Genomic DNA, 72089 nt, shown 5'->3' with positions numbered 1-72089 from the left:
ATGAAGTACTTGGATGCAATCTCAAAAACTACAGAATTATCTCTGTTTGTTTCCAAGGCAAACCATTCAATATGACAGTAATCCAAGTTGATGTCCCAACCAGTAATGCTGAAGAAGCTGAAGTTGAATAGTTCTATGAAGACCTACAAGACCTTCTAGAACTAACACACAAAACAGATGTCCTTTTCATTATAGGGGACTGGGATGCAAAAGTAGGAAGTCAAGAAATACCTAGAGTAACAGGCAAATTTGGCCTTGCAGTAAGAATGAAGCAGGGCGAAGGTTAATAGAGATTTGCCAAGTGAATGCACTGGTCATAGCAAACACCCTCTTCCAACAACATAAGAGAAGACTTGATACATGGAAATCACCAAATGGTCAAAATTGAAATCAGATTGATTATGTGCTTTGTAGCCAAAGATGGAGAAGCTCTATACAGTCAGCAAAAACAAGACTGGGAGCTGACTGTGGCACAGACCATGATCTCTGTGCCAAATTCAGACTGAAACTGAAGAAAGTGGAGAAAACCACTAGACCATTCAGGTACGACCTAATTAAAATCCCTTACAATTATACAGTGGAAGTGACAAATAGATTCAAGGGATTAGATATGTCAGAGTGCCTGAAGAACTATGGATGGATTCTGACAGTGTACAGGAGGCAGGGATCAAGACCATCCCCATGAAAAAGAAATTCAAAAAGGCAAAATGATTGAGGAGGCCTTACAAATAGCTGTGAATAGAAGAGAAGTGAAAGGCAAAGGAGAAAAGGAAAGATATACCCATTTGAATGAAGAGTTCCAAAGAATAGCAAGGAGAGATAAGAAAGCCTTCATCAGTGATCAATGCAAAGAAATAAAGGCAAACAACAGAATGGGAAAGACTAGAGATCTCGTCAGGAAAATTAGAGATACCAAGGGAACATTTCATACAAAGATGGGCACAATAAAGGACAGAAATGGTAGGGACCTAATGGAAGCAGAAGATATTAAGAGGAGATGGCAAGAATACACAGAAGAACTATACAGAAAAGATCTTCATGACCCAGATAATCATGATGGTGTAATCACTCACCTAGAGCCAGACATCCTGGAATGTGAAGTCAAGTGGGCCTTAGGAAGCATCACTAGAAATAAAGCTAGTGGAGGTGATGGAATTCCAACTGAGCTTTCAAATCTTAAAATATGATGCTATGAAAGTGCTGCATTCAATATGCCAGCAAATTTGGAAAACTCAGCAGTGGTCACAGGACTGGAAAAGGTCAGTTTTCATTTAAATCCCAAAGAAAGGCAATGCCAAAGAATGCTCAAACTACCACACAATTGTACTCATCTCACACACTAGCAAAGTAATGCTCAAAATTCTCCAAGCCAGGCTTCAACAGTACTTGAACTGTGAACTTCCAGATGTTCGAGCTGGATTTAGAAAAGGCAGAGGAACCGGAGATCAAATTGCCAACATCTGTTGGATCATCAAAAAAGCAAGAGAGTTCCAGAAAAACACCCACTTCTGCTTTATTGACTATGCCAAGGACTTTGTGGACCAAAACAAACTCTGGAAAATTCTTAAAGAGATGGAAATACCAGACCACCTGACCTGGCTCCTAAGAAATCTGTATGTAGGTTAGGAAACAGCAGTTAGAACTGGACATGGAACAACAGACTGGTTCCAATTAGGGAAAGGAGTATGTCAAGGCTGTATATTGTTACCCTGCTTATTTAACTTATACGCAGGGTACATCATGAGAAATGTGGACTGGATGAAGCACAAGCTAGAATAAAGATTGCCAGGAGAAATATCAATAACCTCAGATATGCAGATGACACCACCCTTATGACAGAAACTGAAGAATTAAAGAGTCTCTTGATAAAAGTGAAAGAGGAGAGTGAAAAAGTTTGCATAAAACTCAACATTCAGCAAACTAAGATCAAGACATCGGGTCCCCTCACTTCATGGCAAATAGATAGGGAAACAGTGGAAACAGTGGCTGACTTTATTTTGGGGTGTCCCAAAATCACTGCAGATGGTGACTTCAACCATGGAATTAAAAGACACTTACTCCTTGGAAGGAAAGTTATGACCAACCTAGACAGCATATTAAAAAGCAGAGATGTTACTTTGCCAACAAAGGTCCATCTAGTCAAGGCTAGGGTTTTTCCAGTAGTCATTTACAGATGTGAGAGTTGGGCTATAAAGAAAGCAGAGGGCTGAAAAAGTGATGCTTTTGAACTGTGGTGCTAGAGAAGACTTTTGAGAATTCCTTGGACTGCAGGCAGATCCAACCAGTCCATCCTAGAGGAGATCAGTCCTCAGTGTTCATTGGAAGGACTGATGTTGAAGCTGAAACTCCAATACTCTGACTGCCTGATGCGAAGAGCTGACTCATTGGAAAAGACCCTGATGCTGGGAAAGATTGGAGGCGGGAAAAAACGGGGATGACAAAGGATGAGGTGGTTGAATGGCATCACTGACTCAATGGACATGGGTTTGAGTAAACTCCAGGAGCTGGTGATGGACAGGGAGGCCTGGTGTGCTGCAGTCCATTGGGTTGCAGAGTTGGACACAACTGAGCAACTGAGCTGAACTGAACTGAATGGTTGCAGAGTGCTGTGAATATACTAACACATATTGAATGATATACTTTAAATGGGTGAATTGTATAACATGTAAACTGTCTTGACCGAGCGACTAAACTGAAGTGAATTGAACTTAGGCTTCCTCAGCCTTCTTCAAAGTCCAACTCTCACATCCATACATGACTACTGGAAAAACCTTGACTAGATGTTGGCAAAGTAATATCTCTGCTTTTCAATATGCTATCTAGGTTGGTCATAACTTTTCTTCCAAGGAGTAAGCGTCTTTTAATTTCATGGCTGCAGTCACCATCCTCAGTGATTTTGGAGCCCCCAAAAATACAGTCTGACACTGTTTCCACTGTTTCCCCATCTATTTCCCATGAAGTGATGGGACCAGATGCCATGATCTTCGTTTTCTGAATGTTGAGTTTTAAGCCAACTTTTTCACTCTCCTCTTTCACCTTCATCAAGAGGCTTTTTAGTTCTTCTTCACTTTCTGCCATAAGGGTGGTGTTATCTGCATATCTGAGGTTATTGATATTTCTCCCAGCAATCTTGATTCCAGATTGTACTTCTTCCAGCCCAGCGTTTCTCATGATGTACACTGCGTATAAGTTAAATAAGCAGAGTGACAATATACAGCCTTGACGTACTCCTTTTCCTATTTGGAACCAATGCGTTGTTTCATGTCCAGTTCTAACTGTTGCTTCCTGACCTGCATACAGATTTCTCAAGAGGCAGGTCAGGTGGTCTGGTATTCCCATCTCTTTCAGAATTTTCCACAGTTTCTTGTGATCCACACAGTCAAAGTCTTTGGCATAGTCAATAAAGCAGAAATATATGTTTTTCTGGAACTCTCTGGCTTTTTACATGATCCAGCAGATATTGGCAATTTGATCTCTGGTTCCTCTGCCTTTTCTAAAACCAACTTGAACGTCTGGAAGTTCACGATTCACGTATTGCTGAAGCCTGGCTTGGAGAATTTTGAGCATTACTTTACTAGCGTGTGAGATGAGTGCAATTGTGTGGTAGTTTGAGCATTCTTTGGCATTGCCTTTCTTTGGGATTGGAATGAAAACTGACCTTTTCCAGTCCTGTGGCCACTGCTGAGTTTTCCAAATTTGCTGGCATATTGAATGCAGCACTTTCACGGCATCATCTTTCAGGATTTGAAATAGCTCAACTGGATTTCCATCACCTCCACTAACATTGTTTATCATTTTGCTTCCTAAGGCCTGCTTGACTTCATATTCCAGGATGTCTGGCTCTAGGTGTGTGATCATACCATCGTGGTTATCTGGGTCATTATGATATGTTTCATATAGTTCTTCTGTGTATTCTTTCCACCTCTTCCTAATATCTTCTGCTTCAATATTTTTCATATAGTTCTTCTGTGTATTATTGTCACCTCTTCTTAATATCTTCTACTTCTGTTAGGTTCAGTCAGTCAGTCAGTTCAGTTGCTCAGTTATGTCTGACTCTTTGTGACCCCATGAATCATAGCATGCTAGGCCTCCCTGTCCATCACCAGCTCCCGGAGTCCACCTAAACCCATGTCCATTGCGTCGGTGATGCCATTCAACCATCTCATCCTCTGTCGTCCACTTCTCCTCCTGCCTTCAATCTTTCCCAGCATCAGAATCTTTTCAAATAAGTCAGCTCTTCACATCAAATGGTCAAAGTATTGGAGTTTCAGCTTCAACATCAGTCCTTCCAATGAACACTGAGGACTGACCTCCTTTAGGATGAACTGGTTGGATCTCCTTGCAGTCCAAGATTAAGTTCATACCATTTCTATTCTTCATTGTGCCCATCTTTGCATTAAATGTTCCCTTGGTATCTTTGATTTTCTTGAAGAGATCTCTAGTTTTTCCCATTCTACTGTTTTCCTCTATTTCTTTTCATTGTTCATTTGGGAAGACTTTCTAAACTCTCCTTGCTCTTCTTTGGAACTCTGTGTGCAGATGGGTATATTCTTTCTCCTTTGCTATATGGTAGGTCCTTGTTGTCTATCTGTTACATATATAGCAGTTTGCATTAATAGATGCTAAATCCCAAACTCCTAATTTATCCACCCCCTGCACCACCTTTCCCATTTGATAAGTATATTTGTTTTCTATGTATGTTGGTCTATTTAATTTGTAAATAAGTTCCTTTGTATCTTTTTTTTTTTTTTAAGATTCCACATTTAAGTGATAGCATATTTGGCTTCATCTGGTTGTGTTTAAAATGTGCTGTTGACTCTTTTCCTCCTGAGAGTCAGTCTGAGTCCTCTTTCCTTTGTTTGAATGGGCCTGTGATTATGAAGGCACTGATATTAATACAGTGTATTTTCCAGAGTCAGGTCACAAAAACAAAATGTAGCTTCCTGCTGGCCTGTTTGTGGTGCTCACTCTTGGACCATGAGTTCCCTGCCCTGGGAAGCAGAGACCATACCAAGTGGTCATGTGTAGGGGTTCTGTCTGAAATCCATGGGTGAGACGACAGCTGACAGTGAGCATTCACTTCAGTGTCTCAATAATGCCCTTTCTAGGTGAGTAACTCTTCAGCTTCCCGGGTGGCGCTAGTGGTAAAGTACCTGTCTGTCAGTGCAGGAGACATAAAAGACAGGGTTTGTTCCCTGGGTTGGGTAGGTCTCCTGGAGGAGGAAATGGCAACCCAGTCCAGTATTCTTGCCTTTAGCATCCCATGGACAGAGGAGCCTGGCAGGCTACAGTCCATGGTGTTGCCAAGAGTCAGACACGACTGAACAGACTCAGCACACATTATTCTTCAGCTGATTTCAGCCTTCAGCTAGTGAATCATCTCCATCTTCTTTGCTGAGACTTCAGGTCTCGTGGAACAGAGACAAGTTATGGCTCCAAAGCACTGTTCTGGGCCATCATGGCTCTCCCCAACTGGGTCTAGATGCCAGGGCTGGTCTGCCCCATCTCATAACTTAAGGACCAAATTATTTTGAAAGGGAAGGGAAGAAAAAGAAGAGTAAGATTTGGGAGTTGATGAATCATGTTCATATTCTGGTGTTGCCATCTTTGAGTTCCTGCTAAACCAGTTTCCTCCTCTGTAAAGAGTGGATGACAGGGAAGGTAACTCCCACCTGAGGCTGTTGTGAATGCTGCACAACACGTCTGTCCTTTCCTTGTCCTATGCTCCCCCTACCCTGACACTGGACAGATCGGCCTGCTGCTAGAAGCAGGAGGTTTTTATGTATCTTTATATATCTAGTGCTTAGCTCATAGTAAGCGTTCCAGAATTTCATATAATCTTCATTTAAAGATCTTCATAAATTTTAAAATGCCATTTGAGTGATGGCTATGACTAATGAATAAAGATTTCTAGCTCTCTGAAATATTCACCTATTTATTAATATATCTCAGTTCAGTTGCTCAGTTGTGTTCAACTCTTTGCAACCCCATGGACTGCAGCACACCTGGCTTCCCTGTCCATCACCAACTCCCAGAGCTTGCTCAAACACCATTGAGTCAATGATGCCATCCAACCATCTCAACCTCTGTTGTCCCCTTCTCCTCCACTATATATTATATTAATATATATATAATTATATATAAACTTATTTTTGAAACTCAACATGACTTCTAACATAATTCCTGGCTTATAATAGGTGCTGAATAAATATGAATTATCCAATAAAAGGATATAGGGATGGACTAATCAATGAATGAGTAAATGATAAGTAGAGGTTTTATGTAAGAGTATTCTGGATCGATTTAATCTTTTAGACTTGGTACAGATGGAAACCCCTGAGAATTTCATGGGAATTAAATGAGGGAACTACTTGGCTAGCCACACCGCAGAAAACCGATGAGCAATTTGCCAGTTCTTCGGTTGGGCGGATGGTTTAGATGTCATATATGGAGGGTTTAGACTCACAACTGTTACATAGTATATGAAACTGGATGTGATTATTATACTGTGATTTGCACAACTGTTTTGCAATATATTACAGGATATAGTCCAAATTTCCAGTCATGGTGTTCCAAGCACTTGCCCATCTGGTTTCAACCTGTATCTCCAGTTTCATCTGGCATCTCCAATTCTCTCTCTTTCTCTCTACTTTATATATGGTTGTGAGTTGAACATTTCTCTTTTCTTACTATTTGTCTTCTGTTTGCAAAGTGGAAATAATAACATCCCTGAACTTCTCATTGCTGAGACTCAAATGATACAAGATATAACAATCAGTAAATGTAATTTCATCTATTAAAATTTTACTGTTATCTAATGCATGCCATAAACTGCCAAAGGCACTGGGGATAAATAACTTATAACCCCCATGCTCACAGTAAAATGAGAGAAAAAAAAACCCAAAACTTTAGAATGGTCATGCCTGATAAAGTGTCATTAGCGTTGTCAATTTGCATTGTAGATATTATTGACGCACAGGTTGTTATTGTTGTTTTTATTCAACAAATATTTATTGAGCACACACTATGAGCTAATCTGGTTGCTAATGTTCAGTTCAGTCGCTCAGCCGCATCCCACTCTTTGTGACCCCATGGACTGCAGCATGCCAGACTTCCCTGTCCATCACCAACTTCTGAAGCTTGCTCAGCCTCATGTCCATCGAATCGGCGATGCCATCCAACCATCTCATCCTCTGTCGTCCCCTTCTCCTCCCACCTTCAATCTTGCCCAGCATCAGGGTCTTTTCCAATGAGCCAGTTCTTTGCATCAGGTGGCCAAAGATTTGGAGTTTCAGCTTTAGCATCAGTCCTTCCAATGAATATTCAGGACTGATATTGATCAATTTAGGATTAACTTGCTTGATCTTCTTGCAGTCCAGAGGACTCACAAGAGTCTTCTCCAACACCACAGTTCAAAAATATCATTCTTCAGCACTCACCTTTCCTTATGGTCCAACTCTCACATCCATACTGGAAAAACTGACTTTGACTAGATGGACCTTTGTCAGTAAATTGATGTCTCTGATTTTTAATATTCTGCCTAGGTTTGTCATAGCTTTTCCTCTAAGGAGCAAGCATTTTTTAATTTCATGGCTGCAGTCACCATATGCAGTGATTTTGGAGCCCAAGAAAATAAAGGCTGTCACTGTTTCCATCATGTCCCCATCTATTTGCCATGAAGTGCTGGGACCGCATGACATGATCTTAGTTTTTGAATACTGAGTTTTAAACCAGCTTTTTCATTCTCCTCTTTCACCTTCCTCAAGAGTCTCTTTAGTTCCTCTTTGCTTTCTGCTGTAAGAGTAGTGTCAACTGCATATCTGAGGTTATTGATATTTCTCCCTGCTATCTTGATTCCAGCTTGTGCTTCATCCAGTCCAGCATTTTGCATGATGTATTCTGTATATAAGTTGAATAAGCAGGGTAACAAGATATAGCCTTAAGGTACTCCTTTCTCAATTCAGAACCAGACCATTGTTCCATGTCCGATTCTAACTATTGCTTCTTGACTTACATACAGATTTCTCAGGAGGCAGGTAAGGTGGTCTTGTATTACCATCTCTTTAAGAAGTTTCCAGTTTGTTGTGATCCACACAGTCAAGGGCTTTAGTGTAGTCAGTGAAGCAGAAGTAGATGTTTTTGTGGCATTCCCCTGCTTTTCTAATGCTGTTGTTAATGCTAACATATTTCAAATGCTACAGTCTCTGTTTTTCATAGAACTTATTTATTGTAGTACAGTGAATAGGCAATAAAAATGAAATGAATAAATAATGTAATTATACTTGGAGATAAATGCTATGAAGAAAATTAAAGAATAGAAATGATATAGAGACTTAGGGGATGTGAGGACCAGTGTCTTGTCTTAGGGAAGGAAGGCTTTTTCGAGGAGGAAATTTTGAGAATCAGGGACTTGTAAATAATGAGGAGAGCCAGAGAGAATGAAGAGTGATAAGGTCCTGCAGCAGAAATGTTTTAGTGAATTTTACAAGAACAGCAATAATTCCAGTACTCATAATAGACTGAGTCAGGTATGTGGTTTGAAATGAAGTTGAAGATACTGGTAGGATCCAAACCATATAAGACCTTGTGCATATTAATAGAGCTTAAATATTATTTATAGTATGCTTGAATGTTGTTTATTAGAGTTTTTAATAGGGAAGTGACATGATCTAATTTGTGTATTAAGATGAAAATGCAAAGTATATTCAATCTACAATGTGTTAGTATTTCAGATTCCTTTCCATTATAAGTTATTACAAGATATTGAATAGAGTTCCTTGTGCTCTGTAGTAGGTCCTTGTTGTTTATCTGTTTTACACATAGTAGTGTGTATCCACTAATTCCAGACTCCTAACTTATCCTTCCATTCTTTTATGATGACCATTATTATTTTTTCCTATGTCTGAGTATGATTCTGTTTTGTAAATAAGCTTATTTGTATATTTTTAGATTCCACATATAAGTAATATCATACAATATTTGTCTTTTTCTGTCTGACTTACTTCACTTAGTATAACCTCTAGATTCATTCATCTTGTTGCAAATGGAATTATTCTGTTCTTTTTAATGACAGAATAATATTCCATTGTGCTTACGTACCACATCTCTTTATTCATTCATCTGTTGATGGACATTTAATTTCTTTTTACACAACATTGTAAACCAACTATACTTCATTTTTTCTGAAAAAGTAAAAATAAATAAAAATGATAAAAAGGAAAGTATAAACAGGAGGGTAGTAAGAACAGAGGACATTGCTGTGTTCAGTGAGAGCTTCGGCTGATGGCGTAATGGTTGAGCTGTTGAAAAGTGGTCAAGTTCACAATGTAGTAACTGGAGAGACTTGTGAATTGATTGAAAATAAGAGTTAAGAAAAAGTAATCAAGATTTTTGGCCTGATCAATGAGTTTTTAGGTAAGTAGTTGGGTATACCAGTCTGGAACTTGGGTGAGAAGTCAAGACAGAAGATATAAATATGAAAGTTATAGGCACATGCATGGTATTTAAAATTATGGGACTGTGTGGTTAGAGAAGGACCAAGGGGAAAGGGTTGAGCTCAGAAAACAAGAGGAGGAGCAGACAGCATGGGAGTCTGAAGAGAGCAGACTGCTTTCTCAGAAGATGGGAGAAAATCAAGAGACTCTGGTCTCTTGGCACGGTCTCCATGTACACCTGTCATGCAGGCAGTGCCACTAGGAGTCCTAGCACAGAAGGAGCTGCCTGGCCCCCGAAAACCACTTCCATCTCTGAGCCTTCCAGAGCTTCAGCTTCTCTTTATTGCCTTACTCCACCAAGACCACAGTCAAGGGTCAGGCCAGGTTCCCAGATTCCTGGGCACAGGGTCTTCCTTCACTTACTGGTGGAGAACAATCATGGAGTGAAGGGGGCAGCCTGCTTGCTTGAGACCAGATGGGATCAATGGATGGTGGGCAGGTCCTCCCTCAGGAGTAGGGAGTGTAGCCTGGCCAGACCCTAGGGCTTGTCCACCAAGTGTCTTCCTCACCAACCCCCAAGGCCCTCAGAGCACCACCCATCCATATCAGTTTTAGCTGAGCCTAGACCAAAGCCAGCCCAAGCCTGGGGGAGGGGATGAGAATCCAGGTTAGAATGTGAGGCCTTGGTCTGTGGTTTAAGGTGTTGCACTTGAAATCTTGAACTTTAAGTGTAGTTTCTAGTGGAGAAATCAGAGCTCTGATTAATATTTTTAGCATGAAAATGTGATTTCTTTTTTTGTTTGTAATTCATCATAGAAATATTGTGGTGGGAGGAGAGGGAATAGTCTGAATACTACTTGGGGAAAAACCAGAGATCTACATTATTAAAATGTTAATGTCTGTACTAAGTTGCTTTAGTCATGTCTGACTCTTGGTGACACTATGGACTGTAGCCCCCAAGCCTCCTCTGCCATGTGATTCTCCAGGCAAGAATACTGGAGTGCATTGCCATGCCCTCCTCCAGGGCATCTTCCTGACCGAAAAATTGAACCCATATCTCTTATGTCTCCTGCATTAGAAGGTTGGCTCTTTACCATTAGGGTCACCTGGGAAGCCCAAATGATAACATGCCCCTCAAAAAAAAAAAAAAGAAAAAAAAAAAAAAAAAACAAGTAAGAATATGTTTCAAGAAGGATGAGTGATCAATCATGTCTTGAAATTCTAAGATGAGGGCTGAGTATGGAACCATTAGCTCAGCTAGCTTGGGGGTAGCTGGTCACTCTAACAACTACAGTATCATTGTAGTGGTGGGAACAAAAATCCTCACTGAAGGGACTCAAAATAAAGTAGAAGGTGAGTAAGAGGTAAAAGTGAGGCTAGCCATGTAATTCCAAGGTTCAGGTCATTGGGCCCCTCTTCAGCTGGATTGAAGTCAACAGCAACAACAAAAAATGATGATCAGGAGGAATGATGGAGAGAAAGATGGTGAGCAAATGTCAAATTCTTTAGTGAGTGAAGAAGAATAACTGGACTGTGGTTGATCAGTTCCACAAAGAGAGGTAGGGGGTGATTAATCTGATAATACATATTTTAGTGGAGCTCTACTGTATTTTTTTTTTTTTTTTGACAGAGAGGAGGAATGGTATCTCAAAGCAGCATGAGAAGCAGGAAGACTATCTCCTCTACATTTGTGCCCTGCAGTACATGGACTGTGGGAGGGGGCAAATAAAGCAGCAACTTTTGTGACCTGCAAGGGAAGCTCAGGACAATGGGCAAGAAAGCCCATGAATCAGGGGCAGCCAGGGAGAGCTTCATGGAGGAGGTGATGCCTGAAATCATCACTGAAGTGTGAATAGGGGATTGTCAGGGAGGTGAGAGGGGAAGGACACTTTATGCAAAGGAAGGTGTATGTCCCTCAACCTCAGGGCTGAGAGACAGCAGATAGTATTTCTAACCATCAGCAGTTAAATCTGTAAAGAATTAACTAAGACAAAAACATACATAAGGAATGGAACAGAGGATATACAGCCTCTCAGGTAGGGAAGAGGCCTTTAAACACACTTTGAGGGATGTTCAAATTATAAAGTGTTATTTTTGTATGTCAGTTCAGTTCAGTCACTCAGTCATGTCCCACTCTTTGCAACTCCATGGACTGCAACACGCCATGCTTCCCTGTCCATCACCAACTCCTGGAGCTTGCTCCAACTCATATCCATCGAGTCAGTGATGCCATTCAAACATCTCATCCTCTGTCATCCCCTACTCCTCCTGCCTTCAGTCTTTCCCAGCATCAGGGTCTTTTCCAAGGAGTCAGTTCTTCACATCAGGTCGCCAAAGTATTGGAGTTTCAGCTTCAGCATCAGTCCTTCCAATGAATATTCAGGACTGATTTCCTTTAGGATGGACTGGTTTGATGTCCTTGCAGTCCCAGGGACTCTCAAGAGCCTTCTCCGACACCACTGTTCAAAAGCATCAATTCTTTGGCACTCAGCTTTCTTTATAGTCCAACTCTCATATCCATACATGACTACTGGAAAAGCCATAGTTTTGACTAGTGGACTTTTGTCAGCAAATTAATGTCTCTGCTTTTTAATATGCTGTCTAGGTTGGCCATAGCTTTTCTTCCAAGGAGTAAGCGTCTTTTAATTTCATGGCTGCAGTCACCATCTGCAGTGATTTTGGAGCCCAAGAAATCCAAGGGGGAGAGATATTAACAATCGCTTACAAGTAATTATTATGTATCAGACACCTTGACTTCCCTGATAGCTTAACAGGTACAGAATCAGCCTGCAATGCAAGAGACTCATGTTTGATCTCTGGGTTGGGAAGATCCCCTGAAGGAGGAAATGGTAACTGGCTCCAGTATTCTTGTCTAGAGAACCCCACGGACAGTGGAGCCTGGCAGGCTACAATCCATGGGGCCATAAAGAGTCAGACATGACTGACCAAATAAGCAGACACTCAGACACACATCAGACAGCTTAAAAATGTAGTCTTACTTCATCCACATGTTAAATCAGTTGATGTGTGTGCTTCTCCGTTTTTAGAAACAAGTTCAGAGAGGTCAAAGAATGTATCTGAAGTCATCTGTCTCCCACAGTGGTAGAGAGGGCATTGTGACCTAAGCCTATTGGCTCCAAAACCCATACTTGGACCCCTTATATCATGGTGTCTCTCCAGGCATGGTCATGAGAACAATATTTATCATTACAATAATACCTCACCTTTATATAAAGCAGGGATCAATGATCTTTTTCTACAAAGTGCCAGATGGCAAGTATTTTAGACACAAGGTCTCTGTTACAGCTACTTAATTCTGCCCTGGTGGTACTAAAGCAGCCATAGGTAAAATGTAAATGAATGAGTTTGGCTGTGTTCCAAACTTTTCTTTATGAAAACAGGTGGCTGCCCAATTTGCCCTGTGGGTTGTATTTTGCTGACCTATGATATAATGTTTGCAGTTACTAATGTTCCTGGGCCATTCATTTATGTAAGCTTCCCAGCTGCTGTGTAAAAAAGGATTTGTTATTCCATTTTACAGATCAAGTCACCAAGGGGGCAAAGTATCTATCCAGGTCACAGCATCTCAGTCTGATTGATGGAATTTTAATTGGTAAATGAGTATAAAGAAAGTCACTCAAGGTTAAGGCACAAGAGTGTTGTACAACTCATAACTACTGTATTCCTTGGAATTTTCTTGGCTGTGACAGCTTTAGTAATGTGCACAAATGATATGCTGAAACCCTCAGAGGAGGACTAAATACCTCCATAGGTATTTTATTTCTAAAATATACTTCCTAAATATCAGGACTTTTTGTATTCAAAAGTTGATACTTTGAGAAATAATTAAATCAGTATTAGTCAAATGACTTTTTAGTAGCATAGGTGTTTGGCGTAGATTTTTAGACCACCGTCAGCATTTTTAAATATGATGCATTATTATATGCAAAAGATGTAATCCATTAATACAGTAATTCTTGAAAAAAGATCTTATGTTTTCAATTTGTTAATGTGGTGTATTACATCGATTGATTTGCAGATATTGAAGAATCCTTGCATCCCTGGGATAAAGCCCATTTGGTCATGGTGTATGATCTTTTTAATGTGTTGTTGGATTCTGATTGCTAGAATTTTGTTAAGGATTTTTGCATCTATATTCATCAGTGATACTGGCCTGTAGTTTTCTTTTTTTGTGGGATCTTTGTCAGGTTTTGGTATTAGGGTGATGGTGGCCTCATAGAATGAGTTAACAAATTGAAAAATAAAAAAACATATGATTATCTCAATAGATGCAGAGAAAGCCTTTGACAAAATTCAACATCCGTTTATGATAAAAACTCTCCAGAAAGCAGGAATAGAAGGAACATACCTCAACATAATAAAAGCTATATATGACAAACCCACAGCAAACATTATCCTCAATGGTGAAAAATTGAAAGCATTTCCTCTAAAGTCAGGAACAAGACAAGGGTGCCCACTTTCACCATTACTATTCAACATAGTTTTGGAAGTTTTGGCCACAGCAATCAGAGCAGAAAAAGAAATAAAAGGAATCCAAATTGGAAAAGAAGAAGTAAAACTCTCACTATTTGCAGATGACATGATCTTCTACATAGAAAACCCTAAAGACTCCACCAGAAAATTACTAGAACTAATCAATGACTATAGTAAAGTTGCAGGATATAAAATCAACACACAGAAATCCCTTGCATTCCTATACACTAATAATGAGAAAACAGAAAGAGAAATTAAGGAAACAATTCCATTCACCATTGCAATGAAAAGAATAAAATACTTAGGAATATATCTACCTAAAGAAACTAAAGACCAATATATAGAAAACTATAAAACACTGGTGAAAGAAATCAAAAAGGACACTAATAGATGGAGAAATATACCATGTTCACAGATTGGAAGAATCAATATAGTGAAAATGAGTATACTACCCAGAGCAACTTATAGATTCAATGCAATCCCTATCAAGCTACCAACGGTATTCTTCACAGAGCTAGAACAAATAATTTCACAATTTGTATGGAAATACAAAAAACCTCGAATAGCCAAAGCGATCTTGAGAAAGAAGAATGGAACTGGAGGAATCAACCTACCTGACTTCAGGCTCTACTACAAAGCTACTGTCATCAAGACAGTATGGTATTGGCACAAAGACAGAAATATAGATCAATGGAACAAAATAGAAAGCCCAGAGATAAATCCACGCACATATGGACACCTTATCTTTGACAAAGGGGGCAAGAATATACAATGGATTAAAGACAATCTCTTTAACAAGTGGTGCTGGGAAAACTGATCAACCACTTGTAAAAGAATGAAACTAGAACACTTTCTAACACCATACACAAAAATAAACTCAAAATGGATTAAAGATCTAAACGTTAAGACCAGAAACTATAAAACTCCTAGGGGAGAACATAGGCAAAACACTTTCCGACATATATCACAGCAGGATCCTCTATGACCCACCTCCCAGAATACTGGAAATAAAAGCAAAAATAAACAAATGGGACCTAATTAAACTTAAAAGCTTCTGCACATCAAAGGAAACTATTAGCAAGGTGAAAAGACAGCTTTCAGAATGGGATAAAACAATAGCAAATGAAGCAACTGACAAACAACTAATCTCAAAAATATACCAACAACTCCTACAGCTCAATTCCAGAAAAATAAATGACCCAATCAAAAAATGGGCCAAAGAACTAAATAGCCAAAGAAGACATACAGATGGCTAACAAACACATGAAAAGATGTTCAACATCACTCATTATCAGAGAAATGCAAATCAAAACCACCATGTCAGTCAGATTGGCTGCGATCCAAAAGTCTACAAGTAATAAATGCTGGAGAGGGTGTGGAGAAAAGGGAACCCTCTTACACTGTTGGTGGGAATGCAAACTAGTACAGCCACTATGGAGAACAGTGTGGAGATTCCTTAAAATACTGCAAATAGAACTGCCTTATGATCCAGCAATCCCACTGCTGGGCATACACACTGAGGAAACCAGAAGGGAAAGAGACACGTGTACCCCAATGTTCATCGCAGCACTGTTTATAATAGCCAGGACATGGAAGCAACCTAGATGTCCATCAGCAGATGAATGGATAAGAAAGCAGTGGTACATATACACAATGGAGTATTACTCAGCCATTAAAAAGAATACATTTGAATCAGTTCTAATGAGGTGGATGAAAGTGGAGCCTATTATACAGAGTGAAGTAAGTCAGAAAGAAAAACACCAATACAGTATACTAACGCATATATATGGAATTTAGAAAGATGGTAACAATAACCCTGTATATGAGACAGCAAAAGAGACACTGATGTATAGAACAGTCTTTTGGACTCTGTAGGAGAGGGAGAGGGTGGGATGATTTGGGAGAATGGCATTGAAACATGTATAATATCATATATGAAACGAGTCGCCAGTCCAGGTTCGATGCACGATACTGGATGCTTGGGGCTGGTGCACTGGGATGACCCAGAGGGAGGGTATGGGGAGGGAGGAGGGAGTGGGGTTCAGGATGGGGAACACATGTATGCCTGTGGCGGATTCATTTTGATATATGGCAGAACTAATACAATATTGTAAAGTTTAAAAATAAAATAAAATCAAAGTACCTTAAAAAAAAAAAAAAAAAGATCTTATGTGTCTTCCAGCTGCAAGGATTTTGGAGTCAGTTGATGGACAGAGGTTAGCAAAAGCATTTTTATTCATGAGAGAATATTCCAGTCACTTCCTCCAAGAATATATCACTATTACTTTGATTTGCACATTTAACACATATAGTAATGCTTTCTCTAGGGGTGTAAGTTTATGTGTGTGGGGGTGGGGTTTCTGTGTTAGAGTAAGGAGTGTGGCTATATGATGGTAAGTTAAGGATGCATAAGAGCTTGATATTTATGGAGAAAGTAGAAAATAAAAATTTTAAGCCCCAAAGACAGGAACCAAAAATCCTAGCAATACAGAACTGTGCAGGGCAAGTATAAATGATCTGTCTATTCAAGTCTAAATTGACTTATTTAGGTCTTTAGACCTATTTAGGCAGGACTATTCGGAGAAGACGATGGCACCCCACTCCAGTACTCTTGCCTGGAAAATCCCATTGATGGAGGAGCCTGGTAGACTGCAGTCCATGGAGCCGCTGAGAGTCGAGCGACTTCACTTTCACTTTTCACTTTCATGCATTGGAGAAGGAAATGGCAACCCACTCCAGTGTTCTTGCCTGAAGAATCCCAGGGACAGAGGAGCCTAGTGGGCTGCCGTCTATGGGGTCGCACAGAGTCGGACACACGACTGAAGCTACTTAGCAGCAGCAGCAGGCAGGACTGAAGAGACCTACCCTTTTTAATGTTCATAACCACTGCTTTCCTTTAAGAATCTTATTGCTGTTCAGTCTCTAGGTCATGTCCAACTTTTTGCAACCCCATGGACTGCAGCACACCAGTCTTGCCTGTCCTTCACTATCTCCCAAAGTTTGCTCAAATTCAGGTACATTGAGTGGGTGATGCTATCTAACCATCTCATCCTCTGCCAATGTCTTCTCCTTTTGCCTTCGATCTTTCCCAGCATCTACCCTTTTTAATGTTCATATCCACTGGTTTCCTCCAAGATTTACATTATGCTTAATTTATGCTGTTTAGGAAGTGACTAAGAAATGTATAAAAAATTCCATTGAGTGTGTTTGTTAATATCAATGCCCGTGATGAAAATAAACTCACTCACATGTTTGTTAACGAGTTCCTCCTGGGAGGTATTCTTGGACTTTCAGCTAAAGCTCCAGAGTCTATACCTGTGCTTTCCAAGATGGTGGCCACTATTCACAGTGGCTATTGAACACTTGAAATGTAGTACTGAGTGAGATGGGCTGTGGGGCTTCCCTGATGGTCCACTGGTTAAGAGTCCATCTTGCAATACAGGGGACACCAGTTCAATCCCTGGTCTGGGAAGATCCCACAAGCCAAGGAGCAACAAAGCCCATGAGCTACAACTGCTGGGCCTGTGCTCTGAAGTCTGTGCTCTCCAAGAAGAGAAGCAACTGCAATGAGAAGCTTGTGCACAACATAGAGAAGCCCCTGCTCACTACAACATAGAGAGAGCCTGCATGGAACAACAAAGACCCAGCACAGCCAAAAATAGCTAACAAAATACAATTATTAAAAAAAAAGAATGAGATGAGCTGCAAGTATAAAAACCACATTGGATTTTGAAAACTTATCACAAAGAATATAAAATATTTTATTTCAAATTTTTATATTGATTAGGGAATGTTGATATTTTGAGCCAGATTTTTAAAATTCATCTGTTTATTTTCATTTTTAAATATGATGACTAATAATTTTAAAACCACATAAGTGGCTTGCATTATAATCCTACTGGATGGTGCTGGTCTAGACCAATTGCTGCTTTAGTGGGGGGTTATAGTCTTTTTGGGGTAAGGATATTTAATACGTGAGAAAGACAGTGAATATGGCCATGCGTTGCCATAACCAAGCTGTGTCTTTTGAGACAGGACAATGCTTTTTTGGTCTTGTTTTATTTTTAACTAAAAGACGTCTTCAACCTAATGAAGATCAAGAAAACTGAGTGCCAGGGCATATATATATATATATATATATATATATATATATTTTTTTTTTTTTTTGGTTTGTTTTTTTGGCCAAAGCTTTCAGGTTCCCTCTTCCTTTCCAAGCAGAAAGCCATTATCATTCACTTTTCTTTCCAATATACTCATAGGATAATAATACATGCAATTGTAATGATATAAAATGCTTTCTAAAAATACTTACTGTACCATGTTAAGTAATTCAGTCTTGTCTTACTCTGAGACACTATGGACAGTAGTCTGCCAGGCTCCTCTGTCCATGGGATTCTCAGGCAAGAATACTGGAGTGGGTAACCATGCCTTCTTCCAGGGGATCTTCCTGACCCAGGGATTGAACCCAAGTCTCTTAAGTCTCCTTCACTGGCAGGTGGGTTCTTTACCACTAGTGCCACATGGGAAGAAAATACCTACTAAAAATACTTATAACTGGAAAAGGCATTTGACATTCAGGGTCTCAATTATAAGTGAAAATTGTAGACTCCTCTATTAGAAGTCATAACTCCTTAAGAGTTCGATGAGGTTTTATGACTTAGAAAGCCTTGCAAACAGTTATGGTGCTTAGTTAATATTTGTTGGATGGATAGATGAATGAATATTTCATATAAACTGTGCTTGCTAAACCTGGGGATGTGTACAATGGAATGGCCTTGGGGAAAAGGGTGGCAGTTACTCAGCAACCTGCCTGGGAAATGTAGGTTCAAGGGCAAAGCATACCACATCTTCCCAGAAAGCATAAATTTTACTTAATGGTAGGTAATTTAAACTCCATTTTATATCAAAGTAAAAATGAAAATATCATAGGGGAGACTTAAAATTTCATGAATTTTAAAGACAGAACAAATAAGGGACTTCAAAGGAATGCCATCCTCATTGCAGACTTTTTCAAGACAAAATTCTCAGCCTCTGACACCTTCACTCTTCACCCACCAGCTGGTTACCATTTATGCTTTGGTGGAAAATTTTGCTCAGAACTGCTCAAAGGGAGATATCATCATCCTTAACAAGGAACCCCCTGGCGACAGGCACTGCACGGGGGCCCTGGGCTCCTGCTATGCCACTCCACCCTCCAGGGGGACTTGTCAAAACTGCAGTGACAATCAGTAAGGACCTACTGTACAGCACAGGGAACTCTTCTTAATACTCGGTAATAACCTATATGGGAAAAGAAATTGAAAAAGTGTGGAAATATGCATATGTATAACAGAATCACTTTGCTGAACACCTGAAGCTAACACAACACGGTAAACCAACCATAATTCAAAAAAAAAAAAAAAAGAAAAACCAGGATTTGGGGGGAGAATGGATACATGTGTATTATGGCTGGCTCCTTTGCTGTTCTCATGGAACTGTCACAACATTGTTTGTTATTTGGTTATACCCCGATACAGCTTTCCAGGTAGCACAAGTGGTAAAGAACCCGCCTGCCAATGCAGGAGACTTAAGAGACGCGGGTTCCATTCCTGGTTTGGGAAGATCCCCTGGAGGAGGAAATGGCAACCCACTCCAGTATTCGTGCCTGGAGAATCTCATAGACAGAGGAACCTGGTGGGCTATAGTCCACAGGGTCACAAAGAGTTGGACATGGCTTAAGCTACCTAGCATGCATGCTTGCACGCACACCCCAATATAAAATTAAACAAACAAACAAACAAACTTAAATCCACCCCCCAAACAAAAAAATAACCCCAGGAGAAACCAAAATCTCTTCCTTAAGGGTGTGGTGGGGTAGAGAGTTGATTTCTACCTTTACTGATTGTAGTGAAGACACTAATAATCACCATGATGTCACAATGTAAAAACCTGAATCTCAAGATGGACAATTATATTCTCAATATTCTCACATTCTCTTTGAGGGCCTTACTGTTTCCCTTGGTACTTCAAAGCTGCCCTCTGGAGGTCATATTTTCCTTTTATTTCAAGGGTCCTCCTGTGTGTGTCTTGCCTTACAAACCTAGACTCAGCTGGTTGGTTCAGCAAGAGGAAATATACATTAATTTCCTTCACAGAGTGGTAGCCATGGGTGATTTCAGCTTCAAGGGCTTATCTACTTCTTTTCTTTCCCTCACTCCTTCTCTCTCCTTGGGAGGAGAAATTGCCCATCTGACTGGTGAGTTTGGTAGGAGGTAAGCATCCTTGTCCAGCCCACACTCTACATGCATTCTCGTCCGCTCTCCATCATACCCTACAGGTGAGGCCTGGACTGGTATCTGGGTGAGTGTATCTAATTCAGAAAAAAAAAAAAAAATTAACAAACTCACCTGGCTGCAGGTGAGTCTACGTCTTCCAACCCTGGCTTAAAAAACTGTACAGCAGAAGTTGACACAACATTGCAAATAAACTAAATTTCAATCTTTATTAAAAAATAACATTATGATATAAGTAAACTTTTAAAAAAAGAAGCAATAAAGTTGATTATTTGGATATTGATCTGATTCTTGTGTCTTTATTATGTTTGTTCCCAAATTTAGGAGGGAGAGAGGCATTGTTATTGGCAGGCTCTTAAGTCTAGAGTGGACCTTGATTATGACATCAGAGCACATCAGAGGAATGAACCAAGTATCATGAAGCCAGAAAGTTGAGTTTATAACAAACACCTACTTTGCACCTTCTTGGGATCTTACTGCTTTGCTGGCCTCTTTTGTGACAGAGATATCCTTTTTTTTTTCTGTTTTCTTTTAATTTGACTTTATTTATTTTTTAAATTTATTTTAATTGGAGGCTAATTACTTTACAATATTGTATTGGTTTTGCCATACATTGACATGAACACACCATGGGTTCCCCATCCTGAACGCCTCTCCCTCCTCCCTCCCCATCCTGAGGTACCATTTCATGCCAGTCAGAATGGCTCCTATCCAAAAGTCTACAAGCAATAAATGCTGGAGAGGGTGTGGAGAAAAGGGAACCCTCTTACACTGTTGGTGGGAATGCAAACTAGTACAGCCACTATGGAGAACAGTGTGGAGATTCCTTAAAAAACTGGAAATAGAACTGCCTTATGACCCAGCAATCCCGCTGCTGGGCATACACACTGAGGAAACCAGAATTGAAAGAGACATGTGTACCCGGATGTTCATCGCAGCACTGTTTATGATATCCTTAAGATTAATAGTTAGAACACAATGTTCCAAGCAGTCCCCACCTCTAGGTCAGACCTAGTAGAGACTGGTCTTCATGAGTCAGTATTCTGTTTTGGACTTGTCTTTGTCCACATGATTCCCGTCAGGGATGAACACTCCTCTTGGAGAAATATCAATGTGGCAGAAGGAGGTGGGGGAGATCCTTAGGACGATTGCTGCAGGATGGTAGGGGCTTGGACCAAGGCAGAGATAGGGACAGAGACAAATGGCATACGGGTCTTTCTACCGCTTAAAAGATCACCTTGACTCTAACTTGAAATTGTAGTCTTGCTACTGTCCTCATCTTTCTTCTTCACCCACCCACCAAAACAAATCACTGATCAGACAGTGTTTCTGAAGTGTGTAAAGTAAAAAAAATAAGAAAAGTTAGCACCAGAAGGAGAGGGGAGCAGAATCCAGGGACATACATCTTAAATGGAGTGGCTTGAAGGGAGCCCTTCCATCTACCTATTGTAAATCTTAAGAGCCATGAGCATCAGTTTTATTATCTTACAGATCCCCAAATGCTCAGAAGTTAGAAACAATCTCAAAGATTCTTTGCCCATAGAGGGAGAAATAAGTGCACCCATGAACAGGAACACAGACCTATTGGCTAGCAGCTCTCATCTGATAACAGATGAGGACCATTTTTATGTGAAAGCAGCATTCAGAAGGTTACTAGAGACCATCATCATTGGCTCAGTCATTGTGCAGTAGCCTCACCTGGGGTCTCCCCAAGAGGATGGCTGGGATCACTGAAGGAACCATATATCTCCTTGCTCCAAACCAAGGTCCCTTTGACTTTCCATCTCTGCTGATCATACTTATAAAAGGAAATAAGGAGAGATCATATTATGCATTAGATAACTCAAATTTCAACTGAGTTTCCATGTTTTTTAACGTGGCACTGAAATTCCTTATGCAGTTTTTGATGACTGTATCTTTGGATGATTTTACACTTAGCTAAAAGATTTCATCTAAGCAGGAATGTAGAAAAGTTAAGCAAATGAACGTGGCCAATTTAAATAAATCACTTGAAAATAATCAAAGTTAGAAGATCCATCTCTTTACTGGTACAGATCTGTTTACTGGTAGCAGAAGTTTTTATAAAGTTCAATCATAATTTCTATTTGGCAGTATTCTACTTATTGTATAAATGACTATAGAAATCACCATTGCCTTTAAATCTAAGGGTTCAGATAGAAAATTCAAAATGTGTAGTGCTCCAAATTATGGCATTAAACTAACAGAAGAACACGTGCCTTTATCTTTCTCCCCTTCATGATCCCTTTTTGTTCTTATCTATCACTCCACATTTCCTTATTTTAAAAAATTGTCATGCAGTAAAATGGACTTATTTTGGTGCATATGTGCTCAGTTGCTCAGTCGTGTCTGACTCTTTGAAACCCCAGCAACTATAGTGTGCCAGGCTCCTCTGTCCTTGGAATGGTTCAGGCAAGAATACTGGAGTGGGTTGCCATTTTCTACTCCAGGGAAGCTTCCTGATTCAAGGATGGGACCTGTTTCTTGTGACTCCTGGGTTGGTAGGCGGATTCTTTACCACTAGAACTACCTGGGAAGTCCTGTACTTCCCTAGATTTGGTTAATCACCAGAAAATCAGAGTTCAAAATAGTTCTATCACCTGGAAAACTCCTCTGCTACGCTTTTATAGTGACACCCTTGAAAAGTGAAAGTGAAGTCACTCAGTCGTGTCTGACTCATTGTGACCCCATGGACTGTAGACTATCAGGCTCCTCCGTCCATGGGATTTTCCAGGCAAGAGTACTGGAGTGGATTGCCATTTCCTTCTCCAGGGGATCTTCCCAACCCAGGAATCGAACCTGGGTCTCCCACATTGCAGACAGACTCTTTACTGTCTGAGCCACCAGGGAAGACTGACCTTAATATCCAGCAACCACTGATCTGTCCCTTTGTCTAATTATCTAGATTTTTAATAACGTAAATTATGCCCAAAAAGTCTGTTAATGAAATTCTGGACAAAAAGGATATAAGCTAGAAACTTGCACCAACAAGCTTTTAAAAGAAACAGGCTATTTTTCAAATATTCTATCAATTTATCTCAACTGGACATTTCCTACCCTGATCTCTCCCAAAGTTACTCCTAGTTCCATTCTAGCTGTATTGGAAAGAGGTTCATTTACTATGTATGATGAATGCTTTAGAGGCCCAGGGCTTTCTTGTTTTGTAGAACCAATTGCAAGAACCTGCCAGATTCATTATTAAACAGTTAGGAACTTATCCTAAAATAATTACCATGTAGCCTTTTATGCAGTCAAAGATTTATACACAAGGATATTCATGAAAAAATATTTTAAAAATGGAAAGAACCCACATGACCAAAAAAAGAGCATAAATATGATATTTCTATATAATAATAGTACTTTGCAGCTATTAAAGTCTTAAACTGTTACATGAGATTAAATGTGCTCATTGGGGGGTTTCCCAGGTGGTGCTAGTGGTAAAGAATCCACCTGCCAATGCAGGAGACATAAGAGACTTGGCTTTGATCCCTGGGTTAAGAAGAGCCCCTGAAGGAGGGCATGGCAACCCACTCCAGTATTCTTACCTGGAGAACTCCATGGACAGAAGAGCGTAGTGGCTACAGTCCAAAGGGCTGTAAAGAGTCAGGCATGACTGAAGCAACTTAGCACAACTGTGCTCATTATATGCTGTGAAGTGAAGGATGCATGCAGTTTAATGGAGTAAAAGCAGAGGCGCTGCTTTTCTCTTTCTGACTTACTTCACTCTGTGTGACAGACTCAAGGTCCATCTACATCTCTGCAAGTGATCCAATTCTGTTTCTTTTATGGCTGAGTAATATTCCCTTGTACGTACACACCGCATCTTCTTTAACCACGCGTCTATCGATGTATGCTTAGGTTGTTTTCATGTCCCCGATGTTGTAAGTAATGCGGCAGTCAACATTGGGGTTCACGTGACTTTTTGAATGATGGTTTTCTCAGGGTATATGCCCAGCAGTGGGATTGCTGGGTCATATGGTAGTTCTATTTTTAACTTTTTAAGGAACCTCCACGCTGTTCTCCATAGTGGCTATATCAATTTACATTCCCACCAACAGTGTAGGGGGGTGTCCTTTTCTCTACACTTTCTCCAGCATTTATTGTTTGTAGATTTTTTGATTATGGCAATTCTGACTGGTGTTAGGTGATACCTCATTGTAATTTCGATCTGTATTTCTCTATTCCCTATTAAGGCATGTATGTGGAGTCTAGTAAAATAGTACAGATGAGCCTAGTTCTAGGGCAGAAATAGAGACACCGAGAACAGACATGTGGACACATTGGGTGAAGGACCATGTGGGATGAATTGGGAGATTAGTTTTTACATAAATACTCTATCATGTGTAAAACAGACAGCTGGTGGGAACCTGCAGTATAACACAGGAAGCTCAGCTTGGTGCTCTGTGATGACCTGGATGGTGGGAGGGAGGTCCAACAGGGAGGAATATATGTATACATATAGCGGATTCACCTCATTGTACAGCAGAAATTAACACAACATTGTAAAGCAATTATACTCCAATTAAAAAAAAAGCAGAGACATTGTATGTGTGAAAAGTATGGTGATCTTTTCAGAGAGGACTTATAAATGAGTATTATTTTATTCTTTATAACACTGTTTTGTTTACAAATATTACATAATGAGCCACTGTTTTCTATTATCAGGTATAAATTAATAGCTACTATTCTGTCATTTTTGAGCTGTTACCATGGGTGTGAGATGGTCTTTTTAATGTGCCAACTTGTCTAGTCATCAGCCACCACTTACTCATTTGAACGCTAATTTAGATGTTGCTGTGAAGGTATTTCATAGATGTGACTCAAGTCCATAATCAGTTGACTTTAAGTAAGAGAGATTTCTCCTAGGTTATCTGGGTGGGTCTCACTAACTCAGTTAACAAGTGTTAACGGCAGAGCTGAGGCTTCCCTTAAGAAAAAATTCAACTTGCAGGGTATTTCTAGCTCCTGTCTGAGAGTTCCAGCCTGCCCTGGTCACTTGTCCTGCAGATTTGAGGCTTGCTTACCCAGCCGCCACAATCCTATAAGCCAATTCCTTGCCATAAATCATCTCCTAGTGTATATGTCTCCTATTGCTTTTAATTGTCTGGCTGAACTCTGACTGATATAATGGGCTAGGAAGTGTGCCAAGACCTCAATATGTAATCACTCGGGTGTTACACACTATTATTCTCTGGTGTTTGGAGTCCCCCATAAGCTGACTCTGAGAAGACAAATCATTTATTCAAAAGGTGGTCCCAAGAAGTACAAGTAGGGGGGCGAGGGAAAAAGACAAGGAAAGGAGGTCAGTATATAAATGATATGCTATCAAGCAAGTTAACCCTGTGGGCAGCTGCAGGATGCAGTTGAGGAATTGTGGAATATAGGCTAAATTGATTCAGGGTTATCTCAACCAAAGGGTGAGTATGAATGATGCTTACCCATCAACTCTCCAGCTGTTGTTGGGTAAGGAGGCTCCTGGGGGCATTCACTGTGCTGCACTCAGGACTTGCTCTGCCCTTGAGTTCATGGACTGCTATCTCAGAAAAAAGATCTAGAAGGCAGTTGCAATGATGGTCTCTACCTATCTTCTTTAAAGGCAGAGGCTGAACAGCAGTGTCAGGAGGAGAATTAATGGCATATCTTGAATTTTCCTCATTTTTGCAGATGAGGAAGCTGATGCTGGGAGGTTAATTAATTTGTAGAAGGTAAAATAGCTAATCCCCGTCATGGATCACAATCTTGTCACAAACTTAGTGTATTAAAAAGCAGAGCTGCTGACAAAGGTTCATGTAGTCTAAGCTATGGTTTTTCCAGTAGTCTAGTATGGCAGTGAGACTTGGACTGTAAAGAAAGCTGAGCACTGAAGGACTGATGCTTTTGAAGTGTGGTTCTGGAGAAGACTCTTGAGAAACGTTTGGAGTACAGGGAGATCAAACCAGTCAATCAATCCTAAAGGAAGTCAATCCTGAGTATTCATTGGAAGGGCTGATGCTGAAGCTGAAGCTCCAGTACTTTGCCCACCTGATGTGAAAAGCTGACTCACTGGAAAAAATCCTGATACTGGGAAAGACTGAGGGCAGGAGCAGGGGACAGCAGAGGATGTGATGGTTGAATAGCATCACCAACTCAATGAACATGAGTTTGAGCTGACTCCAGGAGACAGTAAAGGACAGAGGAGTCTTGTGTGCTACAGTCCACGGAGACACAAAGAGTCAGACATGACTCAACCACTACACAACAAAAATAACAAAAATAGTTAATAAGACTCAACATAGATCTGTCATCAAAACCCTCTTAAATATTTAGAATATATGACTAATAATAAGAAAAGAAGCCAATGCCAATGGTAACATCCATGGCAACAGATTGAGCATTAAGGCTCCATTTTTGGGTCACACTGAGTTTTAGGAATGCAGGAAATGCCTGTTTTCCTCCTTCAAATTAACTAAGCTTCTTACCCTTTTGAGCCTTCAGCTTTTCTCTTCCCTTTAGGTATACACCTTGGGGTGTGCCTTGAGCATCTTAGCAGAGGTGGGAGAAGTTTGCAGTTGGCAGCGTGGGTGTCTGGGTGATGTCTCCCAGTGAGGACCTGAAAAGATGGTTGTACATATTCTGTTTCTCCCTGTGTCTTTTCGCTTACCAGAAGTTTATTTTGAGGCTCAAGGGGGAGGGGATGGATGTATGCTTGTGGCTGACTCACACTGCTATATGGCAGACACCAACACAACCTTGTAAAGCAATTATCCTCTAGTTAAAAATAAACTTAAAAAATTTGGTAACACGCATTTACAGCAAAAAAAAAAAAAAAAGCTTATTTTTCCATTATTTTCTCTAACAGTGAACTCTTCTTCATCATTATGGTAGCATCTAAGCAAATTCTTCATCACTTCCTGAAACATTTTCAGGACCTTTCTGAGTAATGTGCAAGTGGCTAACTGGAAGGAAAATGTTGAGGAGAAAGGAATTGACATTTATTAAAGACCTACTGTGTGCATTACAGTGAATAATGCACCTCAAATATTTAGTCTTTTTTAATAACTTGAGTTCTTTATATGTAAGAAACAAGAGATCAAGGAGCCTGGGTATCTTCTTTAGAACTTGCAGATAACAACTGGCTGAGTTGAGATTCAAACCCATGACATTCATCTTCACTGCAAATATTCCTTCTGTCAAATGACAGATAGTGACTGACCCAAAGGGTTTTGATGACTGATGACAAAGTTATACAAGAGACACAGAACAATGAGGAAGATGCCAGAGAAGTGACCTGGGTCACTTCCAGAGACATAATTCAAGCAAAATGTGTTATGAGTTTTCTATGAAGAAGTCTCAGGAACATCTCTGTGGATAAAGAGGAACACAGTGCAGACAAAAGACATAAGTGAACAGGATGCATTCAGCCCAAGAATGAGTGTGCAACTAAGCCATGGTGGGGTTTTCAGCTGGTTTCAGGTACTGAGTGTGTGCAGAGCCTTCTTGGTTGTTGGAGGTGTAATACCAGGTCACATTGTTCTTCCATGAAGTCTTCTCTGATCTCCTATCAGAGTTAGTCTTGTGTTATCTGTGTTCTCAGAACATTCTCCTATAACTTGCAGCACAATAGCTTAGAGTGAAACTGGGACAAATTTTCTGAGTTAAAATCCAGGCTCTATCTTTTCATAGCTGTGACCTTGCATGACTTATTTAATGAATCCATGTGTCATTTTTCTCATATGAAAAACAGATAATAATGGTACTTGCTTCATAGAAATGTTACGAAGTTAGAATATGTATATATATATGTGTATATACATGTACATATTTATGTGTATGTGTGTATATGTATGGGCTTCCCTGGTGACACTAGTGGTAAAGAACCTGCCTGCCAATGCAGGAGACATAAGAGACAAGGGTTCAGTCCCTGGGTCAGGAAGATCCCCTGGAGGAGGAAATGGAAACCTATTCCAGTATACTTGCTTGGAGAATCTCCCTGGACAGAGGAGCCTGGCGGGCCACAGTCCACATGGTTGCAGAGTCAGACACAACCAAAGTGACTTAGCATGAACATGTATCTATATCTATGTGTGATAAGTTGTTTCAGTCATGCCCAATTCTTTGCGACCCCTGAACTGTAGCACGCCAGGTTCTTCTGTCCATGGGATCCGCCAAGCAATAATACTGGACTGGGTTGTTATGCCCTCCTCCAAGGGATCTTCCTCACCTAGGGCTCGAACTTGCATTGCCTACATTTCAAGCAGATTCTACATCTTTATGTATCTATATCTATATATCTATATCTATTATATCTCTACTCTCTGTATCTTGAATTCCTACATCTCTATATCTATATAACTTAGACCCGAGCTTGGCATGATCTTCTAGACCTGTGGGTCCCCAGTTGGGTATGATTTTGTCCATCAGCATACATTTGACAGTATCTAGGAGAAGGCAATGGCACCGCACTCCAGTACTCTTGCCTGGAAAATCCCATGGACGGAGGGGCCTGGTGGGCTGAAGTCCATGGGGTCGCTAGGAGTCGGACACGACTGAGCAACTTCACTTTCACTTTTCACTTTCATGCATTGGAGAAGGAAATGGCAACTAACTCCAGTGTTCTTGCCTGGAGAATCCCAGGGACAGGGGAGCCTGGTGGGCTGCCATCTGATGGGGTTGCACAGAGTCAGACACGACTGAAGCGACTTAGCAGCAGCAGCAGAGAGAGTTTTTGTTGTCACACTGGGGGAGGGGATTGCTATTGGCATCTAGTGGGCAGAGGCCAGAGATGCTGCTAAAGTAAACCTCCTGCAATGCATATGACAGCTTCCTCCCCACTCCTTCAACAGAGAATCATTTGCTCAAGTATTAATGATGCTGAGTTTGAGAGATACTGCTGTTACCTGATGGCTCAGCGATGAAGAATCTGCCTGCAATGCAGAATCCTCAGGAGATGCAGTTTCCATCCCTGGGTTGGGAAGATCCCCTGGAGGAGGAAATGGCAACTTGCTCCAGTATTCTTGCTGGAGAATCCCATGGGCAGAGAAGCCTGGAGGGCTACAGTTCACAGGGTCCCAAAGAGTTGGATAGGATTGAGCACGCATGCACACACACCCTAGGCTGTGGACTTTGTGTGAACCAAGAGTCTGCTAACCATACAGATATCTTTGTATTCATAATACCTCCTAGCAGGACTTCAGTGATGCTTCTTAAACACATTTTTAGGAACTTAGGTATCAGTTGCTAGAGTGGCTGATTAAGCGGCAAGCCCCAGTGGAAGTAACAATCAACCTTTAATCACTCACTGAAATGGTAGCAAGCATCCAAATCAAGGCAGATGCTGGCTCCCCCTTCTGTTTCTGCCTCCCCCACCCCCCCCATGAAACAGCACACCAGTCCAGGCAAGTTGGATCAGCATAGATGTGAAGTTATCTCACTCAGAAGAAAGCCCAAACAAAAGGCTCCTACAGTTTATGGGCCAGGAGGTCAGGGAGGATGTAAAAAAGGGGAGGGCTAAGAGTGGAAAATAGTCAGAGTGGAGAAAAGTGTCTTCAAGCTTCCCCTTCCTTCTCCATCAGGGAGGCTTTGACTGAAGAGCTGGAAAAGAAAGAACCATAATCCAAGGCCTCAGATAAAGACCCATAAATAGGGCTCCTGGGCTAAGAATGCAAATGTGCAAAGAGCATCACTGGCCAGAGGGATCTGATTCTTTGGCTAAAACATTCACATTGCACTAGCTGTGTCCCATGGCTGGTGTAGGGAGGGCAGATTTCCTCTGTAAGGTCTGCTGGGTAAAACCTTTATAATTGAATTAATTTTTATATTTCTTCCAGCATTATTGGGATATAATTGACAAATAAGAGTTGAGTATATTTAAGGTGTGCAATAAGTTCCTTTGAAGTACATATATATTGTGAAAGGATACCACAAGCAAACTAATTAACATACCCTTTCCCCATATAGGAATAAGTTTACCACACCCCCCCCCCCACCCCGACCAGTTGCACTAGGGCCCCAATAAAGCCTTGCCTGGAAACAAGCAAACAAACCAACAGCACATATCTATCACCTAAATTGGCTCCTTTTCTATGAGATCAATTAAGGTCTACTTTTGTAGTAAATTTAAAGGTTTTAATACAGTATTATCAGCAATGGATATACAAACATTAGATATCATGCACTATTTATCTTTTGGCATCTGGCTTATTTCACTTAGCATCATGTCCTCCATGTTCATCCACACTGTTGAAAATGACAGGTTTTCTTCCCTAGCTAGCCCATCCATAGGGCCCTTACTCGTGAAGGACTTAATTAATGAGTAGAATGATATATCTTAAGGAAAAATAAACCTAACCAAAGTATATATGAATGGGTATATACTTCCACTTAACCATCACAAATGCTAGTAACCAGTACTTGTGGACTATTTTACTTATTTTAGATAATAATAAGGAAGCATACATTTCTATTATTACGATAAAAATTTTCAGCCAAACACATTTTATGCTTTAACCTGACCTAAGGTAGCATGGGAAATAGATGGGGAAACAGTGGAAACAGTGTCAGAATTTATTTTTTTTTTTTGGGCTCCAAAATCACTGCAGATGGTGACTGCAGCCGTGAAATTAAAAGACGCTTATTCCTTGGAAGGAAAGTTATGACCAACCTAGATAGCATATTCAAAAGCAGAGACATCACTTTGCCAACAAAGGTCTGTCTAGTCAAGGCTATGGTTTTTCCAGCAGTCATGTATGCATGTGAGAATTGGACTGTGAAGAAAGCTGAGTACCAAAGAATTGATGCTTTAGAACTGTGGTGTTGGAGAAGACTCTTGAGAGTCCCTTGGACTGCAAGGAGATCCAATCAGTCCATCCTAAAGGAGATCAGTCCTGGGTGTTCATTGGAAGGACTGATGCTGAAGCTGAAACTCCAATACTTTGGCCACGTCATGCGAAGAGTTGACTCATTGGAAAAGACTCTGATGCTGGGAGGGATTGGGGGCAGGAGGGGAAGGGGACGACAGAGGATGAGATGGCTGGATGGCATCACTGACTCGACGGACATGAGTTTGGGTAAACTCCCAGAGTGATGGACAGGGATGCCTGGCATGCTGCGGTTCATGAGGTTGCAAAGAGTTGGACATGACTGAGTGACTGAACTGAATTGAACTGAAGGTAGCATGGGAGGCCAGTGGAGACTGACCCTAGCAAACAGACCATACATGCCCACTTTTAGTGGGTAACATTTAATTGTTTTGGCTTCCCGGGTAGCTCAGTAGATGAAGAACCTGCCTGCCAATGCAAGAGACATATGAGATGTGTGTTCCATCCCTGGGTCAGGAAGACCCCCTGGAGAGGGAAATGGCAACCCACTCCAGTACTCTTATCTGGAAAATCCCATGGACAGAGGAACCTGGCAGGCTGCAGTCTATGGGGTCATGAAGAGTCAGACACAACTGAGTGATTGAGCATGCACACATATTTAATTGTTTATTAGTAAACTCAAGCCCAGTGAGAATGCTGTATTAATGTGAGAACACTAAAGTAAAATAAAAATTTTGAAAACAATAACTTAAACACCCTTTCACAAGAGACAGTCTAGAGTGGAGCTCTGGGGTTAGACTGGCTAAATATGAGTCTGACATCCACAAGCTGTGTGACTTTGGAAAAGTTACTTGGCTTCTCTGTGCCTATTTTTCTCATATTTTATTGATATCATCATCATTATTGTGTACATGAGGAGTCAGTGTGTTGATTTCTGTAGAATTCTTAAGAAAATAACCGGCATAGAGCAAGCCCTATAGGAATCTTTACTGTTTCAAGATTTCTTTAGCATCAAGGAAGACTTCTGGCTGGAAGTCACTATCAGACTGAGACCTGAAGCTCAGGAAGTTAGCCCAGCAAAGCAGAGTGATGGACAGGCCAGGTAGAGAGGGTGCAGCCCGTGCTTAGAACCCGAGGTGAGAAAATACAACTCACAGGTTGACTGCAATTTTCAAGGACACTGTGATGGGAGGAGAAAGCGGGTGATGAATCTCCAGTGTCAGAGTAGGATTTAGAATTTTACCCTAAATTAGCAGACCATTACTGAAGGAGACTGAGAAGGTCATAATTTTCCCGATTTTCTCACCTGCTCCTGATGCCCCAGGCTCCATCACTACAGCAGTGCACTCCCGTTTGACACGCTCTCTGGTTTTTCTGATATCATTTGCAGCTCCTCTCCTCTGACAAGACTCAGATTTGTGCCACCGGTTACTTCTGCCCCTAGCTACAAAAATGTGGCTTTTTCCTGTGCTGTTTTTAGGCTGCTACCCTGGCAATGAAACATGCAGCCCCGGGGCAGGGGAAAATGAACTCTTCCAGAGTTTCTCTGCACTAAAAAATATATGGTACTTCTCTTCTTATATGCAATTCAAAATGCAATTTTATTACCTTGAATTTCTTTATTTTCAGTAAGAGTAATTTCTGAATTACTCTTACTGAAAATAAAGGTCCCTGATGCACAACTCTAGAGTTTTATTTACTTTTATTTATTTGTTTGTTTACTCTTACTAAGATATAATTGATATTTAATACTGTACCTTTAAGGTGTATCTGTCAACTTGATATGTATTAATACCATCGTGGTGTCGGCTAACACCTCTGTCAAGTCACATGATTATCATTTCTCTTCTGTGGTCAGATCAATTAAGACCTAGTCTCTTCGACACTTTGAAGTTTAGAGCGCAATAATACTAACTAAAATCACTGTGCAGTGCCTTAGATCTTCAGATCTTTTTCATCTTCTTGTTGTAAATTTGTAGCCTTTAAAGACATCCCCCTAACCCCCAGCCCCTGGTGATTCCCTTCTGTGTGTTCTTTGTTTCTGTGAATTTGACTTTTTTGGATTTTACATGTAAGTGACACCTTTCAGTATTTGACACCCTCTGACTTCTCTCATTTAGCACAATGCCCTCAAGGCTTACTATAGAAAAAACATAAACCAATGGAAAGATATCTAGTGTCCATGAATCTAAAAGTTTATTGACCTTAAATTCCTTCCTCTTCTCTCCTGTCTGCTTTACTTGTGTCTTGAAGTGAAAAGTGAAAGTTGCTCAGTCAAGTCTGACTCTTGGTGAGACTTGGACAGTAGACTCTTGGTAGCCTTGGACAGTGACCCCATGCACAGTAGCCCGCCAGGCTCCTCTGTCCATGAGGATTCCCCAGGGAAGAATACTAGAGTGGGTTGCCATTTCCTATTCCAGGGGATCTTCCCAACCCAGGAATTGAACCCAGGTCTCCCACATTGCAGGCAGATTCTTTACCATCTGAGCCGTTTTTGTCTTAGGCATATGCCTTAACCGATGGATAAGTCCAGCCAGATTTTAAGGATTTATTTATTTATTTTGGTACAAGTCACATTTAGAAAGAAATAGTACAAATGAACCTATTTGCAAAGCAGAAATAGAGACACAGGTCTAGAGAACGAACATGGACATTAAAGGGGAAAAGAAGGAGTAAGTTGGGAGATGTATATACACTGCTGCTGCTGCTGCTAAGTCGCTTCAGTCGTGTCCGACTCTGTGTGACCCCATAGATGGCAGCCCACCAGGCTCCTCCATCCCTGGGATTCTCCAGGCAAGAACACTGGAGTGGGTTGCCATTTCCTTCTCCAATGCATGAAAGTGAAAAGTGAAACTGAAGTCGTTCAGTCGTGTCTGACTCTTAGCGACCCCATGGACTGCAGCCTACCAGGCTCCTCCGTCCATGGGATTTTCCAGGCAAGAGTACTGGAGTGAGGTGTCATTGCCTTCTCTGGTATATACACTAGTATGTATAAAATAGATACCTAATGAGAACCTTGGAGAAGGCAATGGCACCCCACTCCAGTACTCTTGCCTGGAGAATCCCATGGATGGAGGAGCCTGGTAGGCTGCAGTCCAAGGGGTCGCTAAGAGTCAGAGACGACTGAGCGACTTCACTTTCTCTTTTCACTTTCATGTATTGGAGAAGGAAATGGCAACCCACTCCAGTGTTCTTGCCTGGAGAATCCCAGGGATGGGGATCCTGGTAGGCTGCCATCTCTGGGGTCACACAGAGTCGGACACAACTGAAGCGACTTAGCAGCAGCAATGAGAACCTACTATACAGCAGTAGGGGAAAAAAGAAGGGACAGTGTCTTTGTAGGATACAAGTTAAGTTAACTTTAAAAATGCATTCCAATATACAGGAGATCCAGACAAATATTTTAAGAATTTTTTAATCCTTAAAATTGGACAAAAGGTAATTGGACATTCCAGGCTCCAATAAAATAGTCTGTGGGTGGTACCTTGCAAAACCAGTGGGAGAATAGTAGCAGAGAGTGTAAAGCAAAGTGAAATATGACTAAGTAATTTAACTTATATGCAGAGTACATCATGAGAAATGCTAGGCTGGAAGAAACACAAGCTGGAATCAAGATTGCCAGAAGAAATATCAATAACCTCAGATATGCAGATGACACCACCCTTATGGCAGAAAGTGAAGAAGAACTAAAAAGTCTCTTGATGAAAGTGAAAGAGGAGAGTGAAAAAGTTGGCTTAAAGCTCAACATTCAGAAAATGAAGATCATGGCATCTGGTCCCATCACTTCATGGGAAATAGATGGGGAAACATTGGAAACAGTGTCAGACTTTATTTTTTGGGGCTCCCAAATCACTGCAGGTGGTGATTGCAGCCATGAAATTGAAAGACACTTACTCCTTGGAAGGAAAGTTATGACCAACCTAGATAGCATATTCCAAAGCAGAGACATTACTTTGCCAACAAAGGTCCATCTAGTCAAGGCTATGGCTTTTCCAGTAGTCATGTATGGATGTGAGACTTGGACTGTGAAGAAGGATGAGCACGGAAGAATTGATGCTTTTGAACTGTGGTGTTGGAGAAGATTCTTGAGAGTCCCTTGGACTGCAAGGAGATCCAAGCAGTCCATCCTAAAGGAGATCAGTCCTGGGTGTTCATTGGAAGGACTGATGTTGAAGCTGAAACTCCAATATTTTGGCCACCTCACACGAAGAGTTGACTCACTGGAAAAGACCCTGATTATGGGAGGGATTGGGGGCAGGAGGAGAAGGGGACGACAGAGGATGAGATGGCTGGATGGCATCACTGACTCGATGGACATGAGTTTGAGTCAACTCTGGGAGTTGATGATGGACAGGGAGGCCTAGAGTGCTGTGATTCAGACATGACTGACTGAACTGAACTGAACATGATAAAGAATATCAGCCAGTGGTCCCCACATCCATGCAGCTGGCAGTGTCTACATTCAGACATCCTGACTTCCTGGACATTCCCACAGATGTTATCCATGGCCAGTCTTTCCACATGTGATCAGTGTCCCATCACCAAGTCAAGGGCATTGCTCCAGCCAGTCTCCTTTATCCCTTCTGCATAGTTAAATGTGTCCTTTAAGCCCATCATTCCCATCAGCATATACACCTTCTGTTACTATCTCATTTTAAAAGTAGACCAAAACCCAAAACGAAACAAAACACCCTCTTGACCTTATTCTCTCTAATAGATACCAGTTCTTTTTTTGCAGTGAAATTACTTGAAAAAAATTGTCTTTACTTTGTAGGTCTGATTCTTTCTTCTCTTTCTCTCTTATGCAGGTTTTGCCCCCTCTCTGCTTCCTCCCAATGCATTCAGCACTAACACTGATCCAGCTGTTGATTGAAAAAAAAAATCACAACCTAAAATGTGAGAGCTAGGTTGTATATGGTGGACAAAACTGAGGACTTTAGCCTGGGGCACAGCATCTCACAAAGTTCTGAGAGCTTTTCTGAAGAGGCAAGGAGGGGGAAGGGGGGTCAGGATATTTGAGTTTTCACAACAAAGAACAGGTAGTCAGAGCATCAAAAGATTAGTGGTGGTTTATTTGCTAAATCGTGTCCATCTCTTGTGACCCCATGGACTATAGCCCGCAAGGCTCTTCTGTCCATGAGATTTCCCAGGCAAGAATATTTGAGTAGGTTGTCACTACTTTCTCCAGGGGATCTTTTGGATCCAGGAATCAAACCTGGGGCTCCTGTATTGCAGGCAGATTTGTTACCGACTGATCTACAAGGAAAGCCCATCAAAAGATTACTGTTAATTAAAGAAAAGTGGATATTTCAAGGTAACGAATTTAGTGCTTTTCTGTATATGGGAAGATTCAAGAACCTGGGTCCACTGAAATCATTCCTTTGCTATATGCCTCGCTTATCTGGGGCCAGTATCCTCGGCTTCTCATAAGTCTTCTCACAGTCCACCACTGGAGGTTGCTGCAGCAGCTGACTGCTAGATGGGGGACATCCGGTCTCCATCCTGAGTTCCCCCAGGGCTCACCATCTGGTGGTTGTAATGTGATGACTTGATGGCTGAGGCATGCTTTGTTTACTGACTTGGCAGGCAATATTTTTCATTCACACAGTGATCACTTCTCAGTATGCATCCAGTTGACCTTCAGCACCATTTGACATAGTCAGTCTCCCTCTCTTCCTTGAAAACCTCAGCACACATGGCCTCCTATAGTCCTTTCCTGGTTTCACCTGTCTCCAGGGGCTGCTCTTCCACACTGTACTTTGCTGGGGTCTCCTCCCCAATCTGTTGACCCTGCTCATGATTCCAGTCTTGAACTTGGTCCTTCTCTTTCACATGTAGCACCCTTGTTTCTCTCATCCATTCTGATGGCTTTAAATCCCTCTTAGGCGTTTATAGTGATGAATTCTTTAAACTCAACCCCAAATTCTGAACTTACACATCCAACTGTTCACTGGAAATTTCTGCTTGGATGTCTAGTTGTCAATGTTGTTATTGTTCAGTTGCTAAGTCATGTCCAACTCTTTGGGATCTCAGGGACTACAGCATGCCAGGCTCCTCTGTCCTCCACTGTCTCCTGGAGTTTGCTCAAATTCATGTCCATTGAGTTAGTGATGCTATCTAACCACCTTATCCTTTGCCACCCTCTTCTCTTTTGGCCTTTAATCTTTCCCAGCATCAGAGTCTTTTCTAATGAGTCAAGTCTTTGCATCAGGTGGCCAAAGTATTGGAGCTTCAGCTTCAGCATCAGTCCTTCCAATGACTATTCAGGGTTCATTTCCTTTAGGCTTGTCAATGCATGCTATCATTGCCACACCGGATCCTTGGTCTCTCCTCCATGACTTACAGTTTCCCCATCTCAGTTGATGGTAATTCTATCCTTCTGATGCTCAGGCCAATTTTCTTGGAATCATTTAGATTCTTTCTCTCACATCCCAGATTTAAACCATTAGGATAACCTTTTGATTCTGCCTTCAAAATATACCCCTAGAATCTGTTCCTCCCCTGGTCCAGGCATTTCGAGCCACCATGCCCTCCTGCCAGAAATATTATAATCATCTCTTAATTGGTCTCCTTGCTTTTTCATTCATTTTATTTCATAGCCGGTCCCCCTACAGCATTGTCCTCAACACTGCACTGCCAGAGTTTTAGTTGCTCAGTCGAGTACAACTCTTTGCGACCCCAGGGACTCCAGCCCTACAGGCTCCTCTGTGCATGCGATTATTCAGGCAAGAATACTGGAATGGGTTGCCATTTCCTTCTCCAGGGGATCTTCTCCACCCAGGGATGGAACTTGGATCTCTTGCATTGCAGGCATACCTTTACTGTCTGAGCCACCAGGGAAAACACACTGCCAGAGGGATGCTGTGAAACATGCCATCTTTCACTGTTGAAAGCCCTCCGGTGGCTCCTCTACTTACACAGAGTAAAAGCCAAAGCCTTTACAATGTCCAAGATTCTAAGTGATCTGACTTCCCTAATACTTTTCTGATCTTATTTTTCTACTATTTTTCACTTACCTCCTCCAGCCTCACTGGTCTTGATGTTCCCAGACTTTCCAGGCAAGTTTCTATCTTTGCCTTAAGTCTTCCCACTGCTTACAGGCACTTGGTGAAGGTATGCTACATTCCCTCCCCTCCAAGACTTTTCACAAATGTCAACTTCGAATGACCGTCTTGATCCACTTACTTAAAATGACATGTCCTGGGGGCTTCCCTGTTGGCTCAGTGATAAAGAATCCACCTGCCAATGCAAAAGACATAGTTTTTAAAAAAATTTATTTATTATAATTGGAGGATAACTACTTTACAATATTGTGATGGTTTTACCATACATCAATAGGAATTGGCCATAGGTATATATGTGTCCGCACCATCCTGAATCCCCCTCCAACCTCCCTCCCCACCCTGATCTGGGAAGCTCCCATATGCCAGGAGCAACTGAACCCATGTGCTACAACCATTGAGCCTGCACTCTAGAGCTCAGGAACCACAACTACTGAAGCCCTCTCACCAAGACCCTGTGCTCCCTAACAAGAGAAGTCACTGCAAAGAGAATCCTGTGCACCCCAACTAGAGAGTAGCCCCTGCTCACTGCAACTAGAGAAAAGCCCATGTGGCAATGAAGATCCAGTGTAGCCAAAACTAAGTAAATAATAAATAAATAACAAAGCATTAAGAAATAAAGACTCCTAGGGTAGGCTGAATAAAATCTCCCCAGAGAGTTCTTATTTTTCAGGGAGTTACACGGAAATGCTTCTTACACAATGATTCTGCAGCAAAATGTTTGCTGTCTTCCAACACACTTTGCAGTATAGGATGACAAATTCAACAGCTTTTAGCTCATATAAAAGTAATGAGATGATTGGGGAGCACTTTGTACCTGTGAAGTGCTATCCAAATGCTGCATAATAATGACATTCGGAGCCTGGCATCATTTTAAGGGCAGCTACATTCTCTTCTGTCTCTCCCATCACATTACTCTTGTGAAAAATGAAACATTAACTATCTACTGAGGAACAGGATGTGCAGCCTACTGGTTGACCAGATAGAGTGCTTTTCGAGAGGGTCGTGCAAGGCAGCCCCACTCTGTAATATGCAGGCCTGAAAGATTCAGATTCTTTTCTACCAAATTTCATTCTGGTAAAGTTTTTGACAATTTTCCACAACCAAACTGCTTCCAAATAATGCTAATGCAAACTCCATTATCTATAGTCTTTGTTCTTTCTTACATGTAAATGAAACTATACATCATTTGAGATTTCATAGCCAAAATGTGTGTGTGTATTTGTGTGCATGTGTGTCTACCCACACTGAATGGCTTTTCTATTAATTAGCACACCTCTTTATATAGAGTTACCATCTTTGGAAGCCAATGGGGTCTTTAGCAGCTATTTCATTCAGTCCCTTCATTACAAAAGTGAAAAAACTTCCCAGAGCCGTTAAATGACTTGCCTGCAAATTTGGAAGACTCAGCAGTGGCCACAGGACTGGAAAAGGTCAGTTTTCATTCCAATCCCAAAGAAAGGCAATGCCAAAGAATGCTCAAACTACCACACAATTGCACTCATCTCACATGCTAGTAAAGTAATGCTCAAAATTCTCCAAGCCAGGCTTCAGCAATATGTGAACCACGAACTTCCTGATGTTCAAGCTGGTTTTAGAAAAGGCAGAGGAACCAGAGATCAAATTGCTAACATCCGCTGGATCATGGAAAAAGTAAGAGAGTTCCAGAAAAACATCTATTTCTGCTTTATTGACTATGCCAAAGCCTTTGACTGTGTGGATCACAATAAACTGTGGAAAATTCTGAAAGAGATGGGAATACCAGACCACCTGATCTGCCTCTTGATAAATTTGTATGCAGGTCAGGAAGCAACAGTTAGAACTGGACATGGAACAACAGACTGGTTCCAAATAGGAAAAGGAGTACGTCAAGGCTGTATATTGTCACCCTGTTTATTTAACTTATATGCAGAGTACATCATGAGAAATGCTGGACTGGAAGAAACACAAGCTGGAATCAAGGTTGCCAGGAGAAATATCAATAACCTCAGATATGCAGATGACACCACCCTTATGGCAGAAAGTGAAGAGGAACTCAAAAGCCTCTTGATGAAAGTGAAAGTGGAGAGTGAAAAAGTTGGCTTCAAGCTCAACATTCAGAAAATGAAGATCATGGCATCCAGTCCCATCATTTCATGGGAAATAGATGGGGAAACAGTGGAAACAGTGTCAGACTTTATTTTTCTGGGCTCCAAAATCACTGAAGATGGTGACTGCAGCCATGAAATTAAAAGATGCTTACTCCTTGGAAGGAAAGTCATGACCAATCTAGATAGCATATTCAAAAGCAGAGACATTACTTTGCCAACAAAGGTCCGTCTAGTCAAGGCTATGGTTTTTCCTGTGGTCATGTATGGATATGAGAGTTGGACTGTGAAGAAGGCTGAGCGCTGAAGAATTGATGCTTTTGACCTGTGGTGTTGGAGAAGACTCTTGAGAGTCCCTTGGACTGCAAGGAGATCCAATCAGTCCATTCTGAAGGAGATCAACCCTGGGATTTCTTTGGAAGGACTGATGCTAAAGCTGAAACTCCAGTACTTTGGCCACCTCATGTGAAGAGTTGACTCACTGGAAAAGACTCTGATGCTGGGAGGGATTGGGGGCAAGAGGAGAAGGGGATGACAGAGGATGAGATGGCTGGATGGCATCACTGACTCGATGGACGTGAGTCTCAGTGAACTCTGGGAGTTGGTGATGGACAGGGAGGCCTGGCGTGCTGTGATTCATGGGGTTACGGAGAGTCGGACACGACTGAGCGACTGATCTGATCTGATCTGAGATTATACAACAAGTTAAAGGCAGTGTTGATGGATAATCACCAACTGTCTCATCAACCTGAAAACTTTTAAGGTCCTTTCTTATCAGGTATTTTGAAAATGATACAAATTAACTAATTCACAAAACAGAAAGAGACTCAAAGACTTAGAGAACCAGGGATGAAGAGTAGGGGAGAAGGGATATTTAGTGATTTTGGGATTGACAGGTACACACAGCTATATTTAAAAAGGATAACCAACAAGGACCTACTGTACAGAGATGAAACTCTGTTCAACATTATGTAGCAACCTAAATGGGGAAAAAAAAAATTGAAGTAGAATAGATACATGTTTGTGAAAGTTGCTCAGTCCTGCCAGATTCTGCAACCCCATGGACTATGCAGGCCATGGAATTCTCCAGGCCAAAATACTGGAGTGGGTAGCCTTTCCTTCTCCAGAAGATACATGCATATGTATAACTGAATCACTTTATTAAACATCTGGAACTAATACAACATTGTTAATAAACTATACCTCAATATAAAATACAAAGTTAAAAAAGAAAAAATTCTGGCAGGGCAACCTATGACAGTCTATTTGAAACAATGATCATGTTAAAATAATAAGTTGGTGGTAAGAATTGGCTTGTGTTCAGATGTAGCCAAATAATGCAGGAGAGGACTGAACATCCCACGCTCAGTAGACGTTGATCACTGGAGTTCTCTTAGGTGGGCACTTTCCAACTTTCTTTCCAACCCTCTCATTATAAAAACTTAACTGTTGTTCTCAGATTGCATATTTGCATACGTTGGCTCCGTAGGATCTTGTTCCTGATTAAAGGGCTTGTTGCTGCCAATTCTCAGGGAAGGCGGCTGCGACTGAAGGCTTGATAATCATTTTTTATGCATCAAGGAAGGCACAAGAATCTTCAAACCATAATCATTTCTATAAACATAGACAAGCCGTAAATTGTGACTGATACAAATTAAACTATGTTCCTCAGTAATTATATTTTAGAGATTGTGCACCACATACCCAAACACAATTTTAAACTCAGAAAACTGTAATTGCATGTTTAGTGCCTAGCACTCTTTGTAGGTTTCGCTCTGCATGAGTTATTCCAAGGAAATTGATTTCCTGGGCACATTACCAGAAGGTTCATTAGGCCATTGGCATGACTTTCCCTATATTATTATTATTATTCTCATCATGTCAATCATATTTTTTCAAGTGGGGGAGGTAGGTCTTCAAGCCATCATGATGAGGAGTAACCAAATTCTCCCAAATGTCTCTCTAATCTGTTGTCTTTATCATCACTTGTCAATATCAGTGTTGAGCTCTTTCATATCTTCTTGCTGGGAGACTTTTAGCACCTCTGGTTGGTCCCCACATCTGCAGTCTCATCTTCTAAGTGTGCTCAGTCAGTTGTGTCCAACTCCTTGTGATGCTGTGGACTGTAGCCTACCAGGCGCCTCTGCCCATGGAATTCTTCAGGCAAGAGTTCTGGAGTGGGTTGCCATTTTATACTGCAGGGACTGAAGCTGAGTCTCTCCTGTTTTGGCAGGCAGATTTTTACCACTGCACCACCTGGGAAGCCCTCCCCCTCTATAGCAGTTTTATAATAATGTCTACTGACCATGACCTTGAGTAAACAAATCATATCACAGCCACCCTCCCTGCCCACCACATGCACACACCAGACAAGGCAGTACTTAAAGCTAGTCTTATCATCCTTAAGGACATTGAAGCCTTTTTAAAAGTTGGTAAGAGCATCAGGAACTTACACAGAGATGTCTGTGGTAGGTTCTGTGATAGAATCCAAGGATGTGTAGCATAGTTGGGGTTTCCTTAAAATCAAACACCTAGACAAGGGTTAGGATACTGGGGGTTTATTTGGAAAATGGTCTCAGGAATCAAAACTGAAAAAACGAGAAAGTCAGAGAGAGAAAGGAAAGCTGTATGGGGTACATTAATGATTAGGTTATGGGCTGTGGGCCAGTGGGGCCCAGGCTTGCTCTTAGCGCTCTGAGAACTTGGAACCCAAAGCCTGAACTGTGATGGCGCTGGGACATTTGTCCCTAAATCTCACCTTCCATGGATTAAGACATTTTCCTGGAGATGTTAGCATCTCCCCCTTTCCCTACTTCTCTGTTGGTTGCTCCTTTGTTCTCTAAAGAAAATCACCTTGGTTACAGAAAAAGCTCTCAGGCTAAAAGTTACAAACTGGGAGCCATACAATTACAGGTCCTTGATTTGGGAGGCTGCTCCCTAGAGGAAAACTCATCTTACAGCTGCAGGTGAGCTCAGGTGGGCTAAGCCTTGTGGGACAGGACACCAGCAGTGTTTGTTACAACAAGGAAACCATATTATTATAGCATCTGTCTTTCAGTCTTTGGTGAGCTTCCACTCATAACCTACAAGGGAAAAGTTGAGGAAAATTCTCTCCTGATGCTTGACCCCAATCCTCCCCAATGAGCTCTTGCTTGGTCATCCTTTTTTGCCAAACACACAGTGAGCTAAGGACCATTTCAGGCTTAGCACATAACCTGACCTTAGCTGCATCACTGTTGCCCGGCATCATCAAGTCCATCTGCTTCGCTTTTTTTATAACGTCTCCACTCTCCTCTGCACTACATGCTCTAGCCCTATTGAACAGCTCTATTGCCTAACTGTTTTGTCATCTCTCTTGTTGTTGTTGTTTAGTCAGTCATATCTATTGTGACATCATGGACTATAGCCCACCAGGCTTCTCTGTCCATGGAGATTCTCCAGGAAAGAATACTAGAGTGGGTTGCCATGCCCTCTTGTAGGGGATAATCCCAACTGAGGGGTCAAACCCAGGTCTCCTGTATTGCAAGCAGATTCTTTACCATCTGAGCCACCAGGGAAGCCCAAGAATAATAGAGTGGGTAACCTATCCCTTCTCCAGGGGATCTTCCCAATCCAGGAATCAAATCAGGGTCTCCTGCATTGCAGATGGATTCTTTACCAGCTGAGGTACCAGGGAAGCCCCAAACATATCTAGAAATGGTCATTTGGCAAAAGATGTTTTCATACAGTTTGGGGGTAAAGGAAGCCATCCAACAGAACCATGCCATAAACAACACCGATAGGTGCAGACTTCCAGGCTAGAATCCTTCCCAAGCCCACAGCTTCTGCTTACCTCTGTCTGGTCCAGGACCCTGGCCACAAGGGAAACAATCCCTGAGAGGTTTGATTTTCTAGGTAGGCTGGAAACACATTATAGAGAGCCTTAAATACTGGGCAAAGGCATTTGGATTGTGTTCTGTAGACTAGGATGAGTCATCGCGAAGAGCGGCTACTTGTCTTCAGGACATGGCCCAAACTCATGAAGAGGTTGTGACGAGTCTTCTGTGAGCTGGCACTTGGTTTTATCTCCTTCTCTGCTTATAGCACTTGGTCAAAACCACTTTCCTTTTCGTTCACACCCACACACCCACCCACTCCATGGATGAGTTGGTGACTCATATGTAATTACTTGAACTGCTTTTGCCCTCTCTGGAGAATCTGGCGATTACAGGTTAACCCTAGAATGGGGTGAGCGGACAAAAAGAACACATGGATACAAGAGACATGAAGAAAATGTTAAAAGGTTGGTGGTGGCTCAGCGGTAAAGAATTCACCAGGAATGCATGAAAGAGATGGGGGTTCGATCCTTGGGTCAGGAAGATCCCCTGAAGAAAGAAATGGCAACCCACTCCAGTATTCTGGTCTGGGAAATCCCTTGGAATGGTAGGCTACAGTCCACAGAGTCTCAGAGACTTGGATATGACAGAAGTGACTGAGCATACACGCAAAACACCAAAGAGACACGTTGGAAACGCTCTCCTCCTGGGGTGCAGATTTTGGGGTTTTGTAATGCACCCATGTCTTTGCATCCTGAAGCACCCCAACTCATCACAGGAACAAACAGGAGGCACGGAAGGGACCCTGGCTCAGCTCTCAGAGGACAGTCCCTGCTGCAAGGCTGTTAGCCGAGCTGGCACTCTCTGTGGAACAGATGAGCTTTTAAAAGATTCAAGTTTGGTTCAAAATTCACAACTCGTGAGTTCCAAATGGTTCTAAATTTGGCTGCCTGCATTTTTCCCCCCAGCCGTGTGCCACCGAGCAAGACTTAGTGACTTCATCGAGTTAGAAAAACAAAGAGCCGTTACTGCCGCTCAGCAGAAATAAACTTGATGAGGACAAAGGGAGCGCATTGCAAATACGACAGCAACAGACCCTTAATTTTCTGCATTTTCCACTCAAACAGCTTTCTCTGGCATCAACAACAAAGCCGTTCGCTGAAAGAACACCGCCAGTTACGGGCTTACTTACAAGCAAAGTGGCACTAAGTGAGTTATCTTTCAGCTTTGTTGAACAAGCAAATTATATAGTAAATTAAATCACATTTTACTGTTCAGTTGGTGTGGTGCAAATTAAGAAGTGCACTTTGATTCAACCTTGCTTCTCCTGTTTATTTCACAGCCTGGATGTTCCAGTGTCGATACATGATCATTTAGCAGAGGACCCGTCAATTTTGTTTGTTGTTGTTGTTATTGTTGTTATTGTCATTGTGGAGTTTACAAGTTCACGGAGAGCAGCCCACTCAGAATAGTATTGGCCTGGAACCAAAATAGCATGCTTTATTTGGACAGAATCTTTAGCCTCTGGTTAATTATTTAAGTGAATGATGTCTTCTTCCCTCTGTGTGTCTTCCAAGAAGTCTAACCAAAGACTTCACACACTCAAATGCACTGTTGCTAAGTCTAAAGGATGGCAAAAAGGGTGAATTCCAGGAGACAAGTAACTGATCTCCAGGGAAGGACGCTAGCTGGATTCCTTCTGGTAACTTGGTGGAAGGAAAAGTGACTCTTCCCTGAGTTTGTCAGACGTGGGTTGGAGTCGTGGCCAACATATGAAGCTATGTGAAACTGGGCGCGTTAATTACCTTGCAGTACCATTCCTTAAAGGAAGTTATGGATGTTGAAATTACTTATGCTCCAAAGTTAGTGCAAAGCAAATACTCAATAAATCCCTTTTTGTTTCTCTTATCAGGTCTTAATAATGACTACTTGAGGATTCAGAAAACACTTTGACTATCCTTCCTCTTCTCAGAACAAAGTCTGCTTCAGAAAGACAGGTGTAGTTCAGTTGGTGTTATTATGACAAACAGAAAAAAGAAAAAGATAACTGTAATTCCAGGCTTGTCAGCGTGAGGCCTAATGACACTCTCGCTATATATTTTCAGTGAAAAGGTCACATGGGTTAACCTACATTTTGGCATTTCTGACAAATGGGTCAGCGAAGATGGGAGTGTTAATTTATTTGAATGGATGTGTGGCAATGGTGTTCTGCAAAAAAACTGCTGTGCCAGGATACTCTGTCATAAAAATAAGAACGAACTGACAAAACCTCAGACACCCGCTAGGTACAGCCGTATCCACACGAGCTCTGTAGTCACTCTGATTCTTCTAAGTGTCCCACTTCTGGTTATCGGGGGAGACATTTAACTCTATCCTTGCCATTCTAAGTTTTGCAAACCATTTTCCTAGAGGTCAATGTATGCTATTGACATTTGAACTTTTTTCTTTACAAAGACATTCTCTAATAGTCCTGAGTTTAGCACTGTGTGTGTGTTAGTTGCTCAGTTGTGTCCGACTCTTTGCTACCCCCATGGACTGTAGGCTGCCAGGCTCCTCTGTCCATATAATTCTCCAGGCAAGAATACTGGAGTGGGTTACCATTCCCTTCTCCAGGAGATCGTCCCAACCCAGGGATCGAATCCGGGTCTCCTGCATTGCAGGCAGATTCTTTACTGTCTGAGCCACCAGGGAAGCCCTGGGTTTAGCATTAACTACTGGTAAAGGACATTGCTTTTTGCTTTCTGTTATTAATGTATTTTATTATCTTATACATTAATTTTTATCAGGAGGAAAGGTAAATAGAAGGAGAGGGACTCACCACTCTGGAGAACTCAGGAATATTATTATTAAGTTGGCTTCCCCTTTCAGCCATTTTTTGTAATAATTTCTGTCTGCTTTTAACACATGAGGAGGTTTGACCAACAATACAGCAGGAACCAGGACTAAAAACCACAGTATGAAATACTTCAGGAGAAGCAGAGTTTCTCAAGAATTGCATTCATTAACATCTCACATCTCATAATCAGATACCTTGGTGGTTTACCCTGACCTTATCCTTCTCCAATTCTTTCTGCCCAACACTCACCTCCACATGGTTGGGGTGTTAAGAGTAAATTCCATGAAACTCAATAGCCTGTTAATTCAATAACCTTCTCTGTGGCTCCTTGGAGAAAAGAAGAATGATTTGGCCTTAGCAACAGGAAGTTTGTTCAATGACAAGGAAAATTTTGTTTTGTTTCTTCCACAGCAGGTATTCAAAAGGCTGAGAAGTCTTAGTTTCTCTGGTTGTGGTTTGAAGTTTTCTTTTGTTTGGTCTTGCATCAATACGATGTCTTTGTGGACATTAGAAGTCATGGGCTTTGACTTTTGTACGTTGTTTTTCTAACAAACACACACTTAGCCATATTGAGCAATATTGACAATGACAAGGAAGAACTCTGATAGCTGGGAAATTCAATATCTGAAAACTGTAGTTACTACTGAGTGAATGCTGAGTCACTTCAGTTGTGTCTGACTCTTTGTGACTCTATGAAACGTCGACGTCCAGTCTCAGTTCATTGGATTCTCCAGGGAAGAATACTGGAGTGGGTTTTTGAGCCCTCCTCTAGGGGATAGTTACTATTACTGATAGCAAATTATTAGAGAGTGAGGATAAGTACCTCAGCTTAAAAATAAGAAAACTGGGGCCAGAGAGGGTAAAATAATAACAACAACAACAACAACCAAAGCAAATTAAATAAAAACACACACCACTGAGAGCTGAGAGGCCATTCAGCGACTGCAAACACGACTGGAAAGGGAACTTAGAACTTTTGATCCTGGCAGCTTTTCAGTGTGGTCATTGTACCAGTTCAAGATTTCATACATTATTCAGTTTTCATTAACTCATTTTTGTTTTATTGAATAAATACTGTATGCATGGAGCTCCATGCTCTCACTGGAAGGTATACTACTCTTTGCATTATAGTTAAGAGTACAGGTGGGCTTCCCTGGTGGCTCAGATGGTAAAGAATCTGCCTGCAATGCAGGAGACCAGGGTTTGATCCCTGTGTCTGGAAGATCCCCTGGAGAAGCAAATAGCAACCCACCCCAGTATTCTTGCCTGGAGACTTCCATGGACCGGGGAGCCTGGCGGACTACCGTCCATGGGGGTAGCAAAGAGTCCGACATGACTGAGTGACTAACACCCACACTAGGAGTACAGAACCTGCACACTCTAGCCAGAATGTATTGTTGTTGTTTTAGTTGCTCAGTCATGTCCAAGTCTTTGCATCCCCAAGGACAGGAGCCCACAGGCTCCTCTGTCCATAGCATGCTCCAGGCAAGAATACTGAGATGTAGGTTGCTATTCCCTTCTCCAGAGGATCCTATTGAACCAGGAATTGGACCCACGTCTCCTGCGTGGCAGGCAGTCTTTACTCCAGGGCCACCAGGGAAATGCTGGTGTAAAAGTAACCAGAATATAATGTACTTTTCCCATATTCACCTCTCACAGGTTGAATCACAGTAACATGGCTGTAGGACGTGGGGTTGCAAAGAGTTGAAAAGGATTTAGTGATTGAAAAAGAAGAAACAATAGAAAGATGATTCCTCTCCCATCCTCCCTGACCCATACAAGGATTCAGCAAAAAGGCAGACCTCTGCAAACCAGGAAAGGGGCCCTCCCCAGGAACCAAGTTGACTGGTACCTTGATCTTGGACTTCCCAGCCTCTCAAACTATGAGGAATAACTGGTGTTTTTTTTAAGCCACCCACTCTATGGTATTTTTGTTAGAGCATCCTGAGCTAATGACACTGAGTTTGCCATAATGAACACAGAGGCTACACGCAAGGGTTTTAAAGGCTGCTAATGAGCTGATGCTTTGGTATGTTTTCCATTACAAGTCTGTGATATGTCTTTTACCATTCCCTTATCTCCAGACCTCTGCTAATAATAGAGCTGAAGCTCAGAGAGGTAAAACAAATGGAATCAGTTTCCACAGGAATACATGACTGATCTGATCTTTCAGTCCACATCTCCCTGACTCCAAAACTCTTCTATGTCCAGATGCATATTTGGTGATTAATTTATCCACTTATTCAAACTCTATTCTAGCCTCATGCCTGCATAAATAAATTTACACGTAATTTTTGTTCTTGTAGCTCATTATCAAACAGAAGAAAGTAGAGTAACTAAGGAAAGTAATCCAAAGTCCAAATTTGCCTGGGTCTGAGGGCTTCCCAGGGGCCTGAAAGCTGTTTGCTAAAGCCAGGAAAGTCTCAGACAAACTAGATGATAATTAGGAAAATGAGGAGAAATGAGGGAAGTAGAAAGATCTAAATGTCTCAGACCAGAAGGGACTTAGCATTCTTTATTATATAATGCATCATAAAATAAATTTTATCTTAAAAGGCCTAAGAAGACTTCACAATATGATCTGTACTATATTCATAACTGAGCATTCATCAAATTCAAAAAGAGGAAATTGTTTCTTTCTCAAGGGGAAAATTCTAATTTATTGCCGTGGATGCTCCATGGATGGAGTGCCAAAGAACTGATGCTTTCACACTGTGGTTCTGGAGAAGACTCCTGAGAGTCCCTTGAACTGCAAGGAGATTAAACCAGTTGATACTAAAGGAAACCAACCCTGAAAATTCACTGGAAGGACTGATGCTAAAACTGAAGCTCCAATACTTTGGTCACTTGATAGGAAAAGCTGAAAACGACCCTGAAACTGAGAAAGATTGAAGGCAAAAGGAGAATGGAATGGCAGTGGATGAGACGGTTAGATACCATCACTGACTTAACGAACATGAATTTGAGCAAACTCCAAGAGACAGTGGAGGACAGAGGAGCCTGGAATGCCGCAGTCTACGGGGTTGCAAAGAGTCGGACATGACTGAACAACTAAACAACCAATGCTGTTAACAGTGACGGAGGAAGAACTTCCTTCCTTAGTCCAATTCTGAGTCTCCCTGGCAACTTTGAGGAATAAGAATGCAGAAATAGGAGACTTCCCTAGGGGTTCAGAGGTTGAGAATCTCCCTTACAATGCAGGGGACACGGCTTAAATCTTTGGTGGGGAACTAAGATCCAATGTACCTCGAGGCAACCGTCACACCGCACCTACGTAGTCTGTGTGCTCTGGAGCCCGAAAACCACAATCAAAGATCTGTATGCCACAGCTAAGACCTGACACTGCCAAAATAAAATAAACCTGAAAGAATCTTAAATACAGAATGCCAAGAGGAATGGAACGTGTCATTGTTGAGGAACACTAGAGATTAAAAGATGAGAGGAGAGCTGATTAATAACAATATTTCAAGATATTTAAAAAGGAATTTCCACTATTCTTCTTTTGTTCAATCCACATTGCTTTTCTAAATCTTATGAGCTTTGTGTTATAAACATATCCCATCTCAAGAGCAGACTGAGGGATACCAGAATAAAATGAATAATCGTGAAGTAAAGTGGTAGGTGGGCTTCCCAGGTGGCATTATTAGTGAAGAACCTACCTGCCAATGCAGGAGATGAAGGAGATGTACGTTTGATCCCGGGGTCAGGAAGATCCCCTGGAGGAGGACATGGCAATCCCCTCCAGTATTTCCACCTGGAGAATCCCGTGGACAGAGGAGCCTGGTGGGCTACAGTCCATAGAGTTGCAAAGAATCGAACATGGCTGAAGTGACTTAGCATGCAATGCATGCAAAGTGGTGGGTGCTAAAACAAAATCAGTGTGTATGGAGTCACCACCATATTCACAGCTTTGTGTATTACATAGTACGCAGTCTAACACTGATCCTCAAGGAATTAAAGTTAGTTGGGAAAAAACTCTTAATTTTCTTGTATAACAGAGAGTGTATAAAACAGAAAATGACACAGTGGCATGCAAACATAAATTAAGAATATATCAAAGTCCAGGTCTTGTGTGTGAAAAAAAACATATATCACACCACATGTGTATGAGTGTGTGTGTATCTTCTGTTGAATGCATATTCTGTTATATAATAAAAATATCACTCAAACTGGCTTGTCCAGTAAAGAAGTAAATCATTTCATACAGGAAGCCTAGAAGTTGAGAAGATTCCAGGCTTGAAAGTACAGGACTCACTCATGATTATCTCAGGATTCATCTTGCTCTTATGTCTCTTTGGTCCTCAAGTTTGCCTCCAGAAAAGAAACCCTGGGATTGGAAAAACATCAGTTTTATATAAGAGGGTTTCTGGAAAATCTGCTCAATCTTTACCATAGAAAAAGACATTATTTTTTATTCCACTGGCCAGTTAAACAAAGCTGCTCCAGATGGAGACACTATTTCTCTTCCAAGGTTGTTTTTATACAATATCCTTGAAAAGATAATCTGGAACAGAAATACCATTCATGTCTTTGTTCAGAAATGTGAGAAACCCAGGGACAATGCCAGATCCAATAAATTAGATCTTCCTGCACAATGACTTGTGAATCATGTATATTCACTTGTAGAAATCTAATAACCCAATGGCAAGTTCATGTCCTCCAACCCTGTGTAGTGTAACCAATAGGTAGCTTGGTTTGGGTTAGTGATCAGAAACGTTTTCCCAGGGCCCTTGAGATGTAGCTATTAAATTTTTTTTTTTACAAAGATACAAATGAACTTCTTTGCAAAATGGAAACATTACCACAGACATAGAAAACAGATTTGTGGTTACCAAAGGAGGAAGGAGGGGAGGGATATATTAATATGTTAATATTAGGAGATTGGGATTACCGTAAACATACTACTACATCTAAAATAGATAACCAACAAGGACTTACTGCAGGGAACTATACTCAGTAGTTTATAATAACCTACCAGGGAAAAGAATATGTAAAAGAATATATATACATGCTGCTAAGTCACTTCAGTTGTGTCCGACTCTGTGCGACCCCATAGACGGCAGCCCACCAGGCTCCGCCATCCCTGGGATTCTCCAGGCAAGAACACTGGAGTGGGTTGCCATTTCCTTCCCCAATGCATGAAAGTGAAAAGTGAAAGTGAAGTTGCTCAATCATGTCGGACTCCTAGCGACCCCATGGACTGCACCCTACCAGGCTCCTCTGTCCATGGGATTTTCCACGCAAGAGTAGTGGAGTAGGGTGCCATTGCCTTCTCCAATATATATATATATATCATACATATATATCTATCTTAATCACTGTGCTATATACCTGAAACTAATACAACAACTATACTTCAGTAAAAGAATATGTTTTTTCTTTTTCTTTTTTTCTTTATTTTTTTTCTACAGAAACCAGGCAGTTAATGTATAGAGAGTGGAACCAGCTAGGTTTACAATAAAGCAAACTGTAGGTATGGGGCAGCATGTGGGCCAACACCAAACATAGCCAGCTGCAGGCCATTGCAGGTTTTCTGCTTGCAATCTCATCTCTAAAGCAAAACACAGAGATTAGTGGGCACAGGCTGTCAGTATTTTTTCTATAAAATGTTTTTATTAAAACATTGAAGCATGAATTTAAGATGCTATCCTCAACGTACTGTATTCAAAGAGCTGAAGTCTCACAATGATGAATGTGTTGATGCCTGTCTTGGCACACAATTGATGTCTACTGCGTGAATGAATGAACAAATGAATGAAAGGATGACTAACTCACAACTGAATCTAATTCAGGGTTTTGCTTCAGATTGAACTTTTTCCAGCTACCTTTATCCATTATATCATGGATTTTAAAATCTATTGATTTTAGTAAATTTAGACATTTTAGTAATTTTTTTAAAACTTTTATTTAATTTTTAAACTTTACATAATTGTATTAGTTTTGCCAAATATCAAAATGAATCCACCACAGGTATACATGTGTTCCCCATCCTGAACCCTCCTCCCTCCTCCCTCCCCCTACCATCCCTCTGGGTCGTCCCAGTGCACTAGCCCCAAGCATCCAGTATCGTGCATCGAACCTGGACTGGCATCTCATTTCATACATAATATTTTACATGTTTCAATGCCATTCTCTCAAATCTTCCCACCCTCTCCCTCTCCCACAGAGTCCAAGACTGTTCTATACATCACTGTCTCTTTTGCTGTCTCGAACACAGGGTTATTGTTACCATCTTTCTAAATTCCATATATATGCGTTAGTATACTGTATTGGTGTTTTTCCTTCTGGCTTACTTCACTCTGTATAATAGGCTCCAGTTTCATCCACCTCATTAGAACTGATTCAAAGGTATTCTTTTTAATGGCTGAGTAATACTCCATTGTGTATATGTACCACTGCTTTCTTATCCATTCATCTGCTGATGAACATCTAGGTTGCTTCCATGTCCTGGCTATTATAAATAGTGCTGTGATGAACATTGGGGTACACATGTCTCTTTCCCTTCTGGTTTCCTCAGTGTGTATGCCCAGCAGTGGGATTGCTGGATCATAAGGCAGTTCTATTTCCAGTTTTTTAAGGAATCTCCACACTGTTCTCCACAGTGGCTGTACCAGTTTGCATTCCCACCAAAGTGTAAGAGGGTTCCCTTTTCTCCACACCCTCTCCAGCATTTATTATTTGTAGACTTTTGGATCACAGCCATTCTGACTGGTGTGAAATGGTACCTCATAGTGGTTTTGATTTGCATTTCTCTGATAATGAGTGATGTTGAGCATCTTTTCATATGTTTGTTAGCCATCTGTATGTCTTCTTTGGAGAACTGTCTATTTAGTTCTTTGGCCCATTTTTTGATTGGGTCATTTATTTTTCTGGAGTTGAGCTGTAGGAGTTGCTTGTATATTTTTGAGATTAGTTGTTTGTCAGTTGCTTCATTTGCTATTATTTTCTTCCATTCTGAAGGCTGTCTTTTCACCTTGCTAATAGTTTCCTTTGATGTGCAGAAGCTTTTAAGTTTAATTAGGTCCCATTTGTTTATTTTTGCTTTTATTTCCAATATTCTGGGAGGTGGGTCATAGAGGATCCTGCTGTGATGTATGTCAGAGAGTGTTTTCCTATGTTCTCCTCTAGGAGTTTTATAGTTTCTGGTCTAACATTTAGATCTTTAATCCATTTTGAGTTTATTTTTGTGTATGGTGTTAGAAAGTGTTCTAGTTTCATTCTTTTACAAGTGGTTGACCAGATTTCCCAGCACCACTTGTTAAAGAGATTGTCTTTAATCCATCGTATATTCTTGCCTCCTTTGTCAAAGATAAGGTGTCCATATGTGCGTGGATTTATCTCTGGGCTTTCTATTTTGTTCCATTGATCTATATTTCTGTCTTTGTGCCAGTACCATACTGTCTTGATAACTGTGGCTTTGTAGTAGAGTCTGAAGTCAGGTAGGTTGATTCCTCCAGTTCCATTCTTCTTTCTCAGGATCACTTTGGCTATTCGAGGTTTTTTGTATTTCCATACAAATTGTGAAATTATTTGTTCTAGCTCTGTGAAGAACTATTGGTAGCTTGATAGGGATTGCATTGAATCTATAAATTGCTTTGGATAGTATACTCATTTTCACTATACTGATTCTTCCAATCCATGAACACGGTATATTTCTCCATCTATTAGTGTCCTCTTTGATTTCTTTCACCAGTGTTTTATAGTTTTCTATATATAGGTCTTTAGTTTCTTTAGGTAGATATATTCCCAAGTATTTTATTCTTTCCGTTGCAAAGGTGAATGGAATTGTTTCCTTAATTTCTCTTTCTGTTTTCTCATTATTAGTGTATAGGAATGCAAGGGATTTCTGTGTGTTGATTTTATATCCTGCAACTTTACTATAGTCATTGATTAGTTCTAGTAATTTTCTGGTGGAGTCTTTAGGGTTTTCTATGTAGAGGATCATGTCATCTGCAAATAGTGAGAGTTTTACTTCTTCTTTTCCAATTTGGATTCCTTTTATTTCTTTTTCTGCTCTGATTGCTGTGGCCAAAACTTCCAAAACTATGTTGAATAGTAATGGTGAAAGTGGGCACCCTTGTCTTGTTCCTGACTTTAGAGGAAATGCTTTCAATTTTTCACCATTGAGGATAATGTTTGCTGTGGGTTTGTCATATATAGCTTTTATTATGTTGAGGTATGTTCCTTCTATTCCTGCTTTCTGGAGAGTTTTTATCATAAATGGGTGTTGAATTTTGTCAAAGGCTTTCTCTGCATCTATTGAGATAATCATATGGTTTTTATTTTTCAATTTGTTAATGTGGTGTATTACATTGATAGATTTGCGGATATTGAAGAATCCTTGCATCCCTGGGATAAAGCCCACTTGGTCATGGTGTATGATCTTTTTAATGTGTTGTTGGATTCTGATTGCTAGAATTTTGTTTAGGATTTTTGCATCTATGTTCATCAGTGATATTGGCCTGTAGTTTTCTTTTTTTGTGGGATCTTTGTCAGGTTTTGGTATTAGGGTGATGGTGGCCTCATAGAATGAGTTTGGAAGTTTACCTTCCTCTGCAATTTTCTGGAAGAGTTTGAGCAGGATAGGTGTTAGCTCTTCTCTAAATTTTTGGTAGAATTCAGCTGTGAAACCGTCTGGACCTGGGCTTTTGTTTGCTGGAAGATTTTTGATTACAGTTTCAATTTCCGTGCTTGTGATGGGTCTGTTAAGATTTTCTATTTCTTCCTGTTCCAGTTTTGGAAAGTTGTACTTTTCTAAGAATTTGTCCATTTCTTCCACGTTGTCCATTTTATTGGCATATAATTGTTGATAATAGTCTCTTATGATCCTTTGTATTTCTGTGTTGTCTGTTGTGATCTCTCCAGTTTCATTTCTAATTTTATTGATTTGATTTTTCTCCCTTTGTTTCTTGATGAGTCTGGCTAATGGTTTGTCAATTTTATTTATCCTTTCAAAGAACCAGCTTTTGGTTTTATTGATTTTTGCTATGGTCTCTTTTGTTTCTTTTGCATTTATTTCTGCTCTAATTTTTAAGATTTCTTTCCTTCTACTAACCCTGGGATTCTTCATTTCTTCCTTTTCTAGTTGCTTTAGGTGTAGAGTTAGGTTATTTATTTGACTTTTTTCTTGTTTCTTGAGGTGTGCCTGTATTGCTATGAACTTTCCCCTTAGGACTGCTTTTCCTGTGTCCCACAGGTTTTGGGTTGTTGTGTTTTCATTTTCATTCGTTTCTATGCAAATTTTGATTTCTTTTTTGATTTCTTCTGTGATTTGTTGGTTATTCAGCAGCGTGTTGTTCAGCCTCCATATGTTGGAATTTTTAATAGTTTTTCTCCTGTAATTGAGATCTAATCTTACTGCATTGTGGTCAGAAAAGATGCTTGGAATGATTTCTATTTTTTTGAATTTACCAAGGCTAGCTTTATGGCCCAGGATGTGATCTATCCTGGAGAAGGTTCCATGTGCGCTTGAGAAAAGGGTGAAATTCATTGTTTTGGGATGAAATGTTCTATAGATATCAATTAGGTCTAACTGGTCTATTGTATCCTTTAAAGTTTGTGTTTCCTTGTTAATTTTCTGTTTAGTTGATCTGTCCATAGGTGTGAGTGGGGTATTAAAGTCTCCCACTATTATTGTGTTATTGTTAATTTCTCCTTTCATACTTGTTAGCATTTGTCTTACATACTGCAGTGCTCCCGTGTTGGGTGCATATATATTTATAATTGTTATATCTTCTTCTTGGATTGATCCTTTGATCATTATGTAGTGACCTTCTTTGTCTCTTTTCACAGCCTTTGTTTTAAAGTCTATTTTATCTGATATGAGTATTGCTACTCCTGCTTTCTTTTGGTCCCTATTTGCATGGAAAATCTTTTTCCAGCCCTTCACTTTCAGTCTGTATGTGTCCCCTGTTTTGAGGTGGGTCTCTTGTAGACAACATATGTAGGGGTCTTGTTTTTGTATCCATTCAGCCAGTCTTTGTCTTTTGGTTGGGGCATTCAACCCATTTACGTTTAAGGTAATTACTGATAAGTATGATCCCGTTGCCATTTACTTTATTGTTTTGGGTTCGAATTTATACACCGTTTTTTTGTTTCCTGTCTAGAGAATATCCTTTAGTATTTGTTGGAGAGCTGGTTTGGTGGTGCAGAATTCTCTCAGCTTTTGCTTGTCTGAAAAGCTTTTGATTTCTCCTTCATACTTGAATGAAATCCTTGCTGGGTACAATAATCTGGGCTGTAGGTTATTTTCTTTCATCATTTTAAGTATGTCTTGCCATTCCCTCCTGGCTCGAAGAGTTTCTATTGAAAGATCAGCTGTTATCCTTATGGGAATTCCCTTGTGTGTTATTTGTTGTTTTTCCCTTGCTGCTTTTAATATTTGTTCTTTGTGTTTGATCTTTGTTAATTTGATTAATATCTGTCTTGGGGTGTTTCGCCTTGGGTTTATCCTGTTTGGGACTCTCTGGGTTTCTTGAACTTGGGTGATTATTTCCTTCCCCATTTTAGGGAAGTTTTCAACTATTATCTCCTCAAGTATTTTCTCATGGTCTTTCTTTTTGTCTTCTTCTTCTGGAACCCCTATGATTCGAATGTTGTAGCATTTAATATTGTCCTGGAGGTCTCTGAGATTGTCCTCATTTCTTTTAATTCGTTTTTCTTTTATCCTCTCTGGTTCATTTATTTCTACCATTCTATCTTCTAATTCACTAATCCTATTTTCTGCCTCTGTTATTCTACTATTTGTTGCCTCCAGAGTGTTTTTAATTTCACTTATTGCATTATTCATTATATATTGACTCTTTTTTATTTCTTCTAGGTCCTTGTTAAACCTTTCTTGCATCTTCTCAATCCTTGTCTCCAGGCTATTTATCTGTGATTCCATTTTAATTTCAAGATTTTGGATCAATTTCACTATCATTATTCGGAATCCTTTATCTGCTGGGTATTCCTCTGTCTCTTCATCTTGTTTAAATTGCTGAGTTTGGGGTGTCCTTTCTGTATTCTGGCAGTTTGTGGAGTTCTCTTTATTGTGGCTTTTCCTCACTCTGTGTGGGTTTGTACAGGTGGCTTGTCAAGGTTTCCTGGTTAGGGAAGCTTGTGTTGGTGTTCTGGTGGGTGGAGCTGTATTTCTTCTCTCTGGAGTGCAAAGAAATGTCCAGTAATGAGTTATGAGATGTCTATAGTTTTGTGGTGACTTTGGGCAGCTTGTATCTTGAAGCTCAGGGCTGTGTTCCTTTGTTGCTGGAGAATTTGCTTGGTATGTCTTGCCCTGGAACTTGTTGGCCCTTGTGTGGTGCTTGGTTTCAGTGTCAGCATGGAGGCGTTTGATGAGCTCCTGTCAATTAATGTTCCTTGGAGTCAGGAGTTCCCTGGAGTCAGGGTTTGGACTTAAGCCTCCTGCTTCCACTTATTGGTCTTATTTTGACAGTAGTATCAAAACTTCTCCTTCTATACAGCACCATTGATAAAACATCTACATTAAAGATGAAAAGTTTCTCTACTGTGAGGGTCACTCAGAGAGGTTCACAGCGTTACATGGAGAAGAGAAGAGGGAGGAGGGAGTTAGAGGTGACCCAAATGAGATGAGGTGGAATCAATAGTGGAGAGAGTGGGCTAGCCAGTAGTCACTTCCTTATGTGCACTCCACAACTGGACCACTCAGAGATGTTCACAGAGTTATACAGAGAAGAGAAGAAGGAGGAAGGAGACAGAGGTGGCCAGAAGGATAAAAGGGGGGAATGAAAAGGAGGGAGACAGATCCAGCCAGTAATCAGTTCCCTAAGTGTTCTCCACCATCTGGAACACACAGAAATTCACAGAGTTGGGTAGAGTAGAGAGGGGTTAGGGAGGAGACACAGGCGACCTGGTGGAGAAAAAGGAGAGTCCAAAGGGAGGGAGAGCAGTCAAGTCAGTAATCTCACTCCCTAGTGAAAAATGGGTCCTGAAGATTGGGTTCTTAAACATACAAAATTGGTAAAAAATACATAAAAGCAAAAATTAAAAATCTAGAGTAGAGTTTGGAATTTCAAAAATACGATGTTAAAGAAAAGAAGAAGGAAAAGAAAGAGAGAAAAAATGAACAAAGAAAAACAAACGAGGTCATGAAAATTATAAAGAAAATACAGGTACAAAATTGATAACTAATACCAAAAAGCAAAAATTAAAAATCTAGAGTAGAGTTTGGAATTTCAAAAATACAATGTTAAAAAAAAGGAAGAAGAGACATAAAGAGAGAAAACAAACAAACAGACAAAAACAATGTCACAAAAATTATAAAGAAAATACAGGTACAAAATAAATATCAAATACCAAAAAGCATAAATTAAAAATCTAGAGTAGAGTTTGGAATTTCAGATATACAATGTTATATAAAAGAAGAAGAGAAAGAAACAGAAAAAAAAAAAGTCACAGAAATTATAAAAAAAACTATAGGTGCAAAATTGATAACATATACCAAAAAGCTAAAATTAAAAAACTAGAGTAGAGTTTGGAATTTCAAAAATACAATGTTAAAGAAAAGAAGAAAAGAAGAAAAAAGAAAACAAGGTAAAAAAATTATAAAATATATATATATATGAAGTTTGCTGAAGAAGAAAAAAAAATAGGGTTTTTTGTTTTTTTTTTGCAAAGTAATAGGTTATAAAAGTGAAAATTAAAGGAACAATAGAGGACTTAAAAAAATATTTTTTTTCTAAAAATTAGAAAAAAAAAGAAAGAAAGAAAGAATGATCATAAAACTAGTAAAAATATATCTAGGACTTTTTCTGGTTTTATTGTGAGTATTGTGGGTTCAGTTCATTTTTGGCTAGTTCCTTGGTCCGACTTATATTTCTCAAGCTCTATAAGCCCCTTCCTATGTAGTCCGTAGTAACCACGGGGTTTTAATCTATTGCCTGTAGCTTCCAAGGCATTTCCCTCTGTTATAACTTCTTCTGTTTGCTGGTCTCTTCAGTGTCTGGTTACAGCCCTGACACAAAGGGGACGGTGGGGGAAACTTTTTTTTTAGGCTTACTTGTTCAGTCGTGCTGTGGGGAGGGAGGGAGGGATGCTGCAAACAAATAACACTGGCGTGCGCTCGCAGTGCCTCAGCCACACTGGGTCTGCCCCCACTCACAGCGCGTGTAGCCTCCCTGCCCACACTGCTCGGGCTCTAGGTTGTTCCGCAGGGAACAATCCGAGGCTGGCCCTGGGCTGCAATGCACCTCCCAGGTCCAAGCCGCTCAGGTTCAGGCACTCGGGTAGTCCTCAGAGGCGCAGACTCTGTTGGGCCTGTGTTTTGTGCTCTCCCCAGGTCCGAGCAGCTCAGGTGATGAGGTGTTTGGCGAGCGCCAATGCTGCGACTTATCGCCTCCCTGCCACTCGGTTATCTGGGTGTAAAACCGGCGCACCTTCTCAGGCAAATGTTGACCGTCCAGACCCCCAAGAAGTTTTAGTTAGCAAAGAAGCCTGCTTACAGTTTTATAGATAATGTCTCTCTGGGGCTGCGATTGCCCCCTTCTGGCTCTGGCTGCCTGTCACCGGAGGGGGAAGGTCTGCAGCCGGCTATCTCTGTTCAGTCCTTTGTTCTGTGCGCGGGCCTGGCGGTGTCTTAGGTTGGGGCTGGCTTTTCGCGTGGTAGATATCCCACAGTCTGGTTTGCTAGCCCAAATTATTTCGCTCAGATAGCACACAGGGTATTCAGGCCAGATCCTTACTCTAAGCGATGCAGCCGGCGCCGCACCTCCCTGCCCAGCCCCCGCTTGCTAATGGCGTGTGCAGGCGTCTGTGCTGCTTCTCCGCTGGGGGAGTTACCGTAGGGCTCGCAATCTGCGAGTTTTAATTGTTCATTTATTTTTTCTCCCTGTTATGTTGCCCTCTGTGCTTCCAAAGCTCGGCACAGATTCGGCAGTGAGAAGGTTTCCTGGTGTTTGGAAACTTCTCTCTTTTTAAGACTCCCTTCCCTGGACGGAGCTCTGTCCCTCCCTCTTTTGTCTCTTTTTTTGTCTTTTATATTTTTTCCTACCTCCTTTCGAAGAGTTGGGTTGCTTTTCTGGGTGCCTGATGTTCTCTGCCGGCATTCAGTAGTTGTTTTGTGGAATTTAGTCGACGTTTAAATGCTCTTTTGATGAATTTGTGGGGGAGAAAATGTTCTCCCCGTCCTACTCCTCCGCCATCTTGGCTCCTCCCCTCACCAATAATTTTAAATTTAGTGAATTTGCTGCTACTGCTGCTGCTGCTAAGTCGCTTCAGTCGTGTCCGACTCTGTGTGACCCCAGAGACGGCAGCCCACCAGGCTTCCCCGTCCCTGGGATTCTCCAGGCAAGAACACTGGAGTGGGTTGCCATTGCCTTCTCCATTAGTGAATTCAGTAGTTAAGCAAATTTAGTAGTTAAGCAAATTGAGTAATGTGATATTAGCATAAACAAAGCAATGTATAAATGTACACCCGAATTAACTTTAATCTATACTTGCTGCTAAGTCACTTCAGTCGTGTCCGACTCTGTGCGACCCCAGAGATGGCAGCCCACCAGGCTCCCCTGTCCCTGGGATTCTCCAGGCAAGAACACTGGAGTGGCTTGCCATTTCCTCCTCCAATGCATGAAAGTGAAAGGTGAAAGTGAAGTCAATCAGTAGTGTTCAACCCTCATCGACCCCATGGACTGCAGCCTACCAGGCTCCTCCGTCCATGGGATTTTCCAGGCAGGAGTACTGGAGTGGAGTGCCATTGCCTTCTCCAAATCTATACTTAGTGGCAGTTAAATTCCTTTGGAACTGGATCAGGAACCAAGAGTACACAGTAGCTGCTTACAAGTCATTTGGTATCAAAATGTATATAAGAGGATCCATTAATCAGCATGAAATATGTTAGAAATAAGTTTTCATTGGCGAAATGAGTAGTGTTCAAAATATAAAACTGCCTAGAAAAGCGTTAAAGTCTTCACATCAGTGAGGGATAGAACTCCAGCAATTTCATGGCCAATCATCTTCATAGTGTCTATATCTAGATTTGCCTTTATTTTATGGGGCTCCAAAATCACTACAGATGATGACTGCAGCCATGAAATTAAAAGACGCTTGTTCCTTAGAAGAAAAGCTATGATAAACCTAGACAGCATAAAAAGCAGAGTCATTACTTTACCAACAAAGGTCCGTGTAGTCAAAGCTATGGTTTTTCCAGTACTCAAGTATGGATGTGAGAGTTGGACCATAAATAAAGCTGAGTGCCAAAGAATTGATGCTTTTGAACTGTGTTGTTGGAGAAGACTCTCGAGAGTCCCTTGAACTACAAGGAAATCAAACCAGTCAATCCTAAAGAAAATGAGTCCTGAATTTTCATTGGAAGGACTGATGCTGAAGCTGAAGTTCCAAAACTTTGGCCACCAAGGCAAAGACCTGACTCATTGGAAAAGAATCCAGATGCTGGGAAAGATTGAAAGCAGGAGGAGAAGATGATGACAGAGGATGGGATGGTTGGATGGCATCACCGACTCAATGGACATGAGTTTGAGCAAGTTCCAGGTGTTGGTGATGGACAGGAAGGCCCGGTGTGCTGCAGTCCATGGAACCACAAAGAGTCAGGCACCACTGAGTGACTGAACTGAACTGAACTTGCTTGATCTGGTCAGAGAGATGGCTTAATCCTCTTTCAAATTATTATTGATGCATTAACCTGCAAACTGAAAGGTCAAAGAGTTAGCTGGTCAGTCATGTCTGACTCTTTGCGACCGCATGGACTGTAGCCCACCAGGCTACTCTGTCCAAGGAATTCTCCAGGCAAGAACACTGAAGTGGGTTGCCATTTCCTTTTCCAGCAGATCTTCCCAACCCTGGAACTGAACCTATGAATTCTTTATCATTGAGCCACCAGGGAAGCCCACTAATGAATTATTTAATTTAAAAGAATTTGACCTAAACTTTGTTTTTATTGTCACACACTTTATTGTTTTCGGGTTATTAAGAAGAGGATGTATAGCTGACACATTTTTCTAACTGCCGAGAGGAGGGGTATTGCTATTTTGAAAATTTAAATATTTAGCAATATTTACCAAAGAATCTCTAGGACGATCACTAAATGGACCATTTGTAACACATGTGTTCAAAGTTTGTCTCAGTCATTTATATGACATGTGCCAAAAGCTTTCCATGTGCTACTCATCCTGTATTCACAGGCTTAGGGAAGACTGCCCTTTAACCATCCTCATGGATGTGTTTCTATAATGTTCTGCCATGAACATTCTGTTCACTGCTAGGCACCTGAAGAAAGCTTTCTATTTATTCTCCCAAGTTCCTCTCTCTGGTTACCTTACTTTTTTGGTCTTTTATAGATGTGCATCCATTCGTTTGTTCTCCAAATATTTTAATGCCCCAAATAAGATATAAATACATATTAGGTAATAGGATAATTGATGACTCCACAGTGATAAAGAAGATGTATTTGAGACCCATGCATGCACATACCGACAGAAAGAGAAACAGAAATTGCACTGGAGAGTTAGAGAGAGAGAGAAATTCAGAAAAGTCAATAATTACCCAACAGTTTGCTTGCAAGAGAGTTTACGTCTCTGTTCTCAATCAGAAAAAAAAAAAAAAAAAAAAAATCCCACCTTGAGAAAGTGATCATCCACCTCCACCCCTCAATCCGGCATTGTCCTGAAATTTGTATAACATGCTAAAGATGACTCGGGAAGCCTCAAGGACTAGCCTATAACTTTAAAATACTTGTTCATTGTACAGGTGCTGAATCATTTTCAAGTTTAAAAGTTAAGTTCAGCAAACTATTATTTTTTAGAGATACAGTAAGTGCATAACAAGATTTTAAAATAGAGACCAAACCAGTCTTGGAGGCCTGATTTCCTCTCTCAGGCTTGTTCTGACTCCTGGGCATCCGAAACTGAGCTGGGAAGGAAGGAAGACAATCTGTGTGGGGATTCCATTGGAGGATGTGGATGCAGGAGTCAGCTTTGTTTCTCTTTTTTCATCTGTGCTGGGTCTTCATCGCAGTGTGCACAGGTTTCTCTTGCTGAGGAGCGTGGTTTCTATTCATTTTATTTTTTTACTTGCAAACCAGTTTTAATTTTATTTTAAAAATTTGTTTTTTATTTTTAATTGGGGGATATTTACTATATGATATTGTGTTGGTTTCTGTCATATATCAACATGAATTAGCAGCCATAGGTATATGTATGTCCCCTCCCTCTTGAACCTCCCTTCTACCTCCCATCCCATCCTATCCCTCTAGACTATCACAGAGCACCAGATTTAAGCTCCCTGCATCGTATAGTGAATTTCCATTGGCTAATTTTACATATGGTAATGAATACGTTTCAGTGCTACTCTCTCAATTCGTCCCACCCTCTCCTTCCCTTTCCAACCCGCATGCATAAGTCTGTTCCCTATATCTGCATCTTCATTGATCCTGTGCAAATAGGTACATCAGTTCCATTTTTCTAGATTCCACATATATGTGTTAGTATACAATATTTGTCTTTCTATTTCTGACATTTCACTCTGTATAATAGGCTCTAGGTTCATCCACATTATTAAAACTGAATCAAATGTGTTCCTTTTTTATGGCTGAATAACATTCCCTCGTGCATATGTACCACAACTTCTTTATCCATTCATCTGTTGATGGACACTCAATCAAAAAGTGGGCAGAAGACCTAAACAGACATTCTTCCATGAGCTCAGAGTTGCAGCATGTAGGCTTTCTATGTGGCTGTGGGCTTAGTTGTGGCATGTGGAATCTTAGTTCCCTGACCAGGGATCAAACCTAAGTTCTCTGCATTTGAAGGTGGATTTTTGATCACTAGGGCTTTCCAGGTAGCACTAGTGGTAAGGCACCCTCCTGCCAATGCAGGAGACATAAGAGATGTGGGTTCAATCCCTGGGTTGCGAAGATTCCCTGGAGGAGGGCACAGCAACCCACTCCAGTATTCTTGCCTGGAGAATTCCATGGACAGAGGAGGCTGGCCGGCTACAGTCCATAGGGTCACAAAGAGTTGGACACGACTGAGTGACTAGCACTTTTAACCACTAGACCATGAGAAAGGTCTCCAGGAGCCAGTTTTCATCAAGAGCTCCTTGATACATGAGTTCAAATGGGTGGCTGGTATTTTTCTGCAGGACATTCCAAATCTACATCCGTCATTCATCTCCTGCTCTTGTAAAATGATGAGAATCTGTGCATTAATTTATTCTACCAATCTTTGCTGAGCACTCAGATGCTAGATTTTATGGCTTTTAGGCTCAACCAATACACTTGAAAAGATCCAATCATATTATTTTTGGCTTAAGATGGCAGTCTGAGGGAATATTTACTTCTTTTGCCTCTTTTGAAATTTGATATCAATAGCAACATAAATTGAGAAATCTGACTTCAATAAAAGGAAATGATCCCTACTCCAAAGTACATCTTATGAAGAACACATGCCCAACATAGAAACATATAGACATGCTGTTACTGACATTAGCTTCCTCAGGCTCTGAGCAGAGTATTGATTTCTTTCAATATTCATGTCACAGTCCTGAAATATTTGCCTAATGAATTTTTTATTAGATTAATGAGATGGAGAATCAGGAAACCAAAGGAGAAATCAGGCTTCCTAGGTGGCCCTAGTGGTGAAGAACCCACCTGCCAATGTAGGGGAGAAGGCAATGGCACCCCACTCCAGTGTTCTTGCCTGGAAAATCCCATGGACGGAGGAGCCTGGTAGGCTACAGTCCATGGCGTCGCTAGGAGTCGGACACGACTCAGCGACTTCACTTTCACTTTTCACTTTCATGCATTGGAGGAGGAAATGGCAAGCCACTCCAGTGTTCTTGCCTGGAGAATCCCAGGGACGGGGGAGCCTGGTGGGTGCCGTCTTATGGGGTCGCACAGAGTCGGACATTACTGAAGCGACTTAACAGCAGCAGCAACAGCCAATGTAGGAGACTCAGGAGACTTGGGTCTGATCCCTGTGTCGGGAAGAACCCCTGGAGGAGGAAATGGCAACCCTCTCCAGTATTCTTGCCTGGAGAATCTCATGGATGGAGGAGCTTGGCAGGCTACAGTGCACAGAGTCACGAAGAGTCAGACACAACTGAAGTGACTTAGCAAAATGAAAAATAGGCTTCCAGGATGGCTCATCAGGTAAAGAATCCAACTCCAACTCTGGAAACACGGGAGATGTGGGTTTGAGCCCTGGGTTGGGAAGGTCCCCTGGAGAAGGAAATGGCAACCTACACCAGTATTCTTGCTTGAAAAATCCCATGGACAGAGGAGCCTGCTGGGCTACAGTCCAAAGAGTTGCAAAGAGTCAGACACAATTGAGCACCTTTACCATACTTTATTTTGGGCTCCCCAGGGGGTGCTTGGGCTAAAAAATCCTCCTGCCAAAGCAGGAGACAAAAGAGAGGCAGGTTTGATCACTGGATTGGGGAGATCCCCTAGAAGAAGAAATGGTACCCCACTTCACTATTCTTGCCTGGAAAATTCCATGGCCAGAGGAGCCACTGAGCACAAAGGAGAAATGGAAAAAAAAAAAAAAAAAAAGTAATTGAAATTGAATCTCATTACATTGGTCTATAAGAAAGATGCTTTGGGAGGTGTAAAACAGACCTATACCCACACCCAAACTCAGAGACTGCCATACATCCACACACATACATCCGCATACACAAATCCACATCATTATTAAAGACCTCCAAGTGTAGATGAATTACTGACTGTCTAGTACACACTCATGTTTATTTAAAGCTCCCTTTCTCACTCTCTCTCTCTTTTGACCTCTCCACTAGGCTTGTGGGATCTTAGTTCCCTGACCAGGGATTGAACCCAGGCCCTTGGCAGAGTCTTAACCACTAGATCACCAGAGAATTTTCAAAACTCTTGAGCTAACAATGGTTGTATATGCTTAAATGATTAACAAAAAGAGAATATTGCTATGGTCTGGCTGTTTGTGATCCCCCCACTCTGAGTTCTGATGTTGAAATCCTAATGGAGCCTTTGGGATATGCTTAAGTCATGAATGTAGAGATTAGTGGATGGGAGTAGGGCTCATGAAAGAGGCTGCACAGAGTTCCCTAGTCTTTGCCACCATGTATGGTCACAAGGAGAAGTCTGGGACCAGGTAGAAAGATCCTGCTCCATTGTGCTGGCTCTCTGATCTCAGACTTCCAGCCTCCAGATTCTGAGAAATAATGTATGTTGTTTATAAGCCTCTTAGTTTATTGTATTTTGTTATGGCAGCCCAAAAGGACAAAAACAGATACGAGACACTATTTGTTGCTGTTCAATTGCTTAGTCATGTCCTAAGTCATGGCTTGTAAAAGTCAATGCTATTTTGATTGAGTATTATGTTCAACATTTATTTCACCACAGAATCACCCTCTGTGGCACAGACATAAAAGTTGTTTTTGTTGTTCAGTCACTAAGTCCTGACCTACTCTTTGTGACTCCATGGACTGCAGCATGCCAGGGAAACTGTTCTTCACTATCTTCTGGAGTTTGTTCAAAATCATGTCCATTGAGTTAGTGATCCTATACAATCATCTCATTCCCTGCCTCCTCCTTCTCCTGTTGTTTTCAATCTTTTCCAGCATCAGGGTCTTTTCGAATGAGTTGGCTCTTTACATCAGGTAGCCAAAGTACTGGAGCTTCAGTTTCAACAATAGTCCTTTCAATGAATATTCAGGACTGATTTCCTTTAGGATGGACTGGTTTGATCTCCTTGCAGTCTAAGGGACTCTCAGGTGTCTTCTCCAGAGCCACAATTTGAAAGCACTAATTCTTCAGTGCATAGCTTTCTTTATGGTCAGCTCTCATATCTGTGCATGATGATTGGAAAAACCATAGCTTTGACTAATTAGATGGCATGGCTCATAGCTTCATTGAGTTATGCAAGCCTCTTTGCCACAACAAGGCTGTGATCCATGAAAGGGGAGACAGACATTTGTATCCCAGAAAGCCTAAAATGTTTACTATCTCTATCTTAAAATGGCTAACTCCTAACCAATTAGCCAAGGCATATGGATGGAGATAAGTTTGAACTAAATAAGAGGAAAAGGAGCAATAATTATAGATTCTCAAAACAAAAACTTGTAATTAGGGAATTTTTATTGGAAGAATGAATATGATTAGGACTCAAATAGGCTTAAGGAAATTACCTAAAATGAAGTGGAAAACATCATGTTAAATATTAGTAGAAACATTACAGACAATGAACTTAAGCAAAGATTAGAATGTACGTAATTATAATAATTAATATTATTTAGCACAATTTTATATTTACTAATTCATATAGTTCTCACAACAACCTTATGAAGTTAATACTAATATATTATTTTATTAGTATAATATTATATTTTTATAATATTGTCAGATGAGGGAAACTGAAGTCAAAAAGTTTTCCAAGGTTCTATGTTCAGTAAGTAGGGAAGCATGGGTGTGACCTCATTTCTTGAATCACTCGGGGATACTGCCTTCGAATAACAAAACTATTGAAATATAGACCAGAATGAAAAATCTATTTAAAATGAAAGGTTATAATCTACACATTGGAAAGGACCTCAGTATCCTAGAATTGGATTAGCAGATATTGTGTAAACAGAAAGATTGTGTAGCCCAGAAGTTCAGATCATCTGGCTGACCTCAATCTTTTCAACAATTTTTAGACCAGTAGACTAGGTAGACTGAATACACAAATGAAGAGAAGAGATTGCAACCTCATCATTTTTCAAGTATGAAGGCAACAGACTGCAATCTCAACCGAAGAAAAAGCCTGGAATATAATACCTGTTTCTCCTTGTTGAAAAATACTTGATGGCAAGAACTGGTCCATCAAGAGACATGTTACAATGAAGAACTCTCCAAAAAAGATCACATGGTCTGATAGTGAAATCAAATTAATCTGAATAGAAAGCCCTTCCTGAACAAAGTGAGAATGTTGACTGTAAGAAGACACATAAATAGTTTAGACTTTATTAAGGCAAAATTAACACAGATAACAGAAGTCAGGAGATTTTGTTTTTATATGGGGTAGGAGAAATTTTATGCTAAAACAGTAAAAATACCATATCTGTTTGTTAGGGCTTCTGTAACAACATATCACACACTATTTGGCCTGAACAGTAGAAATTTATTTTCTCAGTTCTAGAGGCTGTAAGTTCAAGATTAAGGTGTTGGCAAGTTTGATTTCTTCTGAGGCCTCTCTCCTGGGCTTACAGATGTCAACCTTCTCACTGTGTCTTCACTTGGTGTCTCCTCTATATATGTATTCCCCCTGGTGTGATCAAGTTTCCCCTTCTTAGAAAGACACAGTAAACTTGAATTAGGGCCCACCATAAAGGCTTCATTTGAAAGTAATCACCTCTTTAAGAGCCTTTTCTCCAAATATCATCATATTCTGTGGTACTAGGGGTAAGGGTTTCAATGTATGAGTTTTAAGTTGACAAAATTTAGCCCATAACAAACTCTATTTTTATAATATATATTCTAATATATATATAGTATATAATGTGTATTTCATATTATGTATATATCATAATTTATGATATGTGTGTGTACGTGTGGAGGGAGGGCTTCCCAGGTGGTTCAGTGGTAAAAATCCTCCTGCAAATGCAGGAGATTCAGGAGATGCAGGTTCAATCCCTGGATTGGCAAGATCCCTGGAGGAGAAAATGGCAACCCATTCTAGTACTCTTGCCTGGAAAATCCCATAGACAGAGCAACCTGGTGGGCTGCAGCCTGTGGGGTCATAAAGAATAAGATATAAATAAGCAACTGAGTACACACACACATGTGTATTTAAAAGTGTAATGTTCTAAGAACTGTAAATATTTATTATGCAAAAATAATCTTTCTGAAATATAAGAATTCCTTTAGCTTCTTGAATTTATTTAAATCTACTAAATATAGGTAAATTAAAAATAAAAATTTTTATTAGAATATTACTAGGTGATATATGTACATTTTTTATAAAATTACAAAATTTTATACAATTTTGTTTTATAACAAAATTGTTTCTACAAATAAGTGGAGAGAGAAGTAAAATGATATTCAGTAATAGTTGATAGAAATTACTTTTGAAGTTTTTATATGTGTATTAACCGAGATGTTTTTTGTTTGTCACTTCTACAGAGTTTGCTTGAATTTTTATTCTGAGGAATACAGCATTATAACAAAAGCGATGAAGTTAATTAGGAATAATTAGAACATCCTAAGAGTTATATTAAGGGCATAACCTATTGAGAAAGCAAAAATAAGGAAATACCTGTTTTCCTTGGAAAATCAGGAGGGCTTATTTGTGGAAATTAATTGGATTTTAAAGACTGAGTATTAATTGTCCACATAAACAAGAAAGGATGAAATTTTAAGCTAAATAATGGCACTTTTCTAGGCAAAAAACAATGTTGGAGATTCATGCTTTTCAGGATATGGGTAACCTGTTAAGCATATACAGAAGGATAGTATAAGATGATAGTAGAAAGCTTGCATATTCTATCTTAATGAGTTTTAATTTTCAAATGATCATAATGGAAGCCTTGATGAAGACAGGTTTTAAAGATAGGAATGCCAATTTTTAAAAAATAATGGACCAGGTAATAAATATTTTAAGTCTCCCTTTAATCTCCATCTCAGTTACTTAATTCCGCCACTGTAGCATGTAACAGATATGGACTTCACCTAAATAAATAGGTTTGGCTGTGTCATCAAAAACTTTCATCAAACAAAAGCTACAGCAGTGTCATTAATCTTGGGATCATAGTTTGTCAAGGACTGGGGGCCAAGAAAGGGGTGACATAGTTAAAGTTGTGCTTTAAATATGTTAAAAAGAATACATTTGAATCAGTTCTAATGAGGTGGATGAAACTGGAGCAGAGGAAACAGAGTGAAGTAAGCCAGAAAGAAAAACACCAATACAGTATACTAACGCATATATCACTGCAGATGATGACTGCAGCCATGAAATTAAAAGACGCTTACTCCTTTTGAAGAAAAGTTATGACCAACCTAGACAACATATTGAAAAGCAGAGACATTAGTTTGCCAACAAAGGTCCGCCTAGTCAAGGCTTTGGTTTTACCAGTGGTCATGTATGGATGTGAGAGTTGGACTGTGAAGAAAGCTGAACCCCAAAGAATTGATGCTTTTGAACTGTGGTGTTGGAGAAGACTCTTGAGAGTCCCTTGGACTGCAAGGAGATCCAACCAGTCCATTCTGAAGGAGATCAGCCCTGGGATTTCTTTGGAAGGAATGATGCTGAAGCTGAAACTCCAGTACTTTGGCCACCTCATGCGAAGATTTGACTCATTGGAAAAGACTCTGATGCTGGGAGGGATTGAGGGCAGGAGGAGAAGGGGACGACAGAGGATGAGATGGCTGGATGGCTTCACTGACTCGATGGACGTGAGTCTGAGTGAACTCTGGGAGTTGGTGTTGGACAGGGAGGCCTGGTGTGCTGCAATTCATGGGGTCGCAAAGAGTTGGACACGACTGAGCAACTGAACTGAACTGAATGCATATATATGGAATTTAGAAAGATGGTAACAATAAGCCTGTATGCAAGATAGCAAAATAGACACAGATGTATAGAACAGTCTGTTGGACTCTGTGGGAGAGGGAGAAGGTGGGATGATTTGGGAGAATGGCATTGAAACATGTATAATATCATATAAGAAATGAATTGCCAGTCCAGGTTCGATGCAGGATACAGGATGCTTGGGGCTGGTGCACTGGGATGACCCAGAGGGATGGTACGGGGAGGAAGGTGGGAGGGGCATTCAGTATGGAGAACACATGTACACCCGTGGTGGATTCTTGTTGATGTATGGCAAAACCAATACAATATTGTAAAGTAATGAACCTCCAATTAAAATAAATAAATTTATATTTTTAAAAAAAGAAAAAAATATGTTATGCTGGAAACTGGTGAGGAGGGCAAATCTAATGAGAAAGTGGAGGTTCCAAATGTGGAAGTTAGTTCAGTTAATTTCTGTTCATTCAGACCTGTCTGACTCTGTGGAACCCCATGGACTGCAGCACGCCATGCTTCCCTGTCAGTCACTCTGTCAGTCTCGGGGAGACTGCTCAAACTCGAGTCCACTGAGTCAGTGATGCCATCCAGCCATCTCATCCTCTGTCACCCTCTTCTCCTCCCACCTTCAATCTTTCCTAGCATCAGGGTCTTTTCCAACGAGTCAGTTCTTCTCATCAGGTGGCCAAGTATTGGAGCTTGAGCTTCAGCATCAGTCCTTCCAATAAATATTTGGGACTGATTTCCTTTAGGATCTCCTTGCAGTCCAAGGGACT

The sequence above is a fragment of the Bos grunniens genome, chromosome 6 (assembly GCF_055505025.1).
Source record: "Bos grunniens cultivar Pamir isolate PY7600 chromosome 6, Bosgru_T2T1.0, whole genome shotgun sequence".
Taxonomy (NCBI): Eukaryota; Metazoa; Chordata; class Mammalia; order Artiodactyla; family Bovidae; genus Bos; species Bos grunniens.
Note: the sequence above shows the minus strand (reverse complement) of the source record.